The sequence below is a fragment of the Nilaparvata lugens genome, chromosome 7, assembly GCF_014356525.2.
Source record: "Nilaparvata lugens isolate BPH chromosome 7, ASM1435652v1, whole genome shotgun sequence".
NCBI lineage: Eukaryota > Metazoa > Arthropoda > Insecta > Hemiptera > Delphacidae > Nilaparvata > Nilaparvata lugens.
This window is the reverse complement of record NC_052510.1, coordinates 35,283,984-35,356,072: the sequence shown is the minus strand read 5'-3', so window position 1 is coordinate 35,356,072 and position 72,089 is coordinate 35,283,984. Positions and strand designations below refer to the sequence as shown.

Sequence of the window (72,089 nt, the reverse complement as noted above, 5' to 3'; positions counted from 1 at the left end):
ATGTAAACAATAGGGACATATCTCAAATTTTCCATGATGTTCTGTTTGATCAGACAACAATCTTGATAAATTCTTCACTAGAATATAATGCTGTTTTTTTAGGAAAAGAAGAGTTATTGTATGCTTCCTTCCTTATTCTTTGATGTGAATATGGGATATATAATATCCTTCTCATCCTCATAACTCAACACATTAATACAAATATCTTCATTGAAACTCTCAAATTTTGGAATTTTTCTATTTTTACAGGGAATTCCAAATTCTAAGCATTGACTAGATGTGAATATTTTTGTAGATTTGGAACTTTATTATACTTTGGATTTTCATTAAAGTATGCTAGTATTGACCATAAGAACGATTTCTGATCTTCATTGAGTATGTTGACAGTTGCTTTCTTATTAGCAAGTCTTTTTGGAGTTGGAATATACAAACTAGCTGCATTTGCAAGAGTTAGTCTTGAAAGATTCCTTATATAAATGAAATGTTTATCCTCTAGCAAGATTAAATTTATTTTATGCATTCTACTTTGATATTCAGATACATGGAGTGGGGAGATAGTGTCACTCTCTTCTACATAATCATACACATTTATACAAATATCTACATTCAAACTCTCAAATTTTGGAATGTCTTCTATTTTTAGAGGGAATTTCAAATTCTCAATATTGACTAGGTGTGAATATTTTTGTAGGTCTGTTACTCTATTGTGCTTTTGATCTTCATTGAAGAATGATAGTACTGACCATAAGAATGATTTCTGATCTTCATTGAGTATGTTGACAGTTGCTTTCTTATTAGCAAGTCTTTATGGAGTTGGAATGTACAATGTAATATTACAATATTACAATACTCTGACACTTTTAGAATTTCAAATTTGGTGCTAATATTGTAGATCAATTTTAATCAAACACAAAATATCAAACATCGATCATTTATTCAAACATCAATATTCGATATCAATTGATTAGTTATTTGGAAAAGATCCTTTTTGGTTTAATAAATTATTAAAATACATTTGAGAAATATAAATTTATTATCAAATATTAAAATTATATACAGCAATGACTTAGAACTGACCTAAATTAATTAAACTCTTAAATATGTGTTTTATTTGGTGCAGTTGGCAATGCAAAACTAAAGTTTTGCATATCCTTTTTTTTGGACTTGCTTTTTTTTCTGCCATGATCTGGTCTATTGAAATGTGCTCGTTGCAATGTTCCTTGATAAATTCATTTTAAAGTTTTATTTTTCTCAACTTCTTGAAACTTATATTAATTTTGTAGTAGATGTAAACTCAGTGAAAGCAAAATATGCTATGAGTTCTTGTTTTTCTCTTGGTAATTTTTCTGTACTCCCTAATTTATAAGATGTCTTTCAACCTAACCTTCTGAGCACATTGTATGATTTTTCATGCATTAACGATAATTCTGGATTTTTGGTATGGTGTTTCTTCATTATTAGTACTATAAGATTTTAGTGTTTGTCATGTTTGAGCTCTGTAATCTGCTTGAAGTTTTGCCCATTACATATTTCTCAGTTAGCCAAAATGCTTTCAAGTCATTATATTTTCCCTTCTCATATTAGAATTAGTTATGTTAGGATAAATTTATAAAGGGCTACCCATGATTTATATAAAAGGAAACTGATGTCTTATCCAACACAAGTTTTGGCCCAACTGTCCAGTACAGTTTAATCACCGAAACACCTCAAATTGGTACCCCTGTGGTAGGACTTCACCCCAAATTGGTACCTCCTGTTGTGGGACCTCACCTTAAATTGGTACTCCTGTTTTGGGACAGCACCTCAAATTGTTATCCCTGTTGTATGACTTCACCTCAAATTGTTACCCCTGTTGTAGAACCTTACCAAAATTTTTACCCCAAAATTTTTTTTCTCAGTGATCATTATTAAGTATAATAGCCATGTCTGATAAATCAGGAAGTAGTGATGATGAAATGTCTAGAGACACTGTCTTATTAGAAAATACATCAAGCAATCTTGAGGAATTAAGTACTTGTGGATTAGATATTGATGAAAATACGGTCAGACATGTATTTCTAGATCAGGTTAGCTTCAATCAAAGTTATAATCAACCTAGTAATGTGGTTCAAGTTGATGATGATAGCCTACATTTAGTATTAACCAACTCAAATGAGGCGTCTACAGATACTAATAATCCAGTTAATACTACCACTATGGATACAAATACTATATTATTACAGTTAATGAGACAAATTCAAGACCAATCTAACAAGATTCAAGACCAATCTAGCAAGATTCAAGACCAATCTAGACAGAGTCAGGAACAATCTAAGCGACGTGAGAAGTCAATTCAAGAAGGTAACTTAGAACTTCATGAAAAAATCAACGAATGTAATGCAAAGATTAATAAAGGTAATGAAAACTTTGAGAAGTTAAGGTTGGATAACATAGCAATGAAGCAAGAAATCTTAGCTGAACAATACAAGATAAATTCTCAATTGAGGACCTTAGTGAATGAAAATCAGGAAAACATTTCAAAATTGCAGGATAGAACCCTTAATCTTGATTCAAACATAAGTTCCATTAATATTAAGATTAGCCATGTTGAAGATAAAATACAAGCTGTTACTGAAAGTGTAGAAAATTCTCAAGTTAAACTTGACACACACATTATCACTTTTGAATGTGAAAGAGATAACCAAAATTAAAAATATCAGGATCTGTTATCTAACCTCAATAAATTCCAAAATCATATTGATCATGATCAAGAGGAAATTTGTGTTGTTAAAAATAAATGTAACAAGAATGCTGCAGCAATCACTAAGTTAGATGATTATGTTCGTGAAACAGTTGCTAGTAATTTATCTAACAATGCAGCTTACAGTTCTTTCCAATCCCTAAAACAAGACTTTCAAATGAGTATTGATTACCGTAACCCCATGAATTTTATTAATGCTTTGAATGAGTATCTGATTCGTAATAAAATACAACAATGGAAACAAATCAAGGTTATTGTAGAGAGCAACATGACAAGCAATAATCGTCACAAAGATTGGTGGTATTTTATTAACCCTTAACTACACAGGTCCGGTCAAATTGACCGCAAGCATGTTTGCGTTTTTCTGTTGGCTATACTTGAAGCAGTCACAGACGGTTGGCAGCCTGTGTAGTTGTTCCTCTCCCACTCCAAATGATATTTACATTGTCAGTTGGAGTCTAGATGTGCCAATTAAAAGTTCATGCAGTTTTGATTTTTCAGCGCGGTCACAGTGACCGGACCTGTGGCTTTGTGTGATGAATCCGGTTTCGGGAACTTCATCTCCTGTAAATGTTCTAGACTTGGATTTTGAAAAAACTGTCGAGGATTAGCATGAAGATGATTTAGGAAGTGATGGAGATTTATCCTGCGATGGAAATACATGCATCAGTGCTGATTCTGATCGAAATACAGACTCTGAGCAAAGTGAGAATGAATTGCCAGTGGAAAATCCCCTTCAAAATGTATCAAGTGATGAAGAAACTGAAAGTGAGAGTGAAACTGAAATAAATGAAGATAGGAGCAGAAATCTATTTGGCCGCAACCGCTTCCATTGGTCATCAAATCCAATTTTGCAGCGTTCCTGAGTGTGTCAACATAATATTATACGTTTACTGGCTGTATGACCACCAGCACAAATTGGAGACAATCCGGATCCAGTTGCTATATGGAATTTGTTCATGATTGATGATATTTTGGAAATAATATTGAAGTGGACTAATCATAAAATAAATCAGGAAAAACCAGACAATGATCCATATAATTGGCATGAAGTAGATTTGTGTGAGCTAAAATCATTCTTAGGCTTACTTTTCTATTCTTCTATATTCAAATCTAATCGAGAAGACTTCAAATCATTTTTTGCAACAGATGGGACTGGACGAGATATATTCAGATGTGTGATGTCAAGAAATAGGTTTGGTGTTCTATTGGTATGTTTGAGATTTGATAACCCTGCAACTCGTCAAGAGCGCTGTAAAAATGATCCTTTGGCTCCAGTGACAGAAATTTTTGAGAACTTTATTGAAAAATGTAAGACATTGTACAAAATAGGAGAGTCTGCATGTATCGATGAGATGCTTGTAGCTTTCAGAGGTAGATGTAGATTTAAGATGTACCTTCCAAATAAGCCTTGTAAATATGGAATCAAGGTGATGTGTATGACTGATGCTCGAACTGGTTACCTGCTGAATGCGTATGTTTATACAGGAAAGGATTCTGATGGTGGCCAAAATCTACTAACTGCAACTGGAAAGAAGTTACTGAAGCCAACCCAGGCTGTGATTAGACTGGCTGAACCAATTAAAAACTCAAACAGAAACATCACAGCTGATAATTGGTTCAGCTCAGTGGAATTGGTGAATTGCCTGAAAAAAAGGACTGACATATGTTGGTACATTGAAAAAAAATAAAAAGGAAATTCCAAAAGAGCTACTGCCACTGAGAACAAGAGAAGTTGGTTCATCAATTCATGCATTTACAAAAGACATTACAATGGTATCTTATGTACCTAAAAAATCAAAAGTGGTTATTCTACTATCATCTATGCATCATGATAGGAGCATCAACATTGAAACGGGAAAACCAGAGATTATAGTTTATTATAATCAAACAAAAGGAGGAGTTGATGCCCTGGATGAGAGATGTGCAATCTATTCTTGCTCTCGACATACACAGCGGTGGACAATGGCTCTATTCTATAGAATGTTGGATGTGAGTGGAGTGAATTCATTTGTGCTCTATAACTCCTACAAAGACACTAAATAAATGAGCAGATTCGATTTTTGAAACAGATAGCTTACTCCCTAGTAGCACCACAAATGGAGAAAAGACTTTCTAACATTCATTTAGCATTTGAGCTTTGTTCATCAATTCGGCGTGTGTTGGGTGTAGCCGAGCCAATACCTGACGTGCAGGGCGATACATTCGAGAGACGGAAGACATGCTACACATGCAATCCGAAACACAAGTTGAAAACATCACATATGTGTTTCTGCAAGGCTCAGTTGTTGCTCAGCCTTTGAGTTGAACGGACGGTTTTCTGTTGGAGTGCTATCTAATCAGTGTTTTTCGATTCTACTACACAGTAAACAGCAAACTATGACTTGCTAGGTTATTTTTCTTGTGCGGCCGTGCGTTGTGATTCTGTTTTTCTATAATGGACTGGTTTTTTCCACCAATTTTAACTTATTGTTTTTGGACATTCCAAATAAATATTGAAATGGCGAGTACATGTATAACATGCAACCAGCAAATTGGGCGCACATCAAAATCGAAAATTGCTTGTTCAACCTGCGGATCCATCCACCACGGAGACTGTGTCGGTCTCAAGGACGCCAAAGTTGAGATCCTCCAGAACAAGTTTTGGAACTGCAAGGCTTGTACTGACACCATGCATCGGCTAAGAGCGAGTTCAGATTCGACGCCCGTCAAACAGACGCAACCCGCAACAACCAAACAGATAACAGTGTTTCAAAATCATTCGTCCACTGCTCCTGTAACCCTAGATCAAATGAACGAACTCTTAAAAAAAGTTAGTGAAGACTTGTATGAGAAATTAAGTACTGAGATTGCTGCATGTAAGACCCTCATGGAATCCACTAATCAAAAGTTGAACGATCAACAAAAGCAAATATCGGACTTGACTCTCGAAAACCAACATCTGAAAGCCAGATTACGCGAAACCGAACTGAACCAAGATGAACTTGAGCAATACGGTAGGAGAAATTCGGTGGAAATTTTTGGTGTGCCGGAATTGGAGAATGAGAATGTTACTTATCTAATTATTGATATTGGGAAGGCGCTAAATGTTACATTGGAACCAACCTCAATAGTTGCGTGTCACCATCTACCAAAGAGAAAGAATCAACCGACTTCTACGATTCATGTTCGTTTTGTGCGATGTGGGGACGCGGACGCATTACTTACAAACAGGCGTGCCACAAAAAAATTCACTACAGATAGCATCAACATGCAGGGCAATACTCCAATCTACCTGAACCAATCACTAACTGCGAAAAGAAAGAAGCTGTATGCACGAGCCAAGTATCTTCTAGGAGATGAAGGAGCACACCGGCTGTGGATAGATCGAGCCTGTAGAGTGAAATTGAGAAGCGAAGATGGATCTACATTCACAGTGTTGAGAGATGAAGAGGACTTGGAAGAGGCTTTGAGGGCTAATGTGTGAGTACATAGGAACTTCTAATTCGTTGAGGGAAAGGGAGGTATACATTTTCACAGAATGCATTAAAATATTCTGGATCGTAATTTTATGATGATAAGATAGTAAAAACAATTGTAAAGACATTATCTCTTTTTTTACGAATGAAGTGTTCTGTTATTTTTGTAATTTTTTTGGATTCAAAATGGTGTAAATAGATTAATATAAACAAAAGACCATCTTTCAAATAATATAGGGAGTGCAACTACATCAAAATATTCCTCAAAATAACAAATTGAAACAATTTATTTGAATAAAAGCCCATCCATGAAATAATATAGGGAGTAAAGCTCCTTCAAAATGTTTCTCTCAAAACAGTAGATTGAAGCAATAATTTACTTTTCAACTTATCAACAGTTTGAGATAATCTTGAAAGCGGAAGATATCTAATGCAAAAGAATCGTTTTATTTTCCAGAGAAGTATTATTATTATCTCCTTGATGTGATAAAGACCGGTGTGAGAAGATTTCATTTTCAGGTTAGGATGGAAAAGCTTACATTTTTCTAAATGACAGTGATAAATAATTGAAGCGGTAACAATATATATATATTAATTTTCTGTTGCTATTTTCGTTTACCTCTTTTTCCTCTATCGACTGTCTCGAGTGTGAATGTTGCTATATATTTGGATGATGTGCATTACATTATCAGCTTTTTATTGTTACAAAATCCAATATTATGCTAAAATAGCTTGTTCATCCTTTAAATTGCTATGAGGTCTTGTTGCTCTTAAGTCACTATATGACAATAGCGCGGTCGCACAATGTGACTGTATTTTAAAGCTAAGCACTGTATTATTCTATTCTCTAATTTCAAATTCTACATCAGTAGAATTTTCTACATTCTTTCACCTCAATTCAGTTCTTTTTTTCTCTCTCAGTTTTCGTTATTAAAATATATAAACTCCTATTTTTCCCAAACACATTCAAATAACTGTTCTAAACCGCAGATATTATTCATTATTGAATAAAATCTCTTCCTTCCTTATAGTTGATGCAGGAATAACTAAATATCAATAAAAGTAAAATTGAAAACATAAAATGGTATTGCTTGATGACTTTGGAGGGTTATTTGAGGATGGATGCTATGACACAATAGAGTATGATGATGTGTTGAATTTTCAGCCATCATTGAAATTGAACAATGCTTGTAAGATGTCTATTAACATCTTACATATAAATATACGTAGCATGAATAAAAATTTTGATGAGTTCTCCACTGTCCTTCAAAACTGTAAAACCACATACCATTTAATAATTCTATCTGAAACATGGATTTTGGAAGATCACGAGTTTTCTTTCAGCCTGAACGGGTACTCAGTGATAAATTCACCTGCTAAATTTAATAAATGTGATGGAGTGTGTGTATTTATCAAAGATAATCTAAGTTCTGAAATTCTAAAAACTGATATTGCTTCCGCAAATTCTATTATCATCGATATTCGTGTACCACATATGAAAGAAAACATCACACTTATAGCTGTGTATAGACCTCCATCCTTATCAGCAGAACAATTTATTAAAGATATTGGCGTTTGCCTGGAGGAGTTAAAAAATAGAAAAAACATAATTCTCACAGGTGACATAAACATTAATCTCGATCAAAACACAAATATTGTGAATGAGTACTGTGGTCTGTTGCATATGAATGGTTTAAAATCGTTTATAAATAAACCAACAAGAGTACAGAATGACTCAATATCAACCCTTGATCACATATTCCATAAAGATGAAACATCCAATTATGAGGATGAAGTAGGTGTAATTTTCAAGACTAGCATTACAGATCATTTTGCAACTGGTTTATTCTTGGGCACATCAGATCACAAACAAGTCTCCACAAATTACAGAGAGTTCACTGAAAAAATAGATTATTCAAAACTAATTACAAACCTACAGACCGAATCTTGGCAGGATGTATTGGATAGCAATAACATAGAAAACATAACACCAAAATTTATCGACAAATTAAATAACCACATCACTAATTCAAAAATAAAAATAAAATTGAATCGCAGTCAAAAACCCTTGAAAAACTGGATTAGTGCAGGCTTAGTGAACTGTATAAGAACTAGAGATAAAATGTATAAACAATTGAAAAAACAACCTCTCAATCTTAACTTGAAATTTACATATACTAGATATAGAAACGTTTTGAGAAGCCTGATAAAGCAAGCCAAGCAGAATTATTTCAAAAACAAGATATCACAATGTAAAACAAACAGCAAAAAACTTTGGAACTGTATAGATGAACTACTGGACAAAAAAAGAAAGCCACTGATATAAACATCGATCCAAGTGCCTTGAATAAATATTTTGCAGAAGTTGGCAAATCGTATGGCGAAAGAATAGAAAACTGTGATATTGAAAATTGGCCTCACTTTCCAGATACAGTTGTCAATTCACCACATTCATTTTTTTGGTTGCCGACAAATGAGTGTGAGGTAATAGAAACAATTTTTACGTTAAAAAATAATTCTTCCCCAGGTATTGATAATATTAGTAATATGTGTTTGAAAAATATATCCAATTACATTGCTAAACCATTATCTTTCATAATAAATAAATGTTTTGAGCAGGGATACTTTCCAAAAGAGTTCAAAATTGCTAGAGTTGTCCCACTCCACAAGGGTGGAAATGTAGGTGATCCATCCAACTACAGACCAATAAGCCTGCTCAGTAGCCTTTCCAAGATAATGGAGAAGATAATAAAGACAAGATTTGTGAATTACCTGAGTAAATTTGATATTATTCATAAAAATCAATATGGCTTCCAAGCCGGAAAGAGTACCCAGGATGCCATATTGCACCTTGTAGAAATAGTGACTGATAATTTTGCTAAAAAAAAGAAAACTTTAACTGTCCTACTCGACCTGGCAAAAGCCTTTGACACTATTCCACATGTGACACTGCTAAAAAAACTAGAGAATATAGGGATACGTGGCAAGGCATTGGATTTGTTCAAACATTATCTTAAAGACAGAATGCAAATCATTTCAATAGGAAATAAGTCTGATCAAATAAACTTATCAGAATATGGCATACCACAGGGAACTGTACTTTCTCCAGTGTTATTTCTTGTGTATATGAGCGATATACTTGAACTTAACACACAAGATAGAAAGATAATTTCATTTGCAGACGATACTATCATGACTTTCACAGGCTCTACATGGGAAGAAGTGAGAGATCTTGCATTAGAAGGGTTGAAGTCTATTAAGTCATGGTTAGATATGCACAAGCTTACTTTGAATCATAAAAAGAGCTCATTTATTGCTTTTTCCCCAAATGCTGGATCCAGACCAATAAATTTAAGTTTGAAAATTCATAATTTGTCATGTTGTTTGCCTGCGCTGGCCCCTTGCCGGTGCCCTGTACTTAAGGAGGTGGATCATGCCAGGTATTTAGTTGTTATAATTGATTCCCATCTAAGGTGGAACTACCATATTGATGAAAAATGTAAAAAATTGAAGAATCTAATTTTCAGATTTTATAAGATTAATTTGTTAAATGACATAGATATAGCTAAATTGATCTATGTGGCATATGCACAGTCTGTTTTGCAGTATGGGATACTGGCCTGGGGGGGAGTGGCCAGCTGTCATATGAACAAAATTTTCGTGGTGCAGAAACACATAATAAGAGCATCCCTGGGTAAACCTAGACGCTATCCAAGTAATGAACTTTTTAGAGAATTGGGAGTGCTCACTATTAAAGAATTGTATTTTAAAAATTTGATTCAATATATAAATAAATGTAACTTGAGGCTCAACATGAGAGACACACCATACAACCTAAGAACAATGACCATAAATCAGGTTAGGATGGATCTAAATGTATGCAGGCAACAATTCAAATACAAAATTGATAAAGTTATGCTCCTGATTCCAGTGAGGATCGTAGAAATCAGCTGCAAAAAATATTATTCTAAAGAAATAGATCACTGGTTGAGGGAGAATGGTGATATACTGGAATCTTTTTGATGATCCTAAAAAATAGTTGTTCACCCCAAAACAGAAATAATCATACAAAAAAAAACCAAAATAATAATAAAAATAGTAATAAAAAATAACAAATCGAAATAGTAATAAATCTAAGTAAATAGTAATAATAAAACATAAAAAACTAATAGTAATAATCAAAACAGGAAAAAATCACACAAAATAGAACATAAATAATAGCAATAATAAAAATCGCTGTATCGGGAGAAATTTTTCAATAGGTTTTCTTTTCTTATTTCATGTTCAGTAATGTGTCAATTATAAGAATTTTTTAGTAATATTGTATTTTTTTTGTTTTTGTTTTTAGAATAGAATTATAATTATATTTCTTTTTAGTTAATTATGAAATAGCACAACTCGCATCCGCGCTCAGATTCTTTCTTTGCGGAAGCTAATCTTTTCCATAATATGTAATTTATATTTATGTTTGTAAACTGTATTTTAAATGGAAATAAATTTTGATTTGATTTTTGCTGTAAGAAACCAATCTGCCCCAAGTGCACCACGAGAGTTTGTCAAAATTGCAGAGTTTAATCACAAAAATGTGTCAAAATTGCCTAGTTTAGCCAGTCTAGGAGTGAAGAAAAACTTGATTCAAAATGGCTTGCAATTTTTTTTGTTTATATTTATTTTCACATACTGTGCTTACATTTTGATTGTGGATGTATTTGACAATGGAACTTCAACTCCAAAACGTTTTTTCATCCAAGGGTTTTTTTTTATTCAGATTTTTCTCTTTCAATGTTTTTTCCATACTTTTTGTAGGTTGTACTATAAAATATATTGTAATAAACTAAGATATGTCATTCGAACAATTTTTCTTATTTGGCTCTACCGATAAAACCTACAGATAACTGAATGAAGTCAGAAAATACAGTTTCAGCCTTGCTTATCATTTTTAGGGATGATTTTTTATCAGCGGTCATTTTGACTGGGCCTGTGGCTTAGTGTCCCAATAATTAGACCTGTGTAGTTAAGGGCTAAAGATGATACTCATACTTTTGAGGAGTTTAAGAATAAGTTTGTGGATCGTATGTGGTCACCAACCATACAAGCTAAGGTAAAAGCTCAATTGAATACTGGTAGATTTCGACCAGGTTCCGATCAAACTTTAACTGAATATTTCATTTTTAAGTATAATGTGGCTAAGAATTTTTTGCCAGCAATGGACCATGAGGTAATTTTTACATTGTTGTGCACTCACTTTGATGATACCATCGACTCAGCCGCTTTGGTACAAAATGCTAAAACACATGAAACTTTTTTGAATGTATTGAATGATTTTGTTCATCATGAAAAATATCAACCTTCTACTAACCGAGATAATAATGATCGTAATCATAAGATTCATCAATCTGACCAACATCAGATCAATCATAGTCACAATAGTTATCAACACTTCCCATCGCCTATGCAGATGCAACCCAACATATATCCACCTTTTATTCAAAATCATGGGTATCCAAATATGACTTCACCTCAGAGAACTCAGCATGTGAATCCCACATCAAATAGTAATCAGCACAATAAATTTGCTTCTAATAATTATAAAGGTGAAAAATCTCATGGTTATTTTAATAGAGGTAATCGGCATACTAATCGTTATTACTCAAATAATAACGACAATGAAGAATAAAGGTGTAATCAGACGCTATAAGAATAATATGATTAATAGGAAGCGCACTGTATTCAAAGTGAATGACTTAGTGTTAATTAATCATTATGCACTATCTAATAAAATAAGAAAGTTTTCAGCTAAACTCTGCTCACGGTATAAAGGTCCATATGTAGTGGTTAAAGATTTCGGTAAAGGATGTTTTGAATTGAAGGAAATTTCCAGTGGAAAAATTTTAAAGGTTAATCAATTTATGATGAAAATATTCCAGCATCGTCCTGGTTCACAAACTTGAGGTTTTGTGATAAGAAAAGATTATGTATGCACTCTCTCTAATCTTTTTCCTTTTCAGCTTTGAAGTTATTATTTCTTGACGTCATAAATTTTGATAATATTTCTGTTTGAAATATTCATACAGTATTATTCAACACATTATTGTGGTTTGATTTGAAAAAAAAACTTCACTTATTTTTTTTTTTATTTGAAGACATGCTTATTGGATGTGCTGTACATACACTAAATTGGTGTCATTTTGTATCTAGATTAGATTTTTTCTTGCAAAATGTGTGTCGGTAATTGAAAATTTTTTGTTGATAATAGAAAATATTAATGATGTTTGTTATATATATTCATTGTGTTAATGAGTGGTAAATCTTGATGCATTGTGAGATTTGAAGCCTGAAGAATAATGATGTGTAAGTTTAGTGTGTAAGTTTCCCTTCTATATTTTTTTTGGCGTGATAAGACTCCAGAAGAGTAAGTTAGTGACCACCTCCCATTAGTATTAAGGTGAATTATAAAACTCCAAAATAGTGAGTTAGCAACCATTATAGTTTTAATATTGTTTAAACAAGGAATATCGGTGTTGAGGTAATCACATACAGAGCCAATTGTATGCGAGTGTTTGCTGTTCAAGGAGGTGCGATCAACTTCGGGAGTCTGTGCATGGTCATTTCAGTGAATCAAACTCTAACTGTACTCACTTAATTAAATTGCATTGATTTAATATTGTGTATCGCCGTCCCTTTTCTATGCTGATATATTTCTATAAATCTTGTATAGTTGTCACTTAATTGAATATTTCTAGATGATCAGTTCTTATCTTTTGGAAAAGATAATAAATTTTTTGTTTGCTCCTTTCTTTTTTTAAACGTGTTGGTACTTGCCTAGATTTTGATTTTGAATCCTCCTTTTCCATAAATCACTTTGGATGACCCTTGGATTTCCTTAAATTTTGATAATACATTTTTTAGGAGTACAATTTGTTTATTTTTTATCTAATGTTCGATAGTACTCTGTTCATGTATGTTATATTCCCGTAATACCATATTTAAAACTTATTACAGTGCTGTTATAGTACTTTGAGTTTTAAAGAAATTTTTTGGCAATTGTACTAATTTTACTTTCTCATTTTTCAGCTAGATTAGAAACAATTCTTGTACTTATTATTTTGATTGTATTTGTTTTTTGGCATGACAACACATTAACTGACAAAACACATGTATTTTAGGGATGTTTTACTACTCATGTTGGCATTAATTAATATGGACTGTTCTTTGATGCCATAGACAACATTTTAAAGCTCAGCTAGTGATGATAAAATCATGGACTTTTGATATGCTGATGCTTTAACTTTTTTGGTGTTCTATGCAGTAATTTTTTGCTTTTCGTTTTCGATTTCAGTAGGTTAGTGTCTCATGTTTATTTATGATGTTTTATTGTTGTAAGGGATTTTGGTTGATGGATGAAAAAATTTCCTGCTCCATAAATTAATTTTAGGGTGCATTGCTCTTATTGTTCGTGACTATGTACACTAAAATTTTCCTAATAGCATGAGTTGTTAATGTGGGTGTTCTTAGTCATTTCTGTCACAGGATTTTTTTTGTGCAAGGTGGGGTAGTTGTAATATTACAATATTACAATACTTTGACACTTTTAGAATTTCAAATTTGGCACTATTATTGTAGATCGATTTTAATCGAACACAAAATATCGAACATTGATCTTTTATTCAAACATCTATACTCGATATCCATTCATTAGTTATTTGGAAAAGATCCTTTTTGGTTTAATAAATTATTAAAATACATTTGAGAAATATAAATGTATTATCAAATCTTAAAATTATATACAGCAATGACTTAGAACTGACCTAAATTAATTAAACTTTCAAATATGTGTTTTATTTGGTGCAGTTGGCAATGCAAAACTAGAGTTTTGCATATCCGTTTTCTTTTTTGGACTTGCTTTTTTTCTGCCATGATCTGGTCTATTGAAATGTACTCGTTGCAATGTTCCTTGATGAATTTATTTTAAAGTTTTATTTCTGCCAACTTCTTGAAACTTATATTAATTTTGTAGTAGATGTAAACTCAGTGAAAGCAAAATATGCTATGAGTTCTTGTTTTTCTCTTGGTAATTTTTCTGTAATCCCTAATTTATAAGATGTCTTTCAACCTAACCTTCCGAGCGCATTGTATGATTTTTCATGCATTAACAATAATTCTGGATTTTTTGTATGGTGTTTCTTTATTATTAGTATTATAAGATTTTAGTGTTTGTCATGTTCGAGCTCTGTAATCTGCTTGAAGTTTTGCCCATTACATATTTCTCAGTTAGCCAAAATGCTTTCAAGTCATTATATTTTCCCTTCTCATATTAGAATCAGTTATGTTAGGATAAATTTATACAGAGCTACCCATGATTTATATAAAAGGAAACCGATGTCTTATCCAACACAAGTTTTGGCCCAACTGTCCAGTACAGTTTAATCACCAAAACACCTCAACAAACTAGCTGCATTTGCAGGAGTTAGTCTTGAAAGATTCCTTATTTATTTTATGCAATCTACTTTGAAATTCAGATACATGGAGTGGGGAGATAGTATCACTCTCTTCTAGATAATCATAAACATTTATACAAATATCTACATTCAAACTCTCAAATTTTGGAATGTCTTCTATTTTTAGAGGGAATTCCAAATTCTCAACATTAACTGAATGTGAGTATTTTTGTAGATCTCTTACTCTATTGTGTTTTTGATCTTGATTGAAGTATGCTAGTACTGACCATAAGAAGCACCTTTTATCATTTTTTATATTAATAGTTGATTTCTTATTATCATGCTTTTTGGGAGTTGGTAAATATGTTTCTGAATATATTGGTTTGTAGCAAACAATATTCAAATCGAAACATTCAATTGAATTAATCACCCAACCACTACCATATTGTATAAATTTGTCTATTTTATTCCATATAATAATACCTTCTGCTTGAACACTAAACTCTTTTATATTATCTTGAATTCGTATAATTGTTCGTGCTATCCCATGAAACTTTGGTGTAGTATTCATTTCATGATCTGCAACTAATTTCTTTAGCTTCAATTTGAGAGCAACATACCATTTTATATTATTATTAAATTTTTCAGCTTCTTTTAAACAAATATCAAGTACAATTGGTTTTAAGTTTTGAAATATCAATATAGGATCAATAATTTCAAAATTTTCCCATCTAAAACGCAAACAGTTTCCATTTATTCCTCTCTCTATAATATACATTTTTATATATATTTTTGGATATACATAAAAAATCAAACTAAACTTAATATTAATTGGTCTTATTGAAATACCTTTCTACCATAATATGATGATGTATGGAGATGAGTGTGACATTCCCAGAAATTTTTTGTCTTGGTGACATTCTGGTAGTGAAGGATTGAACTGAGAATAGATTACAATCTCTTGGCCTCCTGAAATCAATAAAAAAATCTATGTTCTTTCAAAAGTTTCAATTATGAATGAATTGGAGAGTGAGAGAGAGAGAGAGAGAGAGAGAGAGAGAGAGAGAGAGAGAGAGGGAATGAGTGGAAGAGAGCCTAATAGTAGTAGTGAGTGCAAGGGAGTAAGTAGAATGCTTTTTGGTTGTATGTTACTTTACTCTACTCTGTTTGACTTGTAGCTGTGTGTGTGTGTGTGTCTGTGTGTGATAGAAAGAGGGAAGTGTGATAGAAAGAGATGTGCAAGTGGGAATGAATCTAAGAGTATGAACTGGAACTTTCTCATATTCCAAACTGTAGTCTCATAAAACTATAATACAAAAGTAGCCTACTCACAATTATTATTGAACTCCTCCATATTCAAGTCCTGGTTCAGAATAGCTTTTTATTAGGGTGACTTCTCTCCATTTTGTTTTCTCTAAATATAGGTATACATGGTTCCTGAAAAGACAAAAGTGAACTTAAATGAATGATCCATCTTCTATACCTAATATTTTAAGAATATTGAGGAATAATTAACATAAATGTACCAGAGTTCCTGATCTTTATCTACCAATGATATTTAAAATCATAAAGAATTCAAAACTTAATCATAATCAAGAATCAATAACTTAAATGTGTCAGAGTCCCTAATATTCAACTAACTTGCAATAAGGCACCACAATGATAATGAAAATTATGATCAGGAAATTAATAAACTTAAATGTGTCTCTAATATTCAACTACTGACAATAGTATTATGATTTTGAATAAATGTATAATAAATTTAACAATAAATCATAATCAAGAATAACCTTAGCTGCTTGAAGCAACCTTGCAATAATTAGCAGACAATGGAATTGAACTCATAATCAAGGTTCTAACCTTATTCATAAGCTCAGTTGCATCAAGTCTCATACTACCTAATGAACTTAAATAAAATTAACTCATGATCAAAATTCTACTTATAATATTAATCATGACTGAGGCTATCTCTAAAAAACAATTAATGCACAGTTAAATCAAAATTATAACCAATCTAAAAAATCCAATCTTCATTAACTCATCCTATTTTCTGAGACAGAAACATTTAAAATAACAATAAACATTGAAAGGAATCTTGTACAGTACCTACTTGTAAATTTGAGGTTAATTTATGCCAATCACCTTTCTGTGCTTTGAACTTCTCTATCACAGTAGAGATAAAGAAGAAACAGATAGAGTGAGTAAAAAGGGAGACTGCTACACTCATACAAAATGATTTCAAAATTGTTACCACATCAAAACATTAGAATAGATTATAAACTCAAATAAGTATAATGGATAACACTCACCTTCATGTTTCTAACTTGGAAGGTAGAAGACTTATGCACAAATATGTTTGCTGTAGTATGTATGTACACCTTCAACTGCTTCCTTGAATACAGTGTGAATAATTTCAGACTAGAAATCAGCTTTCATAGTTTGTAAGAGGAGGGATTTCTGCCACTTTCACAGACAACTTTCTCCAACCAAGTAACTGGAAGCTGTTTGACCCACTTTCACTATACTCTAACATGCTTGACTTGTAGCTCTGTGTGTGAAAGAAAGAGGAGGGATTTCTGACCACTTTCACACTCTCACATCAAAGCTCTTGTCTGAGCACTTTCACATGTAGAGGTCAAACAACTCTGCATATGCGTTACTGTCTAGCCTACAGCAAGAAGTGAAATCATGATCTGTTCTTATTATGAATGTGGACTAATCCTTATTTTCTGTTCAATCTTAACAAATGGGGTGTCAATGGATTTGTTATTAGATTTACTGGAAAAAGTTATTCTTGTAATTTTTTTGTGAAATTAACGGTTTCTTAGTTATTCAAGAAATTGAAAAAAGCTGGAACTACTTTTTCCTAAGAGTGGGACTGATCCTTATTTTCTGTTCAATCTTAACAAATGGGGTGTCAATGGATTCATAATAAGATTTACTGAAAAAAATTATTCTTGTAATTGTTTTTTAAAATTAATGGTTTCTTAGTTATTCAAGAAATAAAAAAAAGCTAGATCTAGTTTTTTCCAAAAAAGTGGGAATAATAAGAGTGGGGATCTTCATTTGAGGTTTATTGTGAGATTGGGGGTATGGTTAGGTTAAGTTAGTTTAGATAACATTGGGTTGGGCAAAGTTAGAACCAAGAATCAGCTTTGGGATAGATTTGGGGGCAGCTTTGGGGCAGCTCTGAGGCAGTCTTGAGCCAGCTTTTCTCCAGTACTCTCATTTTAGCCCTACTATAAAGTACGTTCATTTTACAGCAGAGGACCTGAAATTCAGATGACATTTTTCACCCTGTATAACTTGGTAACTAAGCATTTTCGGACTCATGTTTATGAGAACTTTTTTCTTCTTCTGATGTGAGGAATCATGCCCTGTCTTGTGGGCACCTTTTTTCAGAACACTCTATATATAGATAAGAAAGAAATAGGATGGTGGGGTCATCTAAAGAGGATGGATGAAGAAAGAAAAGACAAACAATATACTAATATTGTTGTGGGTGGTAGGGAGAAGAGAGGACGTCCCAGAACTCGTATGATGAGCACATAAGAAGATTGGGAGTGGAGAGAGAAAAGACTGTAGGGCAAATGCACAGGCTGGACGTGGGTTGGGACAACTGAAGGCGGTGGTCTGAGGCTACCCCGAAGCTGTGATTCACAACGGGGCAGAGAAAAAGAAGAAGAATCGACTGTTTTTCAATTGTATAATATTTTACTTTATATTGCTTCATAGTAAAATGTTCGTTTCAGAATGATTCAGGACTCACTTTCAACAATTTTGTTTGATCTTGCAAAATGGAATGTAATTGGCGATGTATAACAAGTACCTATGCACAAAAAGGTTGAATGTGCAACAAAGAATATGCAATTTATTGATGCATTGAATATATTTAAGCAACAACATATTAGAATAATAATTGTTACATCTTCAGTTGGAATTCATACCTTCAACTTGAAGACCCATCTTAACTACATAAATTCCCTGGGTCAGGATGAGTCTTCAAGTTGAAGCTATTCACATGGAACAATTATTCTATGAGATGAATTGAAATTTTTAGTAGGACGTTTAACAAATAAGTATTATAAAACATAAACAAAATATCAAGGAATAAAAAGACACTGTTGAATTTACAGAGATAGATTACAAATTTATCACGTAAATAAAATTTTCACGTAGAAGAAATATTAATTTTACATTCTGTTGTAGGTTGATGTAAATAATGGACTAGAAGTATTTAAGACATTTAAAATATTTCAATAGTTCTACGGAAAAAAGATTCACAATGTTGTCAAATTTTATTATTTTTCTTTATTTTAATTTTCTATTCATATTAGCCTAAATCTAAATATTCACATATATTAACAAAAATGCATTTATCGTTTATTCATCAGCTAATGAACTGTGCAGACGTGTCTATTATAAACGTAGATCGCAATGTCATTCATAATGATCAATACTCATCTCAATTATCTAACCTCTCAAATATTTACAGAGAAAATGTACCAAATTTACAAATATTATAAATTATTGGACAGCTATGTTCTCTTTCAGAGAAGACCAGTATTGGTCGTTTTTAGTCTCAAGGAAAGACTCGGCACGTTGGCTCAAGACTTGTGTGGGGAATGATGAATGTTTACTGTTTTGATTGATGTTGGCCAGAGCACGCTGGTAGTGAAATATCGCAGACAGGAGATGCCAGGCAGAAAAGTCAGGCCACAGGACATCGGTGAAATGCAGATAGCTGTAGGACGACTGCAACAAACATGCCACATTGTCACATCAAAGTATTGAATAATTTATGTATTTTCAGTAATTTAGTTACTACTGAAGAATGTATTGAATACATCACCTAACAAATGTGATGCGTGAAGTGAATTTGTCTACAATGATAAAAAGACGAGATCATTTTTTTCATTGGTTATACAATCTTTAATACTGTATTTCCTTTTTTAGAGTCAACTATATTTTACATTAAAAGCAAATGTTTCATTAAAATAATCCTAATTATGTGCATTTAAGGATATGAGAGCAATATAAAAATCACCATTTTAACATTCATTTGTAAAACACTTGAAAGCTCGAAACATGTTGTGTAAAAATAAAAGGATATGAGAGCGATATAAAAATCACCATTTTAACATTCATCTGTAAAACACTTGAAAGCTCGAAACATGTTGTGTAAAAATAAAAATGTTAAAAATGAGTAATGTTAAAAAGGTAATTTTAATTTCAATTTCTATGTACGTATACACACAGTCATAAACAGGAAAAGGAGTGAGCAATATTATAATATAGTTTTGCTAAGTGAAATGCAAACTAGTTATTTGTGCAACTTGTGCGCAAAGTGACACTTTGCTGCACCAAAAGCAACGCAGCAAAGGAACTTTGCACACGTATTTCACATTAAATTTTTCCTACAGTTAACATTGCATATGAAAAGTGAGTAATTATGGGTTGAATGTCCTGAAATCCATCAAATGTTTGTCTGTATGATTTTGTAATTAAATTAATAACAAATTTAATTAATTTTAAAATTGATAATTCAATAAAAAATTGTTTTATTCCTAAATTTTAAAATCTTTAGATTGAAAAAAAAATTAATTATAAACTTTTAAAAATTTTAATTTTGATAATTTATTAATTAGTTTTAAATATTTATTTTGTCAAAATTATATGATTAATTTTCATTGAAGTTGAAAATTCTCAGCCAAATAAAGAGACTGTGAATGGATTCGAACCCCCAACCTCATCATCCTTGTCAATATTTCATCTACCAGTCCAGTTCGCTCTAAACTGAGCTACTGAGCCACTCTCAGATGAATGAATGCTTGAAGGGGATTTATCTTATGTAAGCATTAAATGACTACCTCAGTCAGTGTTACCAACTTAATTTGGATTTTACCACACTGGTCCTCTATATAACCTAATAACTATTTTGCGTTGTCATGCTGCAAATCTGGAGTACGCAAAGTAATTACTTTGCGCACCAGTGCGGAAAAGTGATCCTTTGCGGCCTGCAATCAGTGCAGAAATGGTCTCTTTTCAAGGTATCTGTAGGAAAAAATATTTATGACAAAACAATCCATCCAAGTCATAAGCTTGTTATACCGTTTGGCAAGGTCTAATGTATTGAAGGAATCAATAGTAAAGTAAAAGTAAACTCTTCTGGAACAAAGTCAAAAGCATACAAGGAATTTTCTAAGGTTGATCACATAAGCCGTTGATTTGAATGTCAATAATGGAAATAATGATGAATGGACCACGGGTTATAGATAAATTCTAAAATACCGTAAGAAAATTTCAAGTAGGCTATTTGCCAGATGCGTTCAACCTATTGATGTGGTGATTCGATGCCCATTTCATTACAATTTTTATTTATCCCACCACATTGCTTACACATTTTTGAGAGTCGAAACAATCAGAATAGCTGAACTCAACATTTCACTCAACCAGCAGAAATATCAAGCGCTGGGTACCATTCTAATCTGAGAGACAACTCCTCTACAAGTTGAGAGTTAACAACTAAAACAGTATGGAAAAATAAGAAATACAGTGTTTTTCAATTATTGAATAAAATAGGCTATCAGGACAGTTCTTGTATAATTGGCTTTTAAACAAATATTGTATAATTGCTTGCCTAGAATCATACTTTCACTAGAATCTCACACTTCAATAGTCAGTAATTACTTGAGTAATGAATCAAGCACTCTACCTGCCATAGCAAGAAGTCGCTCAGTCTTGTTTCTCCAGAGGTTCTAATTACCATATCAGGATTGGGTGATTCGTTGGTGTAAAGGCATCGAGACAAAAGAGTCGGTGTTATGTCTTCTTCGCTAATGTGGCTTTCTTCTACTCCCTTTACCACAGTTTGGACAGCGTGAGTGATTTCATCGCGAGCTGTTCAAACGAATTTCAAGTTTACTCATTAAAATCAGTTTTAAACATTCATGAACTTCAACTTTTATAAAATACTACGAGCCTGAGCATGTCAAAATTAGAGTAGAAATATTCGAGTAAACTTTATGGAATCATTTAGTTTTGCCATGAATTAAAAAATTAAATAGTTGTTGGCATTTTCTAAACAATCTTTCACAAAAATCAGAATCCTGCTGAATCCAATGAAATAGGCATGGACGTTTGATCATCTCATCAATCACCCTGGCACTTCCACGCAAGCAAAAAGCTCATTCACAATTGAAAAAAAAAATGTTAGAAACTAATAGGAAACAATTGGAAAATAGTAGTGGTGGATATGTGTAATAGAAATTAATTATTTTGTTGGTGAAAAGTTGAATTAGTACAAAATCATAAATTGCTTTCTCAGTAGAGCTCGAGAATTTAGGATAATACATAGTCAATTAAAAATATATCAAAACAGATATCTCAAAACATTGCTTCTTTTAGATGTAAAGGTTCTTACAGATATACGCGCCGCGAACATGAGCAATTCACTTTTAATCAGCTGACTATATCTGTATTTTTACAGGAACGGTAAGATACAGATATAAAAAGCTTGGCATCAGCTGTTTAAACGTGAATTGCTCATGTTCGCGGCGCGTAAATCTGTACGCACCTTAAGATTATAAAATTCTGACGTGTCACATGCTGTGCGGGCTCTGCTCGATTTATAGCCGGGACACACATAACCGCACCGAGCCCGCGCCGCCGTCGTACGACCGAGTGGCGCACCGCACCAGCACCGTCGCCGTGTTTGTTACCCGCGCCGTCACCGACTAGTTCAGTTCACTTTTTGACGGTGACGGTGCGGCCTCGTGGAGATTGAAAAACTTATTGAAGAAATACGGAATTTTCCATTTTTGTACTATCAAAGTGATGAGAAATATGGTTGAACGGAAAAATAAGTTAAACCAACAGTAAAAGTAGAACCAAATAAGTTAAGCCAAAGGTATAATAAACATAATATAATATATATGAACAACAAAAAGTATAGAAGAAGGAACCCGTGACTGTCTTAAATTTTTAATTTAAAAATAACTACGTGTAGACGCAGAAGGCAGAAGATAACAATTTTATTGTTGATATATATATATATATTTCTGATACATGACTGATGATGGAATTGTTATGCACCAAAATATATACCAGCACTATAATTCTCATTTTTTGTGTATACAGGTAATTAGTTTAAAATTGAAAAATATAAATTTGAATCGGATGTAACAAGCTTTTAATAGTGTTATATTATTAACAATAGTTTTACACATTCAGAAATCAGAACACAGTAGCACTACAGAACTGAGACACTGCTGACGCTCGGCTGTCGCACGAATACGTGTGTTCTCCTACCACCATCACCGTGTCGCGGGCTTAGCCCGGCCATACGACTCGGTGCGGTTATATGTGTCCCGGCCTTTATACAGCTTTCTGTGACAAATATTGAACTGAACTATCATGAATAATTTTATAAGAGATCCTGTAAAACCTTGTAAGATAATTTTATCCTATACAGTAGTAAGATTTATGTTTTAGGCCCGTATTACATTGGGACTCCAGACTACGCCGCCAATGGGATACCAGTGAGAAACGAGTGGGACACCAGCCGACCATCAAACTCTGGTGTCCCTAGTGTAATGAACACATTAAGAACTGGAGCCCATTAAAAACCAGCCTGGGCCCTGTTGCATGACAATAATACAAGCTAATGTTTTTGTAATATCCTATTCCAATAATCAGCTGACCAATAATATTATAAGTTTGTATTTTCTCATGCAATAAGCCCCTGGTGGCCTAATGAAATAATGACCTCAAAGTCAGCCTCTAACATTAGTTTGCTAGCCTTGTCCGTCAATAGAGAGTGTCAATCTCTATCCTTTTTCAACTGTCTTTAGAAATTAAATAACTGAACCCTTCTTCAGAAATACAGAAATGGAAAACGAGAAAATTTGAATGAAAACTGAAAAAAATGTACTGTACATAATAATCCATATAAAAAAAAATAAATGAAATAAACAAATTGTATAACAAAAAATTAACTAATAACGCAGTAAAGTATATTATAATAGTAAAATCTAAATATTCTATTAGGTAAAATTACTAGACTAATGCAACAAAGGATTTTCGATGCAAATCACGGGTACATACATACTACAGTAATAGTAAATAATAAGAAAATACATAGATCTGGAGCTAAAAGATCCAGAACATGAAACATACTAGTAGTTCTGTGAACAGTAGACCTCGCGCAGTTATAAACCACAGTCTCCTCTAATACTCTCCATCAGAGTACATTCTGTCCTGTCCTGTCGTGTCGGCGAGATATCGGTGTATGAACGACTAATGGCTGTTTGGGTTGTATCAACAATGCTGATAACTTGATGTAAACAGCTATGCTACTATCATCAAAAGCTTACCGAGTTGAACGCAGAGAAATGTCTGGAGAAAATACTATGCTACTTCAAGTTATCAATTGCATCAAGTTATAATTGCCTCACTGCATGCAATTAATAGTCCACACAACAGCTGTGTTTTCAATAAGTTACATTGAGATATTGAATTTCATGCGTCATTGCATGCAATTTATAATCCACTCGACAGCTGATTTATGATGAATAATAATTCTATAGTCGGATTTTTACTCTAATATTGGCGTATGAAGGAGGCTCCTTTTCCTTTTATATTATCCTTGAAATGCAAAATTTCCAAAAACCTTGTATATACGTCGACGCGCAATTTAAAAAGGAACATACCTGTCAAATTCCATAAAAATCTATTACCGCGTTTCGCCGTAAATGCGGAACATATAAACATAAAGAGAAATGCAAAACCGTCGACTTGAATCTTAGACCTCACTTCGCTCGGTCAATAATAAACCACCAATAAAAACAAATAAACCACTGGAAAATTATAAAATTATAACGATACAAAGATAAGGGGGAATAAACAGAAGAGAACCGTAGACACAAAAACCGCAAATGTTTTTCACTTGCAGCCTTTCGCCAGACACAAAACAACCTATGTACACGCGTACATGCTATGCCTACCATATCGTTAGTGACCAGCCTTATCAAGAAATGTGTCTCAAATACAAAAATTTAGAAAATTATGAGCAACACTTGTCTTACCCGTATATGAAAGAGCAATATTCAAGAAACATCTACTATTGGACCTTGTCATCAGTTCAGCTTCAGCAATGAGCTTGTTAAGATCCTCAGGAATATATGATCGATTACCTAGACATCGAATTCTGACTCCATGGTCCATCAGCTTCTCTCTACAAGAATAAGAATAAGAAATTAATGAAGTCTTCAAATTAATAAAAACACTAAATAAATTCTTGAATTAAATCAAATCAAATTTATTTCCTCCAAAAATACAACAAAAATATCACCATTTAAAATGATCATTTTTAATTTTAAACTTAATTTCATAAATTAAATTAAAACTAGGTAGTTCTGTGAACAGTAGACCTCGCGCAGTTATAATGACGTCCCAAACCATAAGCACATCCACACTGATACACTAACTATTTATTTGATCAGATCATGCTTACACAAGATTTAATTATCATATAACGCTTTCCGGAATTTAGCGCGAGAAAACCAGAAGACATCTAGGCGCCCAGACGAGCTGTTATAAGTTCTTTGCATCCTATTTAATAGTGCATAAAAATTGCATTCAATGAGGCATGCAATTTATAGTCTACACAGCTGCTAATTTTTTACCAAGTTACATTGAGATATTGAATTGCATGCGTCATGGCATTCAATTTATAGTCAACTCGACAGCTGATTTATGATGAATAGTTCTATAGTCTGATTTTCACTCTAATATTGAAGTATGAAGGGGGCTCCTTTTTCCTTTTATATTATCCTTGAAATGCAAAATTTCCAAAAACCTTGTATATACGTTGACGCACAGTTTAAAAAGGAACATACCTGTCAAATTTTATGAAAATCTATTACCGCGTTTTGCCGTAAATGCGCAACATATAAACATTTAAACATTAAGAGAAATGCCAAACCGTAGACTTGAATCTTAGACCTCACTTCGCTCGGTCAATAAAACAAACCCTGAAATTAATTTGACATAATAATATAGAACTTGAAACAATGCTAGGTTTAAGAATTAATAATAAATTACTGTAATAATAATGATAAAGAGAAGAGCTTACGTAGTGTAATGATCCATTTTCGTAGAATTAAAAATATTGATAAAAAATCAAGTAAAATCAAGAAATGAAGTAGACAATCCCTAATCGTGCCAGTCCAAATAGATTTTTTTAATAAAAGCGCCAAACTAATCCAACATCAGCTGTTTGAATGAATGAATGAATTTATTTGCCAAAAACAAAATACAAAAAAAGCTTTACAAAAAATTAATATATGCTACTGCACTCAACTAAAATACATACATAAAAATTGGGGAACTATTAATAATAATAATAAAATTTTGGCTCTACTGGCAAAAGTAACACTTGAGATGTTGTATTGAGAGGTTGGTGACACTGTCAGATGATGATGGCGCTGGTGTTGTGCGTCTATGCAAGGTCTATAAATAAAGGTCATGACACTCGTGTTCCTTATGGAGCGGCCATTTTATGGGGTCTTTATGACGGTACATTTGAAAATCTAATCTAATTCAATTTGCTCGTAACAAAATTATGCATTAATTTTGCACAAACAATATCTCAGTTCAGATAATATGTGAATTCAGGTTTTCAATTATTTGATAATGAAATTTCAATCATAAATGCTTCAATTATTCATTTATTTATTATTAAAAATTGTTCTTATCCTTGTTACTCAAGGATTATGTTTCAAAAGGCATTGGGACAAGACAAAAATATGCGAGGCCAATTTCAGAGAGTTTCAAGTTCCCGATCAATTAAATCTAAAAATCAACAATTCAATTCCTAGTTGGAATCTAAATATTATATTCTGTCGGAACAATTTATTTTACAATTCAAAGCCAAGCAATATCCCTTGAAGAATATTACAAATAATAACGCATCATGTTGTTCAATCCATAATGATAAAGGCTGATAAATTTCAAAATTGGTGAACTAGGACCCCATAAAATGGCAATTTTGCAATGCATCACGGGATTGTGTCATTACCTGTATTTATAGACCTTGGTGTATGTGTTCTGTAATGAGTTGACAACATAATTATAAAATAAAGTGCTTTTATAATAACATTGCTTTGGGCTTATTTATAAATTACTACATGAACCCCGCAAAGCTGATAAGAGATCATGAAGAGTTTCCCGCCCCTCTCTGCGTGATATCGAGTAAGTCGTGCCGAGAGTCGCTCCTAGCATCGTGAGAGAGCCTAGAGAGTCGTCGTACCGTGTGTTACCGTAATATAAATAGGAATTCCCTCACACTTTCAAAAAAAAACCATTATTCTAATCTTTCTTATTTCAGCTGGCAATGAATTAAATAATTTAGGGCTCATAAATGGAAAAAGTTTTTAAATGCTGTCTTCCTTGGCCTAGGAATGAATTTATCAAATCTAATACTCAGAGATCTTCTATAAGCATCATCAACGTCATCATTGTCATTTGCACCACCACTGCGAATGAAAAATATTTTCAAGACTGTATACATACAAATTTCTTAGGGGTAATATTTCTAATTGTCTGAAAATTGGTAAAGAGGGTTCACTCCGTTCTTTGAATGTTATCAAACGAACAACACATTTTTTATTTTTTAGTTTTAAGGATGATAAATAAGCCCCTTCTTCGATGAAGCCTCGAGTGTATAATACTATAGGCAATACTACTTGGGAAGGGTGAGGCTTTTGACCCTGCGAAGTTTCGGAGGCGCAAAAAGAAAAAACCCAAGAGACCATAGATGGCTGAAACTCCAGGCACATAATGTGGATCAAGAGGCTTAGTCAAGGGTGGCCGGGCGCCCTAGAGGCAACTTGGACACCCCTTCCTTAGCGGAAGGACCTTCAAAGAAGGCCAGGTGATGAATGGGATATTAGCAAAGGGAAAAACTCCTGGTTCTTGTAGAGGACACAGGTATTGGTTTGTCTAACATACTACTTGGGAGCACAATATGCTTCGGTTGACGTGTGGGGTTCTTTGAACCCTTGAATCAGTCCCTTCAAAAATAATGAAAATAATAATATTAGGTATTTATGTTAATCATTTTATTGTATTATTTTTCGAAAAAGTTGTATGCAAATATACTGGATGAATAAATGAAGAGAAAGTCATTATTACATTATATAATTGTTCCATTGTACTGTTGTAAATGTGCTTTTGTCATTAACACTTTATTCATTAAAAGTTTACATCTATGAACAAGATAAAAATAAAATAAAACATCTTTTGAACCCTTGAATCAGTCCCTTCAAAATTAATGAAAATAATAATATTATTTATGTTAATCATTTTATTGTATTATTTTTCGAAAAAGTTGTATGCAAATATACTGGATGAATAAATGAAGAGAAAGTCATTATTACATTATATAATTGTTCCATTGTACTGTTGTAAATGTGATTTTGTCATTAACACTTTATTCATTAAAAATTTACATCTATGAACAAGATAAAAATAAAATAAAACATCATCTTTGAACGTATCTCATAAAACTCTAACTTGTTATCTCTATCAACAGTTTACAGTCAAGTCACCTTGACAACCGTGCTCACATGAAAGTATCATGTAGGGCTAGCCTACATCAGTACTATAAAAACCTCAAACAGATTGCAAGAGCACCGTTCAAAGTTGTGTTAAAAACCAGTCAATTTATAAAAATGTGCTCGGTGCACATTTGCGACGCTAGCAAGTTGTTATTTTACTGCCAGAGCAATTCTCGAAAAATATAAGTTCTTATTGAGGATTTAATGTAGTTTAAACTCGTTTTATGGAGTTTCATTAATCATATATTATAATAATTTATAGTAAATATTGTCTAAAAATATTCAAATATTGAATTTTAATTTCATGAACTTGGAATGTCATATAATTAGTTTAATTAGTTTCGTTTTTAAACTCAGTTTGATCATATAAATTTCAAAACTTAGAATGAATGTTAGATGAAATTATGATGGAAATAAAATTATTTACTTATTTATTATTTATATGGGAGAAATTGGAGAAAAATAAAATATAATTTTGATAAACCGCGTTTATTTCAAGTGCCAAGGAAATAATTAAAATCTAGAAAAATGAAAAAGGTATTATACTTGAAATAATGTTTGCTCACATAATAATTTAAGGTAGAATTGGAAACGTGTGAAAGTATCAGACGGTTTCTAAATGAAACTTTGGAAAACCATTTGAACAAAATAGAATACTGTCCGTATAGAATGATTTGATATTCAATAGAACATAACTCCTTGAGCCCTGCGAGGCATCTGACTAGCTTAGAGACGATGAATCCAAATCTGAAATCAATATTTCTCTATCACCATTTTTACTTGATTTACGTTTTTAAAGTAAGAATGAAAAGCGGCTTGCCCACAGAGTCGTAAAGAAAGTGGCAGCTCACTTGCGACAAGCAGAGAGCCAGCAAATAGTAAGTAGGCTTGCTACGCTATAATGTGCACTGCTCCGTCAGGAAACCATATACTTTCAACAACTTTTAAAACGCCAGTGGCCCTGTAGTTGCACTGGCAGTAGAACCGCGACTAGAAAATTCGCAAATGTGCACCCGGCCTAAAATAAGAAGTAAGTGAATGATTATAGTTTTTCATTAACTAAAAAATAGTATTGCTTAATTTTAAATTGAATAAAATTATTCAACTACATTGGAAACCAATTACTAGTGGAATATTTAACGGTCAATTTCAATTTTATTTATGGAACAGTTACCTTTCTTCCAACAGTCTCCTAAACTTCTGTCGAGCAAGATCCATCAAAGATTCGACTTCATCTTGACTACGTTTGAAATTTTCAATGCTGAATGCATACACCGTTACTTCTTCAATTCCAAGATCAAGGCACCACTGTAGAGTTTCGGATAATTTGTCGAATCTGAAGAGAAAAAGAGGAGATAAAATACTATTTGAGCTAAATTTGCTGAGAGATTTTTAGCACGATAAAAGTGGGGTGCACTAGCACAGTTCGCCATAGAATGATAGCGTGAGAAGAGAAGAGTCAAAGGTACGTTTGGTTGAATGGGGGCGTGTCATTCTGGCATGATTTTGCCATCGGTGTGACCAACATATCACACTGTCTTCGCTAAAGCCAGATTGACATGTAATAATTATGTTAATATAGAATTAAAATGCTCCAGGTTACTTATTTTTTATTTTCTTTGGCTAGGCTAGTGGGGTTTACTGAGAAGCATGATAGTTAGCATACTAGGATAAATGCTGGTATCTGGTGGAGTTGGAGTGAATTGTGAAGGTTAGAAAAATCAAACCTCTCCACCCACTACTGTGACAAAAGTAAATTGCCACCTCACCTACTCTAGTTTAATAAAAAATATTTAATTGAATTATACATAAATAAAAAAGTACAATTATGAAATAATCAAGTCAGTTTGGTTTACATTGACTCTTGGTAAATCCAACTGTAATAGGAATAATTGTTTCCAGGTTCAACAAGCAAATATATCACATTTGTATCGTATGTGCCAGTAGAATTTCAGACTATATAGGATGGTAAGCATTCGTAAATAATTTATTACTATTTATACGAGGTGTCAGAGAAAATTAATGTGACTGATTTTATACTACAAAGTATTCATAATTTTCAAACAACAATAATATACACTTCAAAGTAGTTGGCTTGGGCAACTATAGGACATCGGCGGAGTCGTCGTTACTACTGTTGATAGCAATAGCAGGGCTGCAAGTGTTCAATTGGAATGGCTGCTTAATTATTGTGGTCGGTCACAGTCTTTTCAATCACTCCAAAGTTACAAAATGACGTCCTTAGAGGAAATTTTTCAATTTCGGGAAAAGGAAAATACTTGAATTATTTACGTACTAGTGACTTTTCCTCTTCTCCAAATTGGACCATGTCGTAAAAGTACGTCATTTTGGAACAATGGAGAACATTCAAATGATTATGACCGACCATACCAATTGAAGACATGCTACGAAGAATGGGAACGTCGATGTATTGCTTAAACCAACTACTTTGAAGTGTATATCATTGTTGTTTGAAAATTATGAATACTTTGTTTAGTATGAAATCAGGTATGAAATCAGTCTCATTGCTTTTCCCTCACCTGTTTAGAAACTCATTAAATATATTTTTAACGACTAAAATATAATAGAGGGGAGTATTAAAAGAATTAAGACATTTAAACATTAATTTAGACAGTTTTTAAACCATACTGAATGGAACTTAGTAAGTTACGTACCCTTTGGTATGCCCCTGTATTTTATCAACGTTATTCTTCTTGGCATATCTTCTGTTACCATCCATTATGAAAGCCACATGCTTAGGAACAGCCCCGCATTTTAGAACTTTGACACAACAAGATTGAATACAATTCAAAGAGCTTTTTCTGATCCAAGACATTTTCTGAAAAACGTACAACCATATTTGAAAATTTTATCATTTACAATCTATATAAATAGTGATGTCTACGTTATAATGGTAGCATTTGATTAACATTAGTGTTGCTATCCTTGTCTATCATTCGACAAAGCATATAGCGATATCCTTTTCTGGCTCTGCAACGTTTCCAAATCGTTTTTAACAATCTAAATATATAAAAATGAATGTCTGTTGGTGTGTTTGTTTGTTTTTTTGTTCCCTATAGACTCGAATACTACTTGACAGAACGGCATGAAACTTTGGGAATATGTTGTGTGAATATTGGGGATGGTTTCTGACCAGAGATTTTAATAGAGGGGCTATTTTAAATCCATTTTAGAGACCTATGTTTTCGAAATTTTCGGCTGAGCGGCTACCTATGATTTAGCATTTAAAGTTACCAGCTGTATAATAAACACGTCACCCCGTTGATAAATTTGTGTACTGGTATTAATACGGTAGTTTGGAGTTGAAGTTAGTGTAGAGGATTAGTACCAGCTGTAGATAATCGTTCCATAGAAGACATATACAAATAATAATTATCACTCCCCTATTATTGAGCAACTAGAAAATGTTGGAAAAAATTATTCATCTCATGAAATAGAGTTGTTGATATTGCATTCATTGATTACTGAAGAATGACAGACTAAATTAATTTTCTTTTCGAATTTAGCTTAGCTTATATTCATCCTAAAATGGAAGATGGAAAGAAAATGGAATTCTGTGTAGTTCATCTTTTTGTAATTCTGTGTAAATCGCATATTTCCTGGACCATCTATTGACAATCAACAACTATGAAAACATTAAATTCATCTTTGAAACAATGATTTAACCTATCTTTTTTTTATAATTCAACACTTTACTGATAGATATTACTACCAATTGATTGAGAAGAATATGTTTTCGGAATAATAAATGCTGCAGAACTAAGCACATAGGAAGTCCGAATTGAGTTGTAAATGGAAATATAGATTGTCAGATAAATTTCATGATTCACCAAAAAATAAAGTCAAGTGTGACATGAGATACATTGACTTTTTGGCGGTACGAAGTTCGCCGGGTAGGCTAGTTTAGAAATATAATCTCACTCACTCTCTCTCTCTCTATATATATATAATAAAAATATAAACAAGATACACATGACACGGATAGATTAAAAACACTTGAAAACTTACATTTAAACGAGAATTTTCGGGGGCTGGGCCCCCTTTGTCAATCAACCAGGAAGTGAAGTTGTGCAGATTTCCTGGTTGATTGACAAAGAGGGCCCATCTCAACCGAGCACAGACTGCAGTTTTTGATTCCAACGGTCATGTGACCACAGAGTACGCATGGAGACTCAATTGTAGCAGCCGAGACCACAGATTACGCGGTGCAGACGGATGGAGAGAAAAGGGTACAGATTCAGGGGACATTATGGGGTATTTAGGGGGCGGTTACAAACGGGATATTTAAGATTTGAGTGAGTTATGAATAAGGAAAGGTGTAGCTTATGAATTGATAGAAAAGAGAACATTTACAATTAGAAATCAAAAAAGAATTAGACTGAAATTGGAGAAAGGTATTGTAGAATTGAATTTGAATGAAATTTATTATTCATTTTTATTGAACATTTAATATATATATATATATATATTGATAGCTGTGAAATTTATTATGATATGATGAAATTTATTTCAATTTAATTAAACAGTTGGTAGCTATGGTACTATTGCTGTCTGTTGAGACCAGGACTGGAAGCAGCTCCAAGCACCCAAATAAAAGCCAATTCTTTCGTCTTGACATCTAATGAGGGGGCTGTGGGAGGGAGGGTGGCAAGGACTTTGACTTTGAAGCATTGCTCAAAGTTCTTGTTGTGCTCAGAGCCATGGGTAGGGATGGGTAGGGAAGTATTATTTTTAAAGGAAGCCCTGTGATTGTTGATCCGGAGGTTTAGGGCAGTGGTGGTTTCACCTATGTAGAAGGCAGGACAGAAGTTGCAGGAAAGGAGGTAGATGCAATTTTTGGAGATGCAATTACTGGATTGATGGATTTGGTGGGTGTAGTTGGTGATAGGACTGGTAAAGGAGATGGAAGAATCAGTGATAGGACAGGTTTTAGAGCGGGGGCGTTTGCAAGGTAGGGTACCAGGTGGAGTTGGGATTTCATGAGAGGTGAGTGATTTGTTTTTACTGAGAATTTTCTTGAGGTTGGGAGGTTGCTTATAAATGAGGGTGAGTGGTTGCTGGAAAAGGTGTTTGGTAGAGGGATTGGAGGAGACGACATGGAACAGATCTTTAAGGACAGGTTTGAGGTTTTCAATTTCAGGGAAGTAGGTGGTACAGAGCTTTGGAGTTTGTGGGAATTGAGAGGGAACGTGGGAAGGATCTTTTGATGTGGTAGGGATGGCAACTATCAAAGTGTAGGAACTGTTGAGTGAGGGTGGATTTGGTGAAAGTATTGGTGGATAAGTTATTGGAGTTGGAAAGGATTACATTGACATCTAGGAAGTTGTCATTAAAAAGTATTTAGAAAGTGGATAGTTAGGAATTCCTAACAAACAAGAATTTTCTGACGATCACAGGAACATGTTAGAACTCTTCAAAACCACAAAATCTCCCAACGGTTTCCTTTTATGCCTCAGTATGCATATCCAATATGGAATTAAAAAAATCAAATGAACAAATTTACAATCTTTGAAACTCATTGAATGAGCGTCAGCGAGTTCTCAATAATTTTGACTCACCTCACTTAAAGCCAAAGTCGTTGGTAGTCTTTTTGTTTGTATGTTCTACAATAACTTTAGAAAGAATTGATCAAATTCTGGATACATATTCTTCAAACCTTTTTACAGGTCGAATTCGTTGGACACCAAGATTGACTCACTCCATCATTTTTCAGGATATAAAAATAACATTGAAAGTGCATAAGAAAAACATTTGTAGTAAACACACTTTTTTTATGTATTTGAAAACGACATGCAGTCGATTATTAAGTATATATTAAAAACTTTTACTTACTGACTAGAGTACTTTCAATCGTCTAGCGATCATTTTATCAAAAACAAAAGTTTTTAATACCTATTTACTTAATAATCGACTGCATGTCGTGTTCAAATACATAAAAAAGTGTGTTTATAAAAAGCAGCTCGGAATGGATCAAGAAACCATCACATTTGTTGTAATTTATCATTTAGTCAGCTGGAATCAACTGCATGCTATTTCTGTAATTTTTCATTCATTGATGCTAAAAATTGATGCTATTTGGGAGTTTATCAGACAGACTGTTAGCTACAGTATTCACATTTCTACTATAATCTATGATAATAAAGTTGGAATCCTCACGAATGTCTTAGTGTTTTTGTTAAGATAATGTCTTTTTCACCTTCAATCAAATACATAATATTGAGATAGAGGAACATAAATTTGAGTTATTATTTATGAGTTTCTATTTCATCCACTGTTATTCATACTATCAACCAAATAAATTAATTTCAAACCATTGGAGAGCATTTCAAACCGCAGTAATTTTTTCATTGTATTGATTTATTCTATAATGTCAATTGATTGAACTGTCTTTTGTCCCAGCAAATTGAATCAATGCTTTGGGAATTTTTAGAAATTTCCTTAGAATTTACCCTACATAGATTCTATTTCATAGATTTCCACGAAAAAAAACCTGACATTTCTGAGTGCAAAGAATTACCCACAATTTTTAATGATCAGTCTGTTGTTGATAACATAATTATTTTATTGGAATCGATCACACATGAATCTTCTCCTGGAACAGTTTTCACGAAAACATTTCTAATGAAAACATTCATTATGAGTTGTAGCTGTATGAGGATTTATAATTTTCATTTTGTTTTCGCTTCAGTTTCCTCTCCTTTCCTTCTTTCTTCTTCTTTTGATTCTTGTTTCCCGTGTTTACCTTACTTATCAACTTTTTTCTTCATCAGTTTCATCTCCTTTCCTCCTCGTAAAAGGTGATTATGCAAAAGAAAGGAGAGAAAAGTAAATACAGTTGAGAATTTAACGCTTTAAATTTCATAGATTTAAAATTTCTCTGTATTTCTTGCTCAAAAATGTTATAATGAAATGAAATTTGAACAAATTTAGAAAAAACGTCTTTTTGGGGCTATTAAAGGCTATAACTAAAACAATATGCGTTTTAGAGGAAAATTTTATAAAACAAAAATTGTAGAGGAAGATTTTTAAAATAATTTTGTCTGAAAAAACGGTTCAATATCTTGAACGGTTATTGAAATTCAAGCGATATAGCAAAACCCTGAGAATTTTGGCGGCCATCTTGTTTCCGAGGTGTTTGCCTGTGATTTCGACTTATCATCATCACGATCCTTATTATGCTAGACCTAACGAAGAAATTGAGACATCTTCCACGGCTGTTACTCAAAAATGACCACGGAATGACATTTGCGCCTGGACTATTAGGAATATCATAATTTGATGATTTCGATAATCAAAATGGCTGCTACTTAGGCCTATAGGTTAAATGCATGTAAAATTGTGCTATGTTGAACTTAGTTTATTTTAAAAACGATAGTGACCGCCGTTTAATTTCTGTGATCTTGTGCTCAAAATAATCTTACTAAATCGACCCTAACCAAAAATTTGATGACAGGTATTTTGGTACTGGACGTACACTTACAGCAATATATGAGTCGTATAGTTCCAAAATGTGTCTTCTCCACTTTTTCAAAATTATCAGGAATGACAAAAAACGTTATGACATATTACCACTATTGCTTGGCAGAGATTATGGTATTTCTAAGAAATTATTTCTAATTATGAACAGTCTAGTATGTTGACTTTTGGAGTATTGCAAAGTTTTATTCACTTCAATTTGAATTAAAGAATGAATAAGGAACGTTCTGGAACAAACTTTGGAATAGACCTATTTTGGAACAAATTTGCATGGATAAGACATTTTATGGAACAGACTCACTAACTTGGAGAAGACTTTGTTTGAGACATGAGCTATAATAAAAACTAAGATTTTCATAGAAAATTTAACATTTTTATCATAGAAAACATTATGAGTGTCATATACCCTACCAGATGATTCACATATCAAGTTAATACAATTTATGTTGTTAATAACAGTTTAGTTTAAAATTGAATTCAATTCAAGATGTTTGTTATAGAGAATGTATTTTATTTCATATTTAAGATACAATAATGAGTACCTATCAAAAGTGTAAAGTTGATTATAAGTAAAATGTTATGAATATTGAACAATACATAAAAATAATAAAAGATACTAAAAAAGTTATTTTTAAGCATAAAAAGTTGAAGTCCTTATAAGTAAAAACTGAAGGGTAAAAAGTGGAAGTAATGAAAGTAGCTGAATTGTATCACATTCATTCAGATCATAATACAAGAAAAAATGTGTTCAGAACTCAGACCCTGAGTTCTCTAACAACTCGATCATCAGTGCTGTCTTCTTCACAACATAACTCATTCATGAGCTCTTGGTCATCTCCATTTTCTGTGGCAAATCCAGCAGGCAGAAAACGTCTATAAAAGGAGAGATGTGGAATCTCTCTCCATTGGTCACCATAGTGCTTCAATAACATATTATGTACATAATTTATTTTGGCAACTTTCACAAGATTGCCATTAAGCAGAACATTGAGTTGAATATCATTTGTTGTCATTCTTGACATCAATCAAGATTTTGACTGTCCAGTGTCACTTCCATATAGACTCTCACCCCTCACCAACAATTTTTGCAATTTATCATTCCGTGTGAGGATAATTCTCTTTGAATGGTTTATTTCAAAGTGCCATTTAGATGGCTACAATTAAACTGGCCCAATAGATCATAATAATATTACTTCAACTTACTACTACATACAGTTTAGGAAACGTTTGCACAATAATTGAAACTATGAGGCTTACCAACCGACAAGAGAATAAAACAATATTCTGAACAATAAGATATGGATGAGACTTGATTTGGAATCAACTGTTTACTAAAGTAGCCATTTTTGGTTGATTTAGAAACTGTTTACTAAAGTAGCCATTTTTGGTTGATTTAGAAACGTTTTAGAATGAACTTGGAGAAAACAATCATGTTTTGGAACAAACTGGCAGAGGATAAGATTTTTTGGAACAAAATATCCACATTAATAGATGAGAAATTAACTAAAGAATGCGCTGGCATCAAAAACTCTATTTTGATTTTTGGTGGATAAGACACGTTTTAGAACTATACGACTCATATTTAAAATGCAAAGAGAATTGATAATCAAAGTCAGACAAAATATCATCAGTCGGTCAAAGCCTAATGTTTTATAAGGAACAGAGTGAGTTTTTCTTTCAAAATATCTGATGCATCAGTTCTGTACCAGTACCAATATTATTTAACTCAAGTTTGAAAATCTGGAATTCAGCTCAATTTGTAACAAAATATTCGTAACAGATTGATATTTTGAGTAGTTAATTTGATAAGATAAAAATTTTTATAACCAGTAACTTAACTTTTTAAGTTCTTACCAGAGAGAACCAGAGAGAAGAGGTTATCAAACTTATCAAACAGTATAGCTAGTTAGCTACTAACACCGTGCTAACACGTCAATGGGGGCCAACCAACAGACCCAATATACAATTTCACCCAATATTTTAGAATCGTGAAAAAGACGTGAAACCACTACAACCAACCGACACTTCATCTAATAGCCTTTATACCCAAACACCAACTTACCCTATACAACGAGCTATATATAACTGAGGACCACGTTATAATGGCAGTGAAGAAAGATAGGAGAAAAACGTTGCCAAGTCTCTCTATTTTGCCACCAAAGACCTTAAAGAGATATAGAGCCACAATGCCTATGCCTTCCCAATGATAGCTTGCATGTGAGTCTTCGCATCTTTAAGGTCTTTGTTTGCCGTTGACAGTACACAGCTGTTACTCAATTCATCCCATTGGATTTAATCCAATAGTAATTATAATTTCCTTGATAAAATAATCAATTTAATGTCAAATTGATCAAGAGAATATATACGGTAATGTTTCACATACGGTAATGTTTAAAGATTCGCTGTGGCTACAGCCTTGTACACACGTATGTACATATGCCTCAACATTCACTGTACGTCCTTGTGGACGCGATCCACGTATGCCTCAGCATTCAAAAAGCTATCTGATTTGCAGACGACACGAAGACATGGTAGATGTAGATTTTCCACAACATGACAACAATGGCGTCATTCCATCATTGAAGATAGTTATCACAAATTGCAGCAGTAAGATTTTATTTCAATGACTTATATAATAAAATCAAAAATAAAACTTGACAAACGATGTTGGTGGGTTGAACGATTGTAGGTTGAAGTAAGGAAATAAATTGCTACATGACATAATATTGACAATTCAATCTTTCTTAGGTTGTCAAAACATTATGTTAATATACTGAATCTAATTCAACTAGTTATCTAAACAAAAAATGATATCATCATGAGGGAAGCAATAACTCCACAAGAACGATTGGCTCTAACTTTGAGATTCTTGGCATTAGGCGATATTTGTTGGTTTCCAATATCTATTCAGAATCTCAAAAGAAGAAAAATTCTACAATAATTCCAGAAGTTTTGATGACCTAATCGAAGCACTTAACACTGTCTCACAAAATTGACAGTCTTCTTTAAGGAAATTAGCAATAAATTGAATCAAATACTAAATTGCTGCCCATTTTAAACTAACTCTGCTCATACACATGACAAAACAAGATTCTCCAAAAGATTAGCTTCAAGATTTACCTTCAAGGGAATACTAGTTCAAAGTTTGAATAAATCTCTCTATAGATAGCCTAGCTATCTAAAACGTATAATATCATATTGAAGATTACAATTTTTATTAACAACTCTGATTGATAACATGAAACAAACACAAGATGATTTGATAGACACAGTAAAATAATATTTGAGCTATACTTTCTTTTAGGAACCCTGTAGAGAAGCTTTTTTCACTTAAATTATGCAGTTCTAAATTTGTTAATCATGATATGAATTATATACTCCATGCATGTTTCTATTTAAATATTTGACAATCCACATATCCTACAAAATTACAAAAATCCTACAATTTACAATTAGTTATTGGATCACAATTTGATTTGTCATTCATTAAACGGTGTACACATGTACGTTTGCCTCGGGTGAGCATACGTGTATGGGCTTGCATTCGCACGTGTGGACACTGTTCGCTGAGGCATGTGGGCGAACCGGAACCCTGTCGGTATTTTGGCGTGCTCAAAGGCGCCTCGGGCGAGCATTGAATGTACGTGTGGACGCGATTTTGCCATACGGGTGAGGCAAAACGTAAACATTGAAGGCGTCATAACCTAATTCCAATGAATTAGGTTAATGAATGACAAATCAAATTGTGATCCAATAACTAATTGTAAATTGTAGGATTTTTGTAATTTTGTAGGATATGTGGATTGTCAAATATTTAAATAGAAACATGCATGGAGTATATAATTCGTATCATGATTAACAAATTTAGAACTGCATAATTTAAGTGAAAAAAGCTTCTCTACAGGGTTCCTACAAGAAAGTATAGCTCAAATATTATTTTACTGTGGCTATCAAATCATCTTGTGTTTGTTTCATGTTATCAATCAGAGTTGTTAATTAAAATTGTAATCTTCAATATGATATTATACGTTTTAGATAGCTAGGCTATCTATAGAGAGATTTATTGAAACTTTGAACTAGTATTCCCTTGAAGGTAAATCTTGAAGCTAATCTTTTGGAGAATCTTGTTTTGTCATGTGTATGAGCATAGTTAGTTTAAAATGGGCAGCAATTTAGTATTTGATTCAATTTATGGCTAATTTCCTTAAAGAAGACTGTCAATTTTGTGAGACAGTGTTAAGTGCTTTGATTAGGTCATCAAAACTTCTGGAATTATTGTGGAATTTTTCTTTTTTTGAGATTCTGAATTGATATTGGAAACCAACAAATGAATCGCCCAATGCCAAGAATCTCAAAGTTAGAGCCAATCGTTCTTGTGGAGTTATTGCTTCCCTCATGATGATATCATTTTTTGTTTAGATAACTAGTTGAATTAGATTCAGTATATTAACAACATAATGTTTTGACAACCTAAGAAAGATTGAATTGTCAATATTATGTCATGTAGCAATTTATTTCCTTACTTCAACCTACAATCGTTTAACCCACCAACATCGTTTGTCAAGTTCTATTTTTGATTTTATTATATAAGTCATTGAAATAAAATGATACTGCTGCAATTTGCGATAACTATCTTCAATGATGGAATGACGCCTTTGTTGTCATGTTGTGGAAAATCTACATCTACCCTGTCTTCGTGTCGTCTGCAAATCAGATAGCTTTTTGAATGCTGAGGCATACGTGGATCGCGTCCACAAGGACGTACAGTGAATGTTGAGGCATATGTACATACGATTGTTCGCGCGAATCTGTACGGACGTGTGTACAAGGCTTCAACCTAATTCATTGGAATTAGGTTATGACGCCTTCAATGTTTACGTTTTGCCTCACCCGTATGGCAAAATCGCGTCCACACGTACATTCAATGCTCGCCCGAGGCGCCTTTGAGCACGCCAAAATACCGACAGGGTTCCGGTTCGCCCACATGCCTCAGCGAACAGTGTCCACACGTGCGAATGCAAGCCCATACACGTATGCTCACCCGAGGCAAACGTACGTGTGTAGGGGCTGCGGAATTGGAAATATCTGGAACTCAAAATATCAATGTTAAATAATGTCCTATGCTTGAAAACTGTTGCTGGGTGGAACTCCGAATATTTGTCAGACAGCGGAATTGGAAATATCCGGAACTCGAAATATGTTGCTAGGCGGAATTGGGAGTATCTGGAACTCAAATTATTTGTTTGTCAGATGGCGGAATTGGAAATATCTGGAACTCAGAATATCAGTGCCAAAGTGGGAGTACTGGTAATGTGTTTGTTATTGAGAAATGGTTCAAGTCTGACTTATTTTCTGGAATGATATGGACTAATTAGCCCACTTAGGGTAATTCATAGCTCATTATATATTAATTTTGAATGGAAATATTGGACTTGAACTTTAAACAGTAGAAACAACTTGGCTGATCTTTTTGGACTTGTTTTTCATTATCAAAATTTGGGAATAGAATACTTTTGGACCTGGTCTGTCGTTCTTTTTCAATTATATTCATTATATTCATACATATTATGCAAGCTTTCAAAACTCTGTTATCTGTTTCAACAAACAAGACTGACGACTGTTGATGTGTTGATGAATTTATTTTAGGTTAACTATAGAACCCTTCATTTGTTTTGCAATAAATTTGTTTCATCCCACATGTACACAGTCTCGCTAATAACGATCGATATTGTGAATTCGATATATTTCCAATTCCACATACTTCCAATTCCACCAGCTGACAAGATATTTTGAGTTCCGCCGGTCTGCACGATATTCGGAGTTCCGCCTGTCAACATATTCGGAGTTCCATATATTTCCAATTCCGGCCAGCTGCAAGATATTTTGAGTTCCAGATATTCCCAATTCATGCGACCCCGTGTGTACACCGTTTTACGGTAACCGTAACTCCATTCGCGTTCCGGTAAACATTTGCGCAGGCGCGGCTACCGCTATTTACATGTGCATTGTGGTGTTGATGGTTTTTGGTGACATGGTTATGATAACCTATCGTTTCAATGAAGTTAGTTAGAAATAAGTTAGTAATTAATGAAGTTAGTTAGTTACTTAGAAATCATAACCATGGGACCAAAAACCACAAGCACCACAATGCACATGTAAATAGCGGTAGCCGCGCATGCTCAAATGTTTACCGGAACTCGATACGAGCTACGGTTACCGTAACTGTAGCCACAGCGTTAAAAATTATTTCATTGTTTCAAAAATACATTTTAAATCAATTATACGACTTGTGTAGGCTACTCAAGTATTTTGATAGAATGAAGAAAGAAAATGGCGGCTGAGAATATGGCTTGTTCAGTTTTGTACAGTCACTGTCAAAAGTAAATATAAAATATTCTGGCAAATAGACAACATTGCAAAGCGAGAAAGAGATAGTGCTATCTGTTTTGTTGTATGATAGAAAAGGACAGCAACAGTATTGTCAATCGTACACTGCCATTATAATGTGGACCTCACTATAGTAAACTATAGAGTGGCCACTATTCCTGTTAGGATTTGAACATGGGCAGCCATGACAGAGAGAGGCGAAAAGCGGTGGACAATTTGAATGGCCCTATTGATATAATGGAAACTTGCATAAAAGACAAGGTGCAAATCAGTTATATTAAATAAATACTACATTGAATTTTCATTGAGCATTTCAAATATAAGTATTAAAGTTGTCATGCATTCATAAAATTAATTGTTTAAATTGCTTCACTTGAAGCCTTGGTGAAATTAATGAAGCCCAAGTTACAGTGTTAATACTGCTTAGCCGTACAAGTGCTCTACTAAGTTGAAATGCCATACCGTAACTGCAAAATTATGATTTTAGAAATTGGATTATTTTTCATGCTATTTTGAGTAGGGAATTTGAAAAAACTAGTTTATGAAGACGCTTCTTTGATACCAGCTTACAGTACTTATCTACATTATCTGTTGTTCAAAACAAGAAGGCAAAGTATGATAGTCAAAAAAATAACAAACTAAGGTCGATATTAGACGGTAATATTTCTGTCATATGCAGATCATATGAAATAAGTTGTACGAAATCATATTTTCATCTTTTTTCATGTTACCGTCTAATACTATTACTATCTAATACCGGCCTAACATGATCATATAATATAAGCTGATGTCTATAGTTCATTCCAGTCAAGTTTGCAATACCATCATCATCATAAATTCAATAATTAGTAATGGAAATCGATTTAATTCACAAAAAACACACCTATTCCTGCAGTGGCAGACTGGCAATAGAGGCTCTTCTTGCCTCTATCTGTCATGGCTGCCCTTAGTTCGCCGTGAAAGCACACCAACAGCCGCTCTATGGTTTACTAGCTCTATGGTTTAGCTCGTTGGTTCACCCATAATTTAAGCCTTGTACACATGTCCATACAGATTCGCGCGAACAATCATATGTACACATGCCTCGGCATTCACTGTACGTCCTTGTGGACGCGTTCCACGTATGCCTCGGCATTCAAAAAGCTATCTGATTCGCAGACGACAGGAAGACATGGTAGATGTAAATTTCCACATCATGACAACAATGGCGTCATTCTATCATTGAAGATAATATTGTTGGCCAGTGGTGCTGGCCAGCCGAGCGTTCGATGACTTTTATGTTGGCCAGTCCCACTGGCCATCTGATCGGCGGGGACAACCCAGTTGAAATAAATCTGAGTTGCTACGCAAAATGGTCTGGTCAGTACAGCTGGCCACCCGACTGACAAAGACAACCTTTACCTTAGTTTAAAGATCGCAAAGGGTTAAAGATATCTCTTTAAGGTATTTGGATCCAACTGCTGGAAAATGAAGGATTGGGTAGGAGGCTGAAAAGGAAGAAGCCATTTGAACTGGTCTAGTGCTGATTCAAGTGTCTTGTGTCCAGTGAAAAGCAGAGCAGAAATGAGTGAAACCCACCTGTGTAGTACAGTAAGCAGTGTACTAATAATATTAGTATTCTAATGGGAGACCCTATGGAGGATTCTCTTGTACGAAGTATTTATTAGTATTATAGGACAGAAATAAGTTGCTCATTAGTCCCTAAACTAGATAGAAATCTATCGTTGGATAAAAAAAAAATTAATAATTCTACATTGTTAAAGTCGATCTGTCAACAGAGCAAAGTGAGAAAGAGATAGCGCTTTGTTGAATGATAGACAAGAATAGCAATACCATTGCTAATCAAACACTGCCATTATAACGTGAGTCTCACTATATCTATAGTGAGGTCCACGTTATAATGGCAGTGTATAAAGATAGGGGAAATCGTTGCTGATCCTCTGTCTTGTCAATGCCTTCTATAGACGGTAGCTGATACAGGTTTATTGATGTAATATTAACTGTTCATTCTCGTTTAAAATGATCAATTATGTTCTATTAAAGTAAATGAAATTTCAAATTATTGAAGTCTCTGACCTCTGTTGTATTTAAGTTCAGATTGGTGTATCACAGCTTTTTAAAGCCGACATTTGAGGCTTGTATGAAAATGATCTCAGTTATGAAAGCAAAGTTTAGAATCAAATTATGATAAAATATATTTTATTGATGAATTCAATCAATTTGACATGAAATTGATTATTATATTATCAAGAGAATTTATCAGATCAAATTTAATGAAATGAATTGAGTAACATTAGAGTACATACACTCAGTGGCAAAATAGAGTCAATTTGCCAACGTTGATCGTGAATCCTTTATTACTGCCAGTATTACGTGGACCTCACTATACCCATGATGTGTCGTCAGTGCCGAGGCATGTGTGTAACGCGTACTGTGGCGTGTACAATATTGTATGCACGATTCTGCACGCCCGTCAGCACTGGTCTCAATTCTATAAGTAAAGACAATTTGAAATCTTAGCAGATCTGCGAAACTCCCTCTCATTTTTCATATATGAATAATACTTATGATCGAAAAAGAGCTTTCTTCTATTTGAATTTCTGCTAAAAACACAATATTATAGCAAAATTCAGTTCATTAATGCAAGCTTGATATTGAGCTTGACTGTGGACGATTACATTGCAGTAAATAGGAGCGTTCCGGAATTGCCAAGTGGAGTACTCAAGGAAGAAGAAAAAGAACATCATCTCCAAAGAGCCATCGATACTGGTTTACTTATTCCTACTCCGGAAACAGAAGTTATAGGCTCCGAAATCTATGATCGCTTGTACCCTACTAACTACAAGGCGACTCGACAACTTATCAGAGTTCAGCCGTTTGACATAGAGGAAGACATACCAGACTACGATATGGACTCGGAGGATGAAGCATGGCTCAACACCCATGCTAATAAAATTGATATCACACCTTTAAAATTTGAAGAAATGATGGACCGGCTTGAAAATAATGGACACATCATCACTCAATATGAAGCAAAATCACTATTAAATGAGGATGATGACATTATCATTGGTGTACTCTACGACTATTGGTTGGAAAAGCGTTTGAAAAATCAACAACCACTCATTCCAAAAGTGAAAACCGAGGCACATCTTGTAGGGAATGCTTACAACCATCCATATCTCGCTTTCCGCAGGCATGATAAAACACTTCACACCAGGAAAAAACAGAAAAACCGTGAGTCCTCTTATCAAAAGATGATTAAACTGCGGAGAGATCTTATGAGAGCAGTAAAACTGTTGGACCTAGTCAAAAGAAGAGAAACCTCCAAGAAGAATCTTCTACAGCTTACGATTGACATTTTTGAAAAACGTTATCAAGCTTCAGACTTTTCAGGACAGCTGTTGAACGATGTCACCCCTGTCAAAGTATCTCGCTCAGTGTTTGCACCGATATTTACTAATCAGTTAGTGAATCAATCCAGTAAGGACTTTGCCTCCAAGAAAGAGAAGTATCAGTGTCGGAAAAAGAAACTGGACTCTGTAGATGAGTGTGTTGATAGCCCAGAGTATAATGGTGATATTAATGCTGGCGTAGAGGACGTTCAGATGAAAGATGTTCCTTCTATATCTGCATCTCCAGTTCTGGAAGACACTCCTTTTGTTTTCCATCGAAGTAAGTCTGCTATGTATCGTCGTCCTATCGAAAATTTTATACAAAGAGACTATGAACTTTGTAAGCCCAAATTTCGTCCAATTAGAATTAGGTCAGATTCAAAGCATAACATCTCCGGCGTAGGAAGAATTGGAAGAGGTGGACGTCTCATTTTGGATCGAAGCCTTCCTGTCAAATCTATCGATAACTTTTGGGAATCGTGTGACTTCACAATCCTTGGAAATTCACAGCCAAGACTTTCTCCGGTTATCGAAAATGAAGAGACTGAATTCGAAGTGATAGAGACTCAATCTACAAACTACAAAGAAATGGATCCACTACCTCAGATTGATCTCAATTCAGACCTTCAAGTTACTCTTGAAATTGAGGATCTCTCCGATCCAACCAGCGAAAAGATGGAGCTGAATTTAAGTGATTTCGCTTCATCTAGAGACTCAATTGATGGCCGCTCTGTCGACCCAGATATGAACATGCTATTAGACTTAATTATTAAGAATTCCATGACAGAAATGAATTTGAATCGTGAAAGTACATTGTCAGCTAGTGATAACTGTTCAGTAGATAAGAGTTTCAATTCCGACAAATTTTTCTTGACAGAACAGTGCAAAAGCAGCAATGAAAACTTGAACAGTGTTCAAAACGTTGGTAGTCATGTATCAGATAAGAAAGTATCTGTAAACAATGATTTTTGTGGAGAGAATTCTTTTGGACATTCCAAATTCAATTGTAAATGATAGCATTCTTTTCAGTACTGAATTCAGTGTTGTTCGATAAGAATGTGAAATTTTTGTGATACTAGATCTTAATTGAATTTCTGTAGAGAATTTTCAATTGCTTAAATTTAAAAGCGCTTAAAAATCACATTGGTAACAACACTAGAAAAATTCCTCAGCTCTTCCAATAAGGTAGGCTAATGTATTTGGTGTTTAATTTTTGTTTACTATGCACTCACTCTATAAAAATATTACTGTTGATACGTCATTGGATCTGTAGGCGTACACTGGGCGTAAACAGTTATTATTCCTCTCCACATGATAAGTATCTACTGAGAAGTACATTTTCAAGTAGGTCTGATTTTGAGCTTTATCCAGTTGTATACTAAAAAAATATATATATATATAAATGTATGTTGTGATTGTATAAAAACTGATCAGCTCTATTGAAATTTCTATTTAGAATGTTCATGGAATAATTGAACATGAATATTATTAATGAAACAGTAATCTCCAGGCGCAAATAGAGACAGTTATAGCAATTCATTTTTCTTCAGGGTAAAAATTCATTCTAGTTTAATCACTTGGATGGATAAACTCAATTTGGAATTTTTTCATTTAAATTTGAATTTTTATTAGTGCTCTTGTAGAAAGTAATTGTTGGAAATAGTAGGCTACAAATTTTGACAAGAAAATTTTTAATTAGATTATATGCTTATTTAATACAAATTTTTGAGCCTTTGAAACGAAAATATTGTTTTTCATATTTATGTCTCTAAAGCTACTTCACAAGTATAATTCCATTTTATAATGTGTTTTATAAGGCATACATTTATCGGCCAACATAATGGTCCAGTAATGATAATACTATGAAACATACTTTTAGCATATTGTTTTTCAAATAATTGTGTATTTAAATTTAATCTAAGAGCTTCTCTGTTACTCGGTGTCTAATCTAATTTCCAAATCTGTATAGGCCTACGAAACTATAAAAAACTGGCAAAGTCTTAATTTTGTTTTTCGGTGTCTACTACTGTTGGAATCATTGCTCAGGTTGCGAATTGCAAGCCTCATCGTTGTCTTAAAATATTGTAACAATTTGAATTTTCATTTTTCTTGTCATTTTCAATAATGTCGGTCAATTCTAGCAGCAGTGGATAAAATGTAAATTGCCAATAAATAATACAAATGGAGAAATATACGGTACTTGATCGAGTCTCTAAGGGCAAATTAAATTTATAAAGTTATTCTCATATTATGTAGTATTATCTGTAATTTTCGGGCAAAAGGTTCTGTTGTATATATATATATATTTTTTTTTTCATTAACATTAACTAAATCATAGCTATTTTTGAAAATCAGAATTCTAACTGATTCAATTCTCAATGTGATAGATTACTGTGGTGTCAGTAACATATTACCATTTAATATAGATAGGCTTACTTATAAAATTATGTAATTTATACAAAAATGTTGATTGATTTGTACAACTTATTGCAAATATCACAGCCTCTAATGAATTTGAAGATTTCCAAAATGATAATTGTGTAAATATGTTGAGTGGTATAATATTTTTTCATTTTTATAGATTCCAGAAATTTTGTTAGTAACCTACAACAGAATAGGATAAATTGTACGATGAATCAGTTGAATCTCATGAAAGTAGATAGAATTTCTGATTTTCAAGAGAAGGCAAAAATTTGTTTGTCAAATTTCCGTAAATTAGGAAATATTACTTGTACTCTTCGGCCTGAGCATCATAGATTTTAACTACACAATATCATAGAGGAAAAATTGCATATGATAATATATTGTCAGCTTATGGCCGTTTTCATATTTGTGGTTTTTCGGCTGACATTCAAAATATTTTGTCCTTTAATTGACTAATTCTCAGCAACTGATTTGAGCCAATCGGAGGACAATTTTGAGAGTCGGTTGATAAACGGTAAAGCTCCAACTAAACGGGCGTCTTTCACGCGCTGTTTTTTCCGCTCTTTAATCGGATGGATGCATTGTTTTTTATGGGGTAAACTATTCGTGCAAAATAGATGCTTCCCATAAGAAGCCATGTATTCTGAAAACGCGCGAAATAAATTCAGCGCGTCTAATCGCCTGCATAGTTGGGGTCTAAGTGTGAAAACGGCCTATTGATCATTCAGAAAGTAACTTATCGTTGTAATTCAATGGTTATAATTGACTTGATCAATAACACTTAGCAAATTACAGCTATTTATTTTTTTCATTAGTGGTGGTTATAACTTAAGTTCTTAGCAAGCCTGACAAAACTCATCAGTCGTGAAAACAAGTTGAGTTGGCACTCGCCAACGACACATCAGCTACCATCACTTTATCTTGAATACAATTTTTACATTTTCTGTCCTAATCTCTATTTGTAAAGAAACGTTGATTGTGAGTGAATAGTAAATAATTCTCCAGTGTTCAACATATTACACTTGTTTTTTTTTATAAACTGTTCATTATGAATGCATTCTCAAGTAAGAGAAAGTATTAAATCGTATAAATTATGTGTGTAAATTTTGTGTAAAATTTTGAATATATAGTAGAAGTAGAAATTATATTTTCAATTTAAAAAAACTGTTCTCATTTCTGCTTACCTCAATCTGATTAAATCATTTTCTTATATCATAATAACTGTAATAATGTCTGTTGAATATTCAGTAATAGATTTAACTTCTCATTTATGAAATCGATGTTCACATTACCGCATGCAGAGCTAGGCCTCAATAGTCATTCTTGAGTAATGCATTCAATAGCCTTAAAATTTCAATAATGTTAATAATAATTACTATTATTGTTTTTTTTTTACAAATGTCCTTTGCTTGTGATGGATATTGAATGATTTGAATGAATGATAATTTACCATTTTTCTCTGTTGTTTATTGATCCCGGATTCCACACTTTTCTATACCGTAGGCCTACAGTAGCCTACCTATAGCTGTTTTTGTGAGAGTTTTTAAAACTGAGTTATTCTTTCTCAGATATAAGTTGTGCTATATCTGTTTCCTCAGTTGTCTGTTGTGGAGAAAATATTAAGATGAAAATGTGGAGTCGCGAAACCATGTAAAAATTATTTGATATTTTCCATCATCAAAAAAGGGGTTTATAGGGTTCATGATAAAAAATAATACTACCTATGTGTTTACTTTGTGTATTGGTAATCCATCCTTTTCAACAATTAAATTAACGTTGAATTGAAAAATAATAAGCACTCTACAGAAGTGACGTTTGTTTCGACCTAGTGTGTGCTACAGTAACTATATATAACCATTATGTAGTTATAACCATTACCTATAAATAGTAAGCCAATATGTAGTTATAACCATTATGGTTGTATATAGATACTGGGCTATCATCATTCAGTGATGAAACGATCGTGCTTATTCTACATTAAAAGTGTTTTTAAATTGTGTTTACACCAAAGTTATTAACAAAATGTTGATAACTTAATCCTATTAGATTGAACGGAACTTGACAAACACATATGTTCATCATGTGTATGATAACTTGAGTTATGTTCAATCTAATAGTATCTAATATCGGGACCGAGCTCTGGAGTACAAAAGCATAAAAAATTTATTACGAAAGAAGAAATGTCATTTATTTCATAAAGAAATGTTCTAACTAATCACAGTAAATTCCCAGAGGAATGCAAAAATTTCCCTCACGAAAGCCCAGTTGCACAAAAGCCGGTTAAATTCTAATCCTGATTAACTTCACGTGAACCAGATCAGAGAAGACCATTTAAAAAAGATGGATCTACTGGAATTAATCAGGATTGGAAATAACCCGGCTTTTTTGCAACCGGCACTAAATACTTGATTGAATGATTACAGAAGTTCAACAGCTGAGTCATAATTTTGACATATAGTCCCACACACATGAACTCGCTCACTCAATTCCATCACCAATTGACGACGAAAAAATATTATCATCTGTTTTTTCAAGGATGAATAATAATTATCCTTTTAATGTCCTTCAGCGAGTTTTCCCAGGGATGAGACTTAGTGCAATCGAATCTTTATATTATAAACCTACTATGTTATGAATTTCGTGAGAATCGTTGGGGCCGTTTTCGAGATCCGGTTTAATACAAACATATTATAAGCATATAAACAGAAGTTGCTCGTTTAATAGTATAGGATTAAGTTATTAACATTTTGTTCATTACTTTGGTGTAAATGCAGCTTAAAGTTTACGGTCTGTCGCTGACCGCATTTGTCGGGAGTTGCAAAAATGAAAATCGACCGCATTTATTGCCTCATGACACGACAAAGGCGGTCACCTCTGGAATGTGGCAATATAATTATATTGAGATTCTTTTATCGATACATTGTACTTTATCGATATCGTATTGCCTTTGATAAGGCAGAAAATTGGTTGTATAAACTGATTAACTGACTTGTGCCTCGTAATTTTAATTTGAATCTTTAACCCTCAATTTATGAGGGGGTTGCGGGGAAGATAGTAGGCTAACCTGTTATTAACAAAAGTTACCGACTCTCGATGGATAACATAAATCTTGTTAATAACAAGGAATTTTCAAGAGAATTTTTTGTCGATTCAGTCAAGTTGACAACTTTTTATTAATAACTCATGTTATCAACTCCGGTGTAGACGCAACTGAACATGATGTTATCAACTTTTGTAATTAACATCAGTTGATAACAAAAATGTTAAAAACTTGTGTTATTAACTCCGGTGTAAACGCAGCTTTAGTTTTAATAATGTGGTTTAAAGTAACAGGCTATTATCAACAATAACCTAACTTTTTAAAATTTGGAAATTTTTGAGTTCTAGTATTGATGTTTAAGTTCTACTCATTGTTTCAGTATTTTATATTAAAAATTCCGTTAGCATAGTAGGCCTAGATAGAATAGCTAAACTGAGATAGATTGAGTTGATCGAGTTTGAGTGAATAGAATTGAAACTTGAATCGGTTCCAAATGTAATTCTTCAGGGAATTGTTATTTTTTGTTTACAATAAACCAGCAGTTCGTTGGTTATTTTCATAACTCATTCGTCGTTTGTGTGGTTAGAGCTGTAGCCTACTCTATTAGGTACAGTACCGTACCGTACTGTAATAGAAGAGGAAAAGCGATTGAGAAATTTCTCAAAAAATGATAAGAATTAATTACTTTCACATTTAGTTGCACTGTGCAATAATAAAAAAGTATAAATGAAAAATAGTACCTACTTAGTTTAAACAAAAAAGCAGATTTTATTCCAGATTTGGATTTACTAATATTAAACTGCTGGGCGGATCACACCAAAGTTAATCACTGTACAAAGTTTTAAAAATTTAATCCTTATTTTATTGGATTGAACGGAACTTGACAAACACATAAATGTTCATCATGATTGTGTATGATAAGTTATGTTCAATCTAATAGAATCTATGAGGATTAAATTATTAACATTTTGTTAATAACTTTGGTGTAAACACAGCTTTAATGTACTATGCAAACGGCCCTAGCTAAACCTCTGTAGGTACCAAATTTGAACATTTTCTGTCTATTAATTGATGAAAGAACAGAGAAAACGAAAAAAACTCGCTAATTTTGGGCGTATCTTTGGCGTTATTTCAAATTCCTTCTAACACAACATTATTCCCCCCAACTGAGCTTCAGTAGTAAATTTGAACATTTTCTGTTCATTTGTTCTCGAAAAGCTGAAAAAGCACAAAAAACGCAGATTTTGGGCGTATCTTTGGTGTTATTTTAAATTCCTTCTAACACAACATTATTACACCCTCTAGCTTTGCTTCTGTACTAAATTTGAATAATTCCTGTTCATTTGTTCTCGATAAATCTGAGAAAAAGCAAAAAACGCTAATTTTTGGCGTATATCTTTGACGTTATTGCAAATTCCTTCTAACACAACATTATTACACCCTAGCTGATCTTCTGTACTAAATTTGAACATTTTCTGTTCATTTGTTCTCGATACAGCTGAGAAAACGCTGAAAAACGCTAATTTTGGGCGTATCTTTGGAAATTTTTCCAAATCCGTTCTTATATAGTGCACCTCTAAAGGGCCAACTGAACATACCTACAAAATTTGAACGTTTTTGGTCCGGTAGATTTTTAGTTCTACTAGTGAGTGAGTCAGTCAGTCAGTGAGTGCCATTTCGCTTTTATATATACAGGGTGATTCTTAATTATGGTAAAATAATTTAATACGTGATAGTAGAGGTAAAAATAAGGAAAAAAGTTCTTATAAACATATATCCATAAACGCTTCATTAGCAAGCTATACAGAGTGAAAGATTTCACCCGGAATTCAGTTCCTCTGGTGAAATACACCGATGCTGAATTGCTTGGCGACTAGTTCTTGGAAAACTTATGCTGGATTCATATGGAAAAATATCTGAAAAATTGAATAAAACTAGTCTGGATGCTGTAGTGTGAGTAGTTTTTGAGAAATAAGTTGAAATATGCAAAAAATATAAGTAGAAAAACACAGACTTCTACGTTTGATGCCCAATAAATTTCTTTAATGACCAGTAAACAAATAATTTTTTGCAATAAAAATTGTAGAGAATTTAATTCTGAGAAGAAACATGTAAGCGGTGTGAACTAAATTTGAATAAAAGTTGAATAAAATGTATTATTATGTAGTATGTTACACCACAAAAATTTGCTGTTTTATAATGAGAGAACTAATAACTCATAGGTTGTAGCTGATTGCAAATAAAACATGGATTTAAATAACAGCTGATTTATTTTGTTTAAATAAGAAAATATTCAAAAGAAATCATCAGCTGAAAGTTATTTTCAGAAATATTTTAGCTCACTGTTGAACAAAACAACAAACTGTAAGTTATGCCTACTGTAACCGCGCTGTGTTTTTTGTCATTGCAGTTTAATGTCAATCAATCTATTATTTGGAGGATACTGAAAGAGCAACAATTACATCCATACCACCTCCAGAAAGTTCATACTCTATTGCCATGAGACTGCATTCCCCGGGCTGGTATTTGCCGATGGTTTTTAAAAACACTTGTTAACCCAAACTTTTTAACAACCGTTTTATTTACCGACAAGGCACTTTTTACAAGAACAGCTATCGTTAACGTCCACAACCAACATATTTGGGCAGATGAAAATCCTCATGCCATCAATTCTAATCGTCCACAACATCAGTTTTCAGTAAATATTTGGGCAGGAATCATAGGAGATCATCTACTTCTGTTCGAGCTTCCTCCCAGGCTTAAAGACATAATCTACTTGAACTTTTTGAGAGAGGAGCTATTCATCTTATTTGAAGATGTACCTCTTCAGTTGCGCCAAAACATTTGGTTTATGCATGATGGAGCTCCAGCACACTTCAGTGTTGCTGTTCGTGAACACCTGAATCACAGCTTTCCAAATCAATGGATAGGCCGAGGTGGGCCAGTACCATGGCCAGCTAGGTCACTAGACTTGAATCCCTTGGATTTTCATCTTTGGGGACACTTGAAAACCTTGGTATAAAATACTCCGATTGATACCATTGAAGAACTCCGATTAAGGATTTTGAACGGAATAGAAATGATAAAGCAGACTCCTGGAATATTTGAACGGGTCCGACAATCGATGAGAAGGCGTCTGAACATATGCATTCAGAACAACGGAGGTCACTTTGAACATCATCTTTAGTCTTTTGGTATAAGTTAAATGTCATTTAGATATGTTACATTCATATAAGAATCAAACTTTTCATAAAAAAAACCGAATATTTTATTTGCAATCAGCTACAACCTATGAGTTATTAGCTCTCTCCTCATAAAACAGTAAATTTTTGTGGTGTAATGTTCTACATAATAATACATTTTATTCAAATTTAGTTTACACAGCTTACATGATTCTTCGCAGAATTTAATTCTCTACAATTTTTATTGGGAAAAATTATTTGTTTACTGGTCATTAAAGAAAGTTATTAGGCATCAAACGTAGAAGTCTGTGTTTTTCTACTTAGATTCTTTGCATATTTCAACTTTTTTCTCAAAAACTACTCACACTACAGCTTCCATACTAGTTTTATTCAATTTTTCAGATATTTTCCCATAAGAATCCAGCATAAGTTTTCCAAGAACTAGTCGCCAAACAATTCAGCATCGGTGTATTTCACCAGAGGAACTGAATTCCGGGCGAAATCTTTCACCCTGTATAGCTCGCTAATGAAGCGTTTATGGATATATGTTTATGAGAACTTTTTTCTTATCTTTACCTCTACTATCACGTATTAATTATTTTACCATAATTAAGAATCACCCTGTAACTTTTTTTCTTATCTTTACCTCTACTATCACGTATTTAATTATTTTACCATAATTAAGAATCACCCTGTATAGATATATTACAATATTTTATATTCATTTTAGTTGTGGACCTGCTGTTATGAGTATCCACTAAATTGCACAGACTTGTTTGATCGAGAATGAGCGCTTTTTCTTTATGTTAAATATTGTAGCTCCCCATCAGCCAAGACAACTCATTGACAGGTTCAAAACAAGCAACCCTAACACTTTCACTGACTCCTATTCTATCACACACTACTGACTCAATGACTCTGGAATGTTGTCTTGCTATCTCACATGAATGGTAGGCTATGGATTGTAGGCACCTATTGAGAATACCCATAATGACCGGGATACACATATCCGCACCGAGTCCGCGCCGCGATACGGCTGAGTGTCGGATGTATTACAGCGAGCGAGAAAACAAATGCTTTCAAACGTGTAGGGACACATACTACAGCACCACGTCAGCACCGTCACGTGTTTGTTGCCCAAGCCGTGCCCGTGCCGTCACTGACTATAGTGAAGTCCACTTTATTATAATGACAGTGGATGAAGATAGGAGAATAGCGATGCCAATTCCATGCATTAATTAATTATATTTCTACACTATCAAAAACATAATTGGCATCGTTGTGGGCCTAGAAAAGGATAGTACCACCGGCTTTGTCGAATGATAGACAAGGATAGCAAAACCAAAGTTGAGCAAATACTGTCATTAGAACGTGGACCTTACTATAGTTCAGTTTACTTTTGACGGTGACGGTGCGGGCTCGTTTAACATAGAGTGAAATACTTATTGAAGAGATACGGAATTTTCCAGTTTTGTATGATCATAGAGATGATAAATATGATTGAACGGAAAAATAAGTTAAACCAAAAGTAAAAGTACTCGTATAACCAAATAATAAGTTATTAAGCCAAAGGTATAATAGACATATATTAAAAATAATACAATAAATAACAAAAAGTATAAAAGAAGGAACCCGTGACTGTGTCTTAAATTTTTAATTTATTGTCTCATTGTGATGGTGAATTAACATAAGTTCAATTAATATAATCTGGTGCTACAGAAATTCAAAAAAAAAATATTTTTCAAGATTTAAAAAAAATCCTAATATTTAACTTACACAACTTGTATAATAATTTTACGCCTCTCCTCTAGGAAATACTGAAATGAAGTGCATCTAATGAGTGATTCTCATAGAACATAATCTCATAAACTCATGTCATTGTGCGAAATATTAATGTGAGTACAATTTAGTTAGTGATGATGGTTGAAGCTGAAAATTAGGTGTTTTTCACAATACAAGGAGCATTGTTGTCAGGTGTACCTGGAAATCTATATGAGATAGAGCACTCTAACTGAGCTAGATAGAGAGTTCCGAATGATCTCATTTTATTCAAAATTTTCTAATATTAAAAAAAAGGCAAGAACAAATTTTTCTGTCCGATAACGAGATTGGGCAGAAATAGCTGAAAACTGGGAAATGAACCGAAAATACGAGGTTTTTGGGCCACTCTGTATGTAGCACAAGGAAATTTTGCATGAAGAAATTGGTTCTGGACTTCTCTTATGTACCCAAATAATATATATTAGAAAATCAGAACTACAATATAAATTGCAAGCACACACCCCTTTTTTATGTCTATATTGACTGGACTATGATGAGAACTCACTTATCATGTAGAAGTTAATCACAATAATTAATTCTGAACAAGTTTTCTCAGTAATTGTTAAATTTATTGAAGGGAGGAGGGGGATACAAAAATAGAAAACCATGTCCTTCAGCCAAAATATATATTTGTCATTGTAAAAGTGTAATATTCTTTAGCAACGACTTGAGCCGCCGCAGCTAGACCACATAAATTTTAAATATAGAAGGTTCTTGATATAAAAATCGATTGCACAGGGTCTCATCCCTGGGAAAACTAGCTGAAGGACATGTAAAGGAGAAATCTATCCCTCCAGGAACAGCTGATACGAGACTGCAATTTTCATAATCTGCTGTACCACTAATAAGAGTGAGATGTTATTATTCCAGCTGTATCACTGTGGCTGTATGGTCCAGTAAATACAGCTGCGTAAACTTCCGCAGTCGCCGACGACAAGCATTGTTGACATTCATATTGTCCAAATTTGAAGTGTGCTAAAACAGCTGACCAAATAACTTTTCATCATTATTGTGTTTATTATTCAAAAATTTCTATACTTATAAAAGGCTAAGCCCCGACAGACTGAAATCACACCACAGCCCAAACTACTGAGCCTAAAAACTTGAAATTTTGCACAATTGTTTATGGTAGCCTGAAAACATCCACTAAGAAAGGATTTTCAGAAATTTGCCCCCCTGAGGGAGCTGGGGCCCCCCAAAATTTTTTGTTCAGCTACGAAAAAAAATTAGATCTATGCAGAAAAATTTCGATCAGGAGCACAGGGGGGTCCAGGAGAGGGCATTTTTCGAAAATTTTGATGTAAAATCACACTACAGCTCAAACTAATTGTCCTACAGACTTGAAACTTTGCACAAATATTCTTCAAACATGCTAGACGCGCACTAAGAACGGATTTTGAGATATTTTGCCTCTAAGGGTTTCAAAGGATGAAAAAGGATCATATTTAGTAAGGTTATGAAAATGGTAAGTATGGTGAATGCCATATGGAACTGAGATAATTGACACATAATATTCTAACATATTATGTTATAATCATTGGAAAGCTTAAAATAATTTCATCAATCAGGTGATCGAATTTAATTTTCCATGAATCGAAAGCGCTAGCTTGCCACGTGTTTGTTCCATTGTTGTATGAGTCTCATACATTCCGATTACAACAGAGCACAGATATTCTCTTTGGTTAGGAGTTTGTTGATAATTCTTTTTTTCAAATTTTATTGCAAAAAAAATCACATTGAAAAATTTCTTAATAGACAACAAGATTACAAAAACAAGATGTCAAACATAAACCTATATTCATTTGTAGCATGGCCAGAAAAAGACAAACTTGAGTACTAGCCGTGAGTTCATTCAATATAACTCATATTTTTGTGTTAATATTTTGTGAACAAGAAGTACGAGTTGATGAGAGATGTGAGTAATATCTTTTATTTGATCTAAATGGTTATTCATATTGTAGTAGTCGGGGTCACTTCAATCAAAGTTTTTTATTTTGTAGCTAATAAATGTCATACGTATTGATTGTCCATAATGTAAGTGATTAAACTAATCAAAATTAATGGCTTACTGGTCCTTCACAGAATTTATAGTATTCCTGGTGATTGAGCCTGTCTTTTTTCAGTGTTGACTATTAATAATAAAGCTTTATTTACTACTAGCTTACCTGGCGAGCTTTGTACCGCCAAAAGTCAATGTACACTTCACTTTATTTTGTGAATCATGAAATTTATCTGACAATCAATATTTTCATTCACATCTAAATACGGACATCCTATGTGCTTAGTATTGCAGCATTCATTATTCCCAAAACATATTCTTCTCAATCAATTGTTAGTAATATCTAACAGTAAAGTGTTGAATTAAAAAAAAATAGATAGGATAAATTAGTTTTTCAAAGATGAGTTCAATGTTTTCATAGTTGTTGATTGTCAATAGATGGTCCAGGAAATATGCGATGTACGATGAATCATCACCAGGAATTACATATTCTTTCCATCTTCCATTTTAGGATTTTCAGGATGAAAATAAGCTAAGCTAAATTCAAAAAAATTGTGAATTATTCTGACATTCTTCAGTAATAATAAATGCAATATGAACAACTCTCTTCCATGAGGTGAATAATTTTTTCCCAACATTCTCCGGTTACTCAATGATAGGGGAGTGATAATTATTTGTATAGGTCTTCTAAGGAACCATTATCTACAGCTGGTACCAATCAACTACACTTCAACTCCAAACTACCGTTGTAATACCAGTAGCCTACACAATTTATCATAGGGTGGCGTGTTTATTACAGCTGGTAACTTTAGTTGCTAAATCATATTATCTCAATATGATCTTGAATCATGATCATCTTTCCATTCTTCGGTAGCCGCTAGGCCGACAATTTCGAAAACATAGATCTGTAAAATAGATTAATAAATAATCATTATTAGACACCCTATTAAAATTTCTGGTCAGAAACCATCCCCAATATCCACACAACATATTCCCAAAGTTTCATGCCGTTATGTCAAGTATTTTTCAAGTCATAGGGAATTAACACACAAACAGACATTCATTTTTTATATAATATAGAAGATAGATGATTTCATTCGGCTCAAACAAAAGCCTCTCTAAATGGAGGTAGAATGATAAGGTTGACAACTTACAGCTCTGTTGTTTTAACATTTTTTTTTTAAATCACTTTCAAAAAGTTCATGTAGTACCTACTATTGTGTTTGAGACAATTCTGGCACTATCATAGTTTCACAACTATTCTGTTCCACACTCCTATCTCTTGCAGTCGTTAACCATATCTATAATAAAATAAAGAGTTGGCTTATACACGTATGGGATAGGAAAATTATGTTTGACGCATCACCACGTCTGAACTACTGGACTAATCAACTTGAAATTTTGCTTATAGGCTAGATTCTTAATTAACCAAGGATGGTTATAGGCCTATTTTAAATTCTTTAAAATTTCATTAAGTCAAGTTTTCAGATTATCAAGTTTGAAAATAGATCCTTGCGAAGCACGGGTTCCTGCTAGTAAAAACATATCCAATAGTAACAACATATTGCCATTTGAAAGTATAAACTCAATCACACCCATTAAAACATAATTCAACAAGACATATTGAAATCTACCCGATCAGAGATTCTCACCATGTCCACCATGTGTCCATGTCATGGTCAACGACGGCTTTAAAGCACAAACGAAAACCCAGCTTCAAACGTAACAATATTCTCAGCTTAAAAGGAGAAGAAGAAAAGGAGGACGAAGAAGAAACCTCATTACATTCATCTTCATCGTCTATTCCTCTATCCATTCGCAATTGCGAGAATAAATGTAATGAGGGAATAGGACAAAACTGAACATAAGAACTCCTATTCCCCAATGTACATTCATTTGAATTGTTTATTCCTTAATTTGTACAAAAGTTTGTACAAAAATGTAAGCAAACATGAAGGTTATAGATTCATCAATATCAATTAAGTACAAATACCACAATATTTATTGTTAATTAATATAAATTTTGTGTTTTGTATTGAACAACCTACCCAATTCATAACCTACAATTTTGGAAAAGAAGGCTAAATTCTCACTAAAGTTGAATACATTTTTGAGACATTTGAATTGCCTTGCACGTAACTTTACTCATCAACAATAACAAATTATTGATAATTTTCAAATAAATAAATTAGCCTACACAGAATTCAGCTTATTAGAAAACAAAGTCATTGAATTAACTCCTATTTTATTTTTGACCAAGCGAAATAAGGTCTAAGATTCAAGTCGACGGTTTGGCATTTCTCTTATGTTTAAATGTTTAAATTTTCAAATGTTAAAATGTTTGAATGTTTATATGTTGTGCATTTACGGCGAAATGCGGTAATAGATTTCCATGAAATTTGACAGGTATGTTCCTTTTTAAATTGTGCGTCGACGTATATACAAGGTTTTTGGAAATTTTGCATTTCAAGGATAATATAAAAGGAAAAAGGGACTTTACCTTAATATAGAGAAAAACCAAATAGACCATTCGTAACCAGCTTGACCAACCCAACAGCTTAGCTATTTTCATGAACTTTTCAGGTTGAGAAAATAGATTATTCAATTATAATTCTATTATTCTCAATAAAATCTATTTAATAATATTTTTGTAATATTTACAGTTGGAATGTCCATCTTTTACGTATTTTTATTGCAACCACATATCCCACCCAATATCAAGTAAATGCAACGATGCTATCTTTTATACTAGAACCAATAACTATGAAGCAATGATTTACTCACTTGAATAAATAAATTAACTCTTATTTCGTTATAATTTTTAAAAAATAACACCAGACTTGGTAATAGCTAATACCTTAGCTATTTATAAGGTTTCCAACCATGACATGCACTGCACACGCTAACTGCCAATTATGAACTTCACTTCCAATAACATTGTTTTAGTATTTCGCATTGAAAATTGATTAAATATTATATTTCACATACAAATGATGCTTGAGTTTTGATTGTTGAATAAACTCTATTCTATTCTTATAGCACATTTTTGATCGATACTTGGTGAGGTGGGTACCTTAAAGCCGCGTTTACACCAAAGTTATTAACAAAATGTTAATAACATAATCCTTATAGCCTAGATTCTATTAGATTGAACAGAGCTTGACCAGCACATATATTATGTTCATCATGTGTATGATTAAGTTATGTTCAATTTAATAGAATCTATGAGGATTATGTTATTAACATTTTGTTAATAACTTTGTTGTAAATGCAGCTTTATATTCAAATAAAATACCATATCTATAAATAGCCTACGGTACTATGTTGACATTTCTGAAAATAACTTTGAAAACAAGAAAAAGTAAGAATAATGATTCAATCTTTTTAATTTCTGTAATAATTATTATTAACATTCTTGGCGATATAGTCATCAAAATCATGTATCTATCTACAAAATATCAGCATAATATTATAAATCCTACCCTGAAGTGGACCAAACATAAATTTCATGGATTGGGTGTTATTTCCTAGGCTTAGGCTATACCGGTATTGGCAATGGTCATTCACACGCCTTTTCTCAACACAATCAGAGATTTTCATAAAAATTTCTATCAAACTACCTACTAGGTTCACAACGAAGTTTGAATGTAAAAAACATTTTAAATAAAAGTTTAAAAGAGACAATAATGCTATAAATAGTGTTACCGTATATAAAGGTTGGTCATAATGTTTCCCTGTCTAAAAAACGCTACACAGCCAATCTCAATCAGTCCAACCAAAGACTGAATAAATATAATCTTGAATCTGTGGTTCAACTAATCATAGCGGATTGCAGTACGCACATTCACACTGGTGCAAATAAACAGAACTGATTGAGTTGCTTCTCCACTTGATTATGATTTTTACTTTCCTTGCCTTATTACAATAGGTGAGGAAAGTATTGCTTTCCGGAAAAAATGAAGGTACCCCAACTTCTTATTGTAAGTTCTTTGCAATAAAATAATATTATGACGAATCGAAACCCAGATTTCGATTTGTAAACACTTTGTACTTCTGTACGATATAATGCAATATTCCAGTAGCCCACTCATAATAAATCATGCTATATTATTATGTGTATTTAATTCACTGGCACAGTTAACTTATATTTATTGATGTACTGTTTTCCAATCAGTCCAATCACAAAATTATTCATTGATAGAGTTAATTATGTTTCATTCACTCTCTGCAATCATTACTTCAATTACATGAATTCGATCACTAATTATGATAGAGGGACAACTAGCGATCGCATCACAGCGGAGACCCAATAGTTAGGCGATCAATCAAGGAAGGGATGTAATTCAAGATTGACAATTAGATGGGATGCTTGTAAGGGGGAGGCGGCGGTTGCCGATCTCGCCCAGGGCGGCGAAGTCCCTAGGGCCGTGCCTGATCATAAATTTTGTTACAGCATGCAATAATATTTTCAGTGTTTCTTTTAAACACTTGATTGAATTGAAATAAAGTAAAAAAAGAACTTTTCTTTGAACGATGCTTTTAGTGTTGATTGGACTAGTTAAATACCAATAATTTCTTCAGATTTTTATTTGAATCCTTGTATGATTCAAACAATTCTTGATTATTGTATGATTCATACAGTTCACAATTTTATGCGTATGTTTTTCTTTATTGAATATCCATTATTCTTCTACTTGTTTAATACATCACAGATGTAAACTTGAAAGTATAAATACCGTATTTTATAAACTCATGGCTGAGTTCAATTCCCCGACCACAACCCTCAAATTTTGAGAGTCTACTGTTTGAACATGATTTAGTTTGATGATGCAGCACACAACGAAACGGTCGTCACTAACATGAGTTTTAAAAATATTTCTACTTTAAAGTTTAGATGTGTGATATATAATAATAAAATCAATGTATTTAGATTGAAATGTTGATATATTATTGGATGAGGTTGCCCTTTGTATTTACTGTACATCGTCATAAGCCTTATCTACACCAAGTGCGCAGCGCAATGCAAAATGTTACTGTGAAAACGACATTATAAACAATCAAGTACGGTACAGCAATAGGCTACCTACGAAGGCTAGTCAATAATAATTCATATTATGCAAGGTTTATTGCGATAGACTCTCCATACCTTGGTCAATAAGAGTAATAGGGTTTTTGAAACTCAATCATTATTCTGAGTTTTTATTTAAATCCTCAGTAAATTCTATACCTACAAAAAGTTATTGTAAAATTCTATAGGGCTAATAAAAGTTATTGAATGTCAAAATTTCAGGTTCGATTTTTATTTATATAGATTATAGGTAACTGTAAATAAAACAGCTCAGTCACTGAATAACTAAAATTTATTGCAAATGCTCTCTATAAAACAACATCAATAAACTTAATTCCTGGATAGAGAAATAAATGTGTTTGTAGAGGAAAATGAATTAGACCAAGAAGAGAAAGTAGCATTCTTGGGAATTTTATTGGACAGGAAATTAACATAGCATCCTTACATTGAGAGGATATGTAATAAGATATCATCTGGGGTATTTGTCCTGCGGCAGCTTGCTAGGCTGAATGATAAAAAACTACTGTTAACTGCTTACCATGGACTTATACTATCTCATATTAGGTATGCTATTTTAGTATGGGGTAATTCATCTCAACAAAATATGGACAGGGTGTTTAAGATTCAAAAGAAGGCACTCAGATGTATAGAGAAAGTGAATAGGTTAGACTCTTGTAGGCCTTTATTTTAAAAAGCTTGGTCTATTAACTGTGCCATCTTTGTATGTATATGAAGTTGTAATGCATGTGAAAACGAGTGGTGTGATCCAGAATTCAGATGTTCATGAGTATAATACGCGAAACAGAGCAGATTATCATATAATGGGTCACAATAGTAGGTTATTTGAACAAAAACCAGATTATATTGGTAGGAAATTTTATAACAAGCTACCTCAAATCTTGAAAAGTAATGATGATTTGAAGATTTTCAAAAAACAAATTAAAAAATATTTAGTTGATAGAGCTTTTTATAGTGTACAAGAATTCCTTTCAAACCTAAACTAGGTTGAACTACTTTAGTGTTAGAATTATTATGTAATAACATGACTTGTCTTATACTCCATGACTGGAGTCTTTAGGACGTAATCTTAAAAAAAAAAAAAAAAATTATATTCATTTAGAAATGAAACTCACTTTATCAATTATCACATTGGTAAGTATATATCTTGTTTATTAAAAAACAAATATAAAAGCTCATTTTATAAAATGACATTATAGTTACCCTTTCTTTGAGAAGTTTTTTTTTATATTTTAACATAAAATAATAGACAGAGACAGATGAAATTTTGTGTGTAGTAGTGGAGGTAGTATTGTGGTAGATGATATTCATATCAAATAAAAAGACTAGAAATTATCACAACCACTTATTTCAAATAAGTTAAAATGAATGGTTGTGAAATTTCTGCAACAGCAAAATATTGATAGAATGACAAAATCTATCTATATAAATAGAAATCGAGCCTCAAATTTTGACATTCAATAACTTTTTTATGTGTGCACCGAATTTGATGATTTTTGTTTAGTTGTGTTTGTTATGTTCAGTAGCAGGTTTATGGCCTATCAAATTTATGATCAGACTTCAGGACTCTTTCCTACTAGTCCAGTCAAATGGTCGTTTTTCAGGAAACAGCCCCGGAAGAATTTTTCTCGACGGTTCTATATGTATTTTGGGGCGCTGGATTCGAATCTAAAATTTGCTGACACGCCAGAGAGCGGTTTCACCCCCAAAATTTCTGACTTTTTTCAATTTTCCCATTTTATCTCGTAAACGTTGAGTTTCTCAAGAAAAATCATTCCTGACAAAATTAAAGAGAATAAAATCCCCAATAAATTGAGTGGTCGCGCAGGATTCTACCATTTTTGGTTCCGGAGCTACGAATTTTCAAAAAAGGGGTATTTTTGAGGGGTTTTCAAAATTATGCAAACCTATCACTTCCACCCTATACAACTTGGATATTTTTCTAGTATAGATAAAATTCCACACATCACGTGAATAAAGAACAGTTCATTATGAACAGGATTCCTTAGGAATTTTCGAATTTAGTAGTGGGGGGAGGGTGATTCAAAGTTGCGTATCTTGTGAAACACTCCAGTTAAAAAATCGAAAAAGTAGTCAAGGTTGTAGAGAATTTTCTCCTCTTTCCGCTGCCATAAATCTTTCTAATTTCAATACCGTTCAAAAGTTACAGCTAATTGAAAAAATGATTATTTTCATTTTCTCATTTTTCTGCGATTTTACTGTTATTCAAGAGTCTCTAAAACGAGTAAGATACATGATAGTACTTGCGATTGGTCTCAAATGGAAGAGAATTACATGCTCTATAAGCTACGTTGCCTTAAACGTCGTCTTGCATGACTGTTTATTATCGAAAAACAGTCAAGGTTGTGGAAATGAGGAAAATATCGCAAATTTCTCGATTTTTTTTTAATCAAACGTATCTTACCTCACGATTATATTTTTACAAAATTCATTTACCTCACACGAAAGAGGAGATTCTGTTCTTCAAATCAAGACCAAGTATCATTTTTTAACATTCCGGATTACCGAAATACACAGTTTTGAATATAGAAATTGGTCATTTTTCTGTGTATTTGAATAGGGGCTAAAATACACTAGAAGAGGATTTTTTTAGTTATGATACATGATTTTGAACCGCCTTAACGAGCTGAGAAGAATGAGATGTAGTACGAGGAGATCTGATCATTCTGTCAAAAGTTATAAGTGTTTAAAGTTTTGATCCTTGACGTATTCTTATGACGTACCCCCCACTAGGAAATACTGAAATCAAATGTTTCTAACGGGTGATTCTCATAGAAAATAACCCTCGTGAGATGATTTCAGCCGAAATATGTACTCTTTTGTTAAGAAGGCCTTGAAATGGTATTATAATGAAAAATTTGTATTTTTGCTGAAGGACATGATTTTATATTTTTGGGTATATTCACCCTCCCCCACTACTAAATTCGAAAATTCCTAAGGAATCCTGTTCATAATGAATTGTTCTTTCACGTGATGTGTGGTTTTTTATCTATACTAGAAAAATATCCGAGTTGTATAGGGTGGAAGTGATAGGTTTGCATAATTTTGAAAACCCCTCAAAAATACCCCTTTTTTGAAAATTCGTAGCTCCGGAACCAAAAATGGTAGATTCCTGCGCGACCACTCAATTTATTGAGGATTTTATTCTCTTTGATTTTGTCAGGAATGATTTTTCTTGAGAAACTCAACGTTTACGAGATAAAATGGGGAAAATTGAAAAAAGTCAGAAATTTTGGGGGTGAAACGCCCTCTGGCGTGTTAGCAAATTTCAGATTCGAATTTAGCGCCCCAAAATACATATAGATCCTTTGAGAAAAATTCTTTCGGGGCTGTTTCCTGAAAAACGACCATATGACTGGACTATACGGTCCTTCAAAGTTTACATGTAGTCCTTATGGAAGAAGATTTGTGAGATGGCCACACACAGAAATAAAAATCAGCTATTATAATCTTTGCGTCATCCAACTGCCGTCGGTGGATCTGTTTTTCTATTTTTTTTTCTACTGATTCACAAAATTTTAATTCTAAAAAAGTCTGGTGTGGTGCACTCACACAACTTTCCTTGCCGTTATGAAAATTGATCAACTGACGCTAGTGTTCCCGCGCATCCCAAGTCTACTTTTCTAAGATTTGAGCCAGCTGGTGACAGGGCAATAGCGCTGCAGACACACGAAGTCTGCTATATCTTCATGATGAATGATTTAATAGAATCAACAGTTGCCAACAGTTTGCCATAATTGAATAATCTTATTTTCTCGAATTTCGAGCTTATTTCCAATTTTAGGTGAAAATGCTACTGAACATTAATTGTAGAGATTTTTATGATCAATCTTTTCCACTTGAAATTTTTTGTTTAAATTGTATCTGAAGCTCGATAATTGAGAATCTAAAATCAAACATTGCATAGATGGTGCAGTGCTCCTGAATTTTTTACAGATATGAGACTTGTGGCAGTTGATAGAGCTTATCAATGACTTTTATAGGTATGATTTGATCAGAGTCGTTGGAGCCGTTTTCGAGAAAATCGCGAAAAACCCTGTTTTTGACAACATTTTCGCCATTTTAGCCGCCATCTTGAATTGCATTTGATCGAAAATGTTCGTGTCGGATCCTTATAGTGTAAGGACCTTAAGTTCCAAATTTCAAGTCATTCTGTTAATTGGGAGATGAGATATCGTGTACACAGACGCACATACACTCATACACAACACATACAGACCAATACCTAAAAACCACTTTTTTGGACTCAGGGGACCTCGAAACGTATAGAAATTTAGAAATTGGGGTAGGCTACCTTAAATTTTTTTCGGAAAGCAATACTTTCCTTACCTATGGTTTTAGGGCAAGTAAAGTAATTGAATGAAAAAAGACTAAGAAATTGTCTAAAAACCACTGATTTATTGATAATTAGAAAGACCGGTTTCGGTTATTACACCATTGTCAATCTCTGATAAACTAAAAAGCTTTTTAGCCTTTAAACTAAACCTTTTTAGTTTATCAGAGATTGACAATGGTGTAATAACCGAAACCGGTCTTTCTAATTATCAATAAATCAGTGTTTTTTTGACAATTTCTTAGTCTTTTTTCTTTTTTCATTCAATATGAATAATTACCACAATATCAACTTCTCAACTACACAACAAGTAAAGTAATAATGCCGCGGTGCGAACGACGCCCAAACTTGGTCAATTTAGAATATGCTCGGGAAAAGCAGCAAGGAGATATACCATTCAATTCCCAGCAAGATGCATTCAACTATATCTACAAATACAAACTGCTGTACAACTGAAGATGCGTTTACACCAGAGTTAATAACACGAGTTATTAACAAAAAGTTATTAACTTGACTGAATCGTCAAACATTTCTCTTGACAAAAGTTAATAACTCATGTTTCTAACAGAAAATTCCTTGTTATTAACAAGATCTTGTTATCAATATAATTGACTTCTATATGATTTCATTTAACGAGAGTATTCATATGATATAACAGCCGGAATAAAAAGCAAAAATTGTCTTCAAAATACTTTAAATTGAAACATGTGTGATCATTAACATAATGATCTTCTTCTGATCTAATGTAAATAAATTATAATGCGTTTACACCAGAGTTTAAAACAAAAGTTTTCAACATAAGTTAATAACATTTTCTTTTGGCTTCTAGTCTTGTTATCAACAAAAGTTAATAACTTTGTCACGTGTTTCGACTGCAGCTATAGTCTGTAATATTACATTTTTTCTCGATTGGAATTGAATCTTCAATTCGAGATCTATAAAACTTTATAGTAAATATCAGAGTAATCGATTACGGACAACTTTTTGACTGAGAATTTATTATCGTAAATGATTGTGTTGCATATTCCATGGTGTCACCGAGGCTGGGTTGACAGAATTAACAGATAAATGGTTTATTTAAATAGAGATGATATATAAAGATTTAAAATAATAGTTTCAAAATAAAGTTTTATTGAGAACAAATATAAAATGTGAATTCTAAACTTGTAATTTATAAATTTTGGTGACGTGTCCATGACGTAGACAATGATTTTGAGATGTGGTTTTTGTTCTGACGACGAGGCTTCCTTTTTCTCTAAAAAATATGGCTGGCTGCGTGTGTTGTAATTTTGTGCTCTCTGAATAATTTTCTGTTTAAGTGAATTTATTAATGTTTTAAATTGAATTTTTGAACAGTTTATAGTGTTCTATTTTGTCTATAATTGATTTGTGTGTATACAAGCCTATAGCCATTGTTTTTCAACTATATAAACTGGATAAGTATTTAGCTTGTAGTGACTTTAGATGCTTGAGTGTGTAAGATATTGTTCTTTGTGTATTTGTGAAGTATATTGCCAAAATTCTTCTGAAGATTATAAGTTCATTTGCTCTAAAAACTGGATTTCTCATTCATAGGCGATAGATCCATTCATAGTTTATCAAGAATCTATTACATTGGAGCCGATAACTATCCTTAGGTTAATAGGTGTGAAATGCTATCCAACCGATTTAGGAGAAATTGGTAGCACGGCAAATGTTACCCCTGTGGTGGGACCGAATTACAAAATAAATATGTCCCAATGGTACACCATGAAATCCCTGGTTATAAAAAATTATTGGTAGGATAGATATCTTGATGAATTATGAATGGGAGATGCTGCTGAGTGGGAAATCGTTTCGAGAAAGTTCAGGTTCTAATGAGTAAATATTTTTTACGCAGTAGCAAGATGGAGAACAATAAAAATAATGAAGTTTTATCCAGTGAAAACATTCAAAACTTAGATGAAGAATCACAATATTTAGACCTAACCTTAAACAATTACTCAAACGATAGTGTAGCTGTAAGCGAAAACGGTTCAAATGTAACAATTCATGAGTAAGTAGTAGAAATATCAAATGAAACAAGTATGGTAGGAGCTAAAAATGATATTAATCTTATAGCATTCCTAACACAAAGATTTGATAATTTTAAACAAGAGCAAAATGCTAGGTTTGATGATATGAAGCAAGAATTTGCTAGCATTAGACTAGAGCAGGTTAGTATAAACCTTCTATTGAAAGAAGCACATGAAACATTGAATGATAATCATGAAGATGAAAACAAATTGAAGCATGATAATAGTAGTGTTAAGATACAAGATCAACTCATTCAAGTTTCTGACAATGTAGGCCTAGTTAATGTTGTTGAAAAAGTCAACCCTAATGAGATAGTAGAATTGAGTAAAGAAGTAGGTAGGGAGTTGTCTTCACTGAAAGTCAACTATCATGAAAGTAATATTGCTACATTGAAGGTTAGGAAAACTATAAACAAAGTGAATGTTTACATGAGACAGGTTTCTGTGGAGGTTAGGAACAATGTAAACAAAATGAATGTTGCTTTGAGTCAAGTTGATGAGTTCAACTTTCAACTGAGAATTGAAAAGGTGTATGCAATGCATTCTCAAGTGAACATGACTAACTTTTGTAAGCAAATTGGCTTTGTTGAAACAAATGAACCCATGAATAAAATCTTGTTCTTGAAGAAAACAAAGCACAAAGTCACCATTGATGTGTTAGTATTCAAAGGTTGTTTCAAGTTGCTTATTTACAAGATGATGACTGTGAATCACATGATGAAAGGGTATTCCCCAGCACACAATGATTAGGAATCCTGTCTTATGCCGGGATTCAGAATAGCATAATCGCTACGCAGTGTATGGTGAGAGTCCATAATTGTGTCTTTTTCCTTTCCTGTAGCCTATTTTTCTTGGTCCTTGATCTTTTCAAATTTCGATTCTTTCCTGTCTTTGTGTAATGTTCAGTAATTTCTTCTATGATGCATATCTTAACCAATCTTGTCCATAGTCATTTAAATTTGTATTTTCCTGAAATAATTTTGGAAGTTAAAATAGTAGCTTATTTTCCTAATCTTTAAATTGTTGATAAAACTTAACTTTTCTAAAATCTATCCATTGTAGTGTAAATAATTATGTGCTTGTGATATATTTTTTCATCATGTATCACTTATGTGAAGTGTATCAATTTTGTGTATATTGTTTTAGGAAATTTATTTACCCAATTTTCTTTTTCTCTTGTTTGTATTTTGTAGGGAACTTATTTACCCATTATCCATCTTGATCATCTTTGTATTGTAACCTTGAAATGTTTGTACTTATTATACAGTCTTCAAATATGAAATTATTTAAAAAATAAATGGTTCAATTTAGAACATGCTGAAATTTAATCTTATGTATAAATTCTTTTGTTATAATAAATAAACTTTAAAATTTGAAAGTATTAATGAATTGTGTAGCCATATATATGAGATGTATAAATGAAAGTTAACTTGAATAATAATGTTTTCATTAAATAAAGTTTTTGTAATTGATGTCTTTTTCTAAATTTTAAAACTGTTTGTTCTATGAATTTTGATATGATTGATTATTGTTTGAAATGGATGCTGGAGTGTATGTAGGGGTTTGTTGATTAGAATTTTGCTGGTATGTGATTGTTTTTTTAGATGGAAACCCATTATTGCCTAAAGAAGGAATAACAGAGGTTATGACTTAGAGAGGCAGTGATGAGATAATTTTTTTTTGTGTTGATTACTTATGTTGATTGCCATAGATGCAAAATAATGATTAATAATGTTGATTGCCATACATGCAGATTACTTATGAATATTGATTGCCTTTGAAGCAAAATATTATTGGTGTTTTGAATGATTTCTTGTTTAATGATTGATAGTAAAGTTTTGTCATGAAATGTAGTTTGTGTTTAGAACATTGAAAAGTCGAAATAAACTATAGTAACAAACGATGATTAATAATATTGAATAATTTGCTTTTCATAAAATATTTGAACAGTGAATAAATGGAAATGAAATTATTTTTTCTATTAAAATTTTGTAGGCCTAATTGATGTCTCCAAATTTCACAATATATGTATTGCTGACTGTATAATAAGATGCTAACAAATTTCATTTTCTATTGATTATATACTTAAAAATAATTTTCATGTGTATTAGATTGTATTGATAGCCTAATCAAAATTTTCCTTTTAGTTGCTGTGCTACCAATTTTTCCTAATTCGGTTGGAATAGCATTTAACACCTATTAACCTAAGGATAGTTGTCGGCTCCAATGTAATAGATTCTTGATAAACTATGAATGGATCCATCGCCTATGAATGAGAAATCCAGTTTTCAGAGCAAATGAACTTATAATCTTCAAAAGAATTTTGGCAATATACACCAATACACAAAGAACAATATATATATATATATATATCTATATATATATATATATATATATATATATATATATATAATATATATATATATATATATATATATATATATATATATTATATCTATTTAAATAAACCATTTATCTATTAATTTTGTTAACCCAGCCTCGGTGACACCATGGAACAATGCAACAATCATTTACGATAAAAAATTCTCAGTCAAAAAGTTTGTCCGTCTATCGATGACTCTGATATTTACTATA

The 72,089-nt window shown here is 33.0% G+C and overlaps 2 protein-coding genes across 6 annotated transcripts; one reads left to right on the top strand and one right to left on the bottom strand.

Annotated features, from left to right (window-relative positions):
• Positions 1-18,325: 18,325 nt before the first annotated feature.
• On the bottom strand, positions 18,326-37,884 carry LOC111055578 (dehydrodolichyl diphosphate synthase complex subunit DHDDS). 5 transcript variants are annotated; one of them, XM_022342805.2, is made up of 6 exons: positions 37,607-37,884; positions 30,931-31,094; positions 29,430-29,591; positions 24,722-24,870; positions 21,352-21,536; positions 18,326-19,391 (listed from the first exon to the last, which is right to left on the bottom strand). In XM_022342805.2, exons 2-6 carry the CDS (start codon positions 31,089-31,091, stop codon positions 19,164-19,166), a joined length of 885 nt encoding a protein of 294 aa, XP_022198497.1. In that variant the 5' UTR covers positions 31,092-31,094; positions 37,607-37,884; the 3' UTR covers positions 18,326-19,163. The 5 variants fall into 5 exon arrangements, with proteins under 5 accessions (XP_022198497.1, XP_039288562.1, XP_039288561.1 ...); XM_039432628.1 differs by having other exon boundaries at positions 37,815-37,834; XM_039432627.1 differs by having other exon boundaries at positions 37,592-37,688.
• A 5,606-nt stretch (positions 37,885-43,490) lies between these two features.
• Positions 43,491-49,412, top strand: LOC111055541 (enhancer of polycomb homolog 1). The gene is made up of 2 exons (XM_039431920.1): positions 43,491-43,498; positions 44,763-49,412. Exons 1-2 carry the CDS (start codon positions 43,491-43,493, stop codon positions 46,546-46,548), a joined length of 1,794 nt encoding a protein of 597 aa, XP_039287854.1. The 3' UTR covers positions 46,549-49,412.
• Positions 49,413-72,089: the final 22,677 nt, after the last annotated feature.

Coding starts and splice junctions, on each gene's coding strand:
- LOC111055578 (XM_022342805.2), bottom strand. CDS start 31,091: ATGTCTTGGATCAGAAAAAGCTCTTTGAATTGTATTCAATCTTGTTGT. Junction 24,871..29,429: donor AGGAGACTGTTGGAAGAAAG/GTAACTGTTCCA, acceptor TTATTCTTGTAG/AGAGAAGCTGATGGACCATG. Junction 19,392..21,351: donor GCGACTTCTTGCTATGGCAG/GTAGAGTGCTTG, acceptor TGTTTGTTGCAG/TCGTCCTACAGCTATCTGCA.